The 72,089-nt window shown below is 41.1% G+C and overlaps 1 protein-coding gene across 1 annotated transcript; it reads right to left on the bottom strand.

Moving 5' to 3' along the window:
• Positions 1 to 6,979: 6,979 nt before the first annotated feature.
• On the bottom strand, positions 6,980 to 28,413 carry ZDHHC15 (zinc finger DHHC-type palmitoyltransferase 15). Its single transcript, XM_042876512.1, has 12 exons — positions 28,283 to 28,413; positions 25,494 to 25,520; positions 23,889 to 23,983; positions 23,092 to 23,212; positions 22,195 to 22,264; positions 21,489 to 21,521; positions 20,327 to 20,447; positions 18,206 to 18,338; positions 16,936 to 17,062; positions 15,422 to 15,531; positions 8,473 to 8,556; positions 6,980 to 7,290 (listed from the first exon to the last, which is right to left on the bottom strand). The coding sequence occupies exons 1-11, from the start codon at positions 28,398 to 28,400 to the stop codon at positions 8,513 to 8,515; spliced, it is 999 nt and encodes a 332-aa protein (XP_042732446.1). The 5' UTR covers positions 28,401 to 28,413; the 3' UTR covers positions 6,980 to 7,290; positions 8,473 to 8,512.
• Positions 28,414 to 72,089: the final 43,676 nt, after the last annotated feature.

The raw sequence follows: 72,089 nt of genomic DNA on the forward strand, positions 1-72,089 counted from the left end.
CCAAAAATGGTTTTAATGCAGTCCTTGCCTGCGATACAGTATAAACCATGCAGGCTTTCTAGTATAAACCATAATAGAAAATGACAAAGCAGAATGTACAGTACATTCACCTGTAGAAACCATACAAACACGTGGAAAATGCTAGTGAAACATACACAAAACAATCATATTAAAGACATTTGTTGGACAGTAAAAACAAGTATCCAAAGCTTTTGTAAAAACCCCTTTGATATCAAAAGTATCAATGCTGGCAACAGCATTAAACTCCTGAACTCTACACTAAACATCCACATGCTGCCAGCAGGCTGTTTGCAACGTTCCCTGGAAAACGTTTGCTTTCTACAAAATTAAGGGATCAAAGCACAAAGCTCTGAGTGTCACTCCGTTATTGAACAGAATAGTGTTAGCTATGCAGATCTTACAGGCTCAGGATTTTTATAAATACCAACACCAGGCCACACTGGTTACCTCCCAAGCAACTGAAAGCAATAAATCAATAAAAGGAAGTTTATTATACTGTTCCAAATAATTCAGCAGCTATTGGCACAGAGCCCAAGAAGCCAGTTGTCCTTGATGTGAAAAGCTCTCTACACTACAGTGGTTTACAGAGAAAGCTCTGGCCCAGCTGAAGAGGTAGTATCTTGGCTCTCAAATGGAGCTGCCTAGTCCCAAAGCAGCTGTAGGTTCGTGTCCTGCTTCACGCAAGGTTTCCGACCAAATCAAAACCATCCATTGACACTAATGAGCCAAACTGCTTTATTTTAAAGCAACATAAAAACAGCTTCTAATGCTGAATTCTAACATACAGAGATTTGAAATCTAATCCTGAGAGTTAATTAAGTTTTATCTTTGAGTTACCCATTTTCAAATCAGACAAATGATTCTCAGCTGAAGAGCAGCTGAACAGAGAGAGTAATTTACAGCAACTTCTCTGTTTTCTATGTTAGTAGCCAGAGGGAAGCTGGGACAGGGAGCACTGGAGGCTCTCAGCTCCAACACTGCAATCCCAAATCAGTTGGAACAGCTCAGGTTGAGACATGTATCAGTGTGCACAACAGAAGTTACAAGTGAGCATAACTGAAAGAAGAATGCCTGCACATGGACTTCATTCAGATCAGCACAAGAGTCCCACCTACCTCCTCACGTAACCTCTGAGCCAGAAATACCTCCTCTGCTCCTCCCTGGAGGCCACATCTGCACCAACCCAGGAGCTTCATTACATCAGCACGATGTCAGATGCTGATACAAGAATCTGATGCTTGTACACATCCTGGGTCCTCCAGGAACAGGCAGGGAAAAGAAAATAGGCCAACGTTTTCAAAAAACCATGGAATCTCATTTCTCTTGGAGAGGAGAGTGGTGATCTGAGGACTGCAGCACACAGCTCCAGTTCAGAAAGGAGACAGAGAGGACAAACATATTTTTTCCTCCCTGCGCTTCCTGTAGCCCCAACAAGAAGTTTAAGCCCAGTAAGTCCTGAGATTACAGAAATGCCAGCAGGTGTAACACCTCTGATTTACATCAGCTGTTTGATACTTGCATTTGATGCAACCAATTGTGTTGTTTTGGTTTGTTTTTTTTTTTAAGCACAGTTGAAATAAGAACCAAGGATGATCCCTTTATCCTTTTTTTCTTAACAGAAACCTACTTTTTTTTTTTGAATAAAACAGTGGCTGTTATTCACTAAAGCTTTAGCAAATACTGCTGTAAATCCTAAAACCTTATGCAGAAAAAATACAGATTTCAAGCAGCATGAAGGCATAACCAGCTTATGTGCTCATACTAGAAAAGTAAACTTACATTTTACTTCATATGGTTTACAATTCAAACTGAAGCTAGAAAACAAAGATTTTTAGGAAACAGCGAAGCAGTGCAGAAAGTTGCTCTGAGCAAAGCAAGCTGAACAAAAGGAATCACAAATCAGTCCCTGACAAACATGAAGATTATTACAAATAAAATACATGGCCCAGCTGTTCAAAGTGACACCACTCCCCTTGTTAGTATCCAAACAAAACTGCATGAACAGCTGAAAGCTGAGATATTTCAACTACATATTCAGGAGGAAGAGCAAAAGGGAAAAGAGAAGAAGTAGAGCAAGAACAAAACTAAGGGCAGGCACAATTCTCAATGTTAATTACCAGAAAAGGAAATAAGCGTTAAGCAGGAATGGTACATCATAATGCCACAGCCTGGACATGCTCATCACAGCCCAACTGTTTGACAGGCCGTTACTTTAATGAAAAAAGCCACTCTACCATGGAGATGCTTTAATTGGTGGCTTCAGAACGAGTGCTTTGTAACAAAACAGAAGCTGACAGAATTGGAAAAATATCAATAAAATCAAGCTATTTTCAAGTAGTATGGATCAATTTTGAAACTTTATCAGAAGAGTCACGGAAATGAAAATGTGACTCTGAGTTAATTAATTCTGGCTTAATAAACAACATCAACAGTACCTCCTTAGCCTGCTAATTCAACACTCTCATGATTGAGCCAGCTATGCAAACAGCAAATCTGTGCTGCTGGCTTATCGACTGCATCGGAGGCAGCTGGTCCCTGAATGCATTGCAACACATCTTCCTTTATATCTAACTAGGGGGAAGAAAAGGTTAGTTTCTACTTTTCCCTGACATTTTACACTCATATTATGTTACAGAGTTTACACATTAAGTTTTGTAACTAACTACTAAGTTGTGCTTTCAGTCCAGCATACAGAATATAAAAACTACAGCTCTTACAGATTTTGCTGAATCACACTTCTGGCTTGTTCCAGGAAGTAAACATTCATTGCTGTAGTGCTATTAAAAAGCTTCCCGGGCCCATCAGCTACAATACACTACATGCACTAGTACAGCTACTAACACATACAGTACTACTCCTTGATCAGAGGAATACAACCATCTTCTACTCCAAAAACACTGTTCTGATTCAGCAAGAGAAAAAAGGTGCAGTGCAGTGATGCTTACCACAGTCCTAATTCCTTGGACAGCACTCACCAACCAAAGATAGGACTTTGCACAATACAATCCGCAGAGGCATCAATATGATGCCTTCTCTAAGAGTACAGCCTACCTGAACGTAAATGGGAGAGATGGGAGAGGTGAGGAGGTGGCTGTGAGTGGTGAATTATTTTGGAGCGTTAGCCTAAGAGAATAGGGATAAGACAGGGCAGCAGGTACAACAGTGCAATCCAGCAAGAGAATTCTTTCTTTCACATGATGGCACCCACTTGGAAAAGTTCTCACTCCCACGATAGGAAGCATTTGTAAAAACCTTAAATAGAGACCACGAAAGGCCAAAGGCAAGGTGTGTCATCCACAGGCACCAAGCACTGCTGTGCCCGCAGCCTGCTGGCAACAGAGAGTGCTCTCCCACCTCCCTTGACTACACCAAGCCAGGCCAGCACAATTGTTCTCCACAGACAGATGCTCCTACAATTCCTGGCAGTCTGATACTCACTGAGGACAGAAGTTACTTTGGGCCTCTTCCACAATGTATCACACAGACCGAGCCCGCGTACCAGTGAAAGTGGAAATGCATTTTACCCATCCAAGAGGTACGTGTACTCAGCTGAACACTTCAGCTGCTCTGTTACCTGCAGCAGTGCCTGCAGACAGCCTGAAGCATTTGTTTCCCAGTGCACTTACCTAGCAGACCTGGCAGAACTTGCATATACTACATTCTTTGTATGCAACTTTAGTACAGAATCTAAGAAAATAAAGTGAAATAATAAACTAAATAGGAACCCAGCTTTAAAGTCATAGGTAGCAGGAGGCGCAGTCAAAATCACTGCTTTTATGCTGCCCAGATCTCTAACTAACAGGTTTCTTAAAGCCCAAAAATGTCAAGTGAAAAAAACAGTGTTCTCCTTATTAGGTCATCTGCAGTGACGTTTGAAGCATCAGCTGCAGTAATGCATGGAGCAAACAGATCTCAGCAGCAATATTTGGAGAAACAGTTTTTCCTGCAGGGATCCAGCTGCTCACTTACAGCTTTGGTGAACACCTCCCAGAATTCTCACTTTAGCTTTCTGCATCAGCTCTGACCCTGGGAGGCAGAGGAGCCTGCACAACTGTTCTGCTATCAGTGGGGATAGAATTGATTTTTCCTTCGTAGTGTCTGCCACGATGCAGTGTTTGGCTTTAGGAGAACAGCAATGCTGATAGAACACTGATGTTTAGTTGCTGCTGAGCAGTGCTGCATGGAGCTAAGGACCTTTCAGCTTCTCTACTCCTTGAATTGTCCTGACAGCGAGGGGACAGAACCACAACAGCTGATCTCAACTAGCCAAATGGATATAGCATATCATATAGCATCACGTGGAAAAAAACCTGGAAAAATCATGGGGAATTGGCTGAGCGGGCAGCTGCTGCTCAGAGACTGATGATATATCTATAATTATCATTACTATCATGCTTTTTTCCTCTTCCTTTTCTTAATATATAATTTGTATCTCGATCCATGAGTTCTACTTCATTTTTTTGTTGTTGTTGTTTTTTGTTTGGTTGGGTTTTTTCACATTTCTGTCCCCCATCCCACTGGGAGGGTGAGAGCAAGTGGCTCTATGGTGCTGAGCTGCTGCCAGGTTAAAGCACAGCACCGACTGCCCTGGAATTCAGCATACACAGTGCAATTAGCAGAGCAAGTATATGTCTTTAAATTAAGCAGAAGAGAACAAAATGGAGTTTGTTCAGTCACTCAAACACACCAGAGTTTTTTCTCCTTCAGTTTCACATTCCATCCTGAAGCATTCAAAAACCTGAGTAGTGCAGATACTGAAGTGGCCCTGAGCTATCACACTGTTGATCACTTTTACCTGCAGGAGTGTTTGTGCATCTGAGCTGCTTTTAAGAAAAAGGAGAATTTGCCATAACTAACTATGAGCAAGTCTATTTAATAACAGTAAGATAGGGACAGATGCCAAAGCATCATTTAGGTAGTTAGAAACTTTTAAAGCTGTTTCTAAATCTGAACTGGATAGTTGCATTATCATAAAGATATCTGTTTCAATAATAACCACAAGACAAAAATGGATTTTACTTACTAACTAATGAACAGTGCTGCATCTAGACAGCTAGTGGGGATGCAGCCCACAGTTCTTTTAGGTAGCTCTTCTGCTGCTTTGCTGGGCAGAGAAATGGCATTAAAATAATGACGTGGCTGTATACAGAACCAAACCTCAAAAGGACACAAGATCCTGCTCAGAAAACCCTTGTAAATCCACACAGCTTCACAAGCTCTGATATTCCTATCTGAAAAACACACTTCAGCTGGCAGAATGGAACAGTCAGCAATTTATCCTCCTTATTTATATACAAGGAATTTAGAGTTTTAAAGGCACAAATACACAAGTAACAGTGCTGAATTCCTACACACTTCCTACAGCAAATAACTGGCACCTCCTTTGCATGATCCACCTCCAGAATACATTTTACCAGAAACGATGTGATCAATTCTAGTGCTGCCTTTCACAGCTTAAATCTGAGCATGAGATTCATTCACGAGAAATGCAGGTTGAGATTTAACAAGAAAAATAGTTTCAGTGGTCAACAGCCACCTGGTGACAGAACCACCCAACCAAAGCAGCCAAAGTAGGAACACTCCAAGAGCGTTCCATAGAACTCTGAGGAAAAAGGAGAATAGGTTAGACAGGGAGAACTCACCCTAATTTCTGAGAACTAAACCTCAGCAGTAGCAGTTCTGCTGAGTCTATTGCCTGTGCTACTCCTAAGTACAGCCTGATGTATAAAACGCCACGTCCAAAGGGCACGGTTTATATCCTGCAGTTAAACATCTACTCATCAACAAAACATCTCCACGCGTCTCTTCTGTGCCACTAACATACTGCCACTGGTAGCACGACAGAGGAAACAGAGGAGTCTTAATCTGCAGCCAAGGCCTTTGCCACCAACACATACTTAGATCAGATGATTTCTCATGACAACTGCTTCTGTTGTTAAAGCAGTCACAAACGGGCTGATGAACAAACAGAAAACCAGGATAGAAAATGCTAACAAATGATCTTAACGGTAGTATACCAATTCAGTAAACATGCACCTTGTTCCAACACAAGAGATGGAGTTGCCAGCTCTAAATCATGCAGATAAAATAGTGACTTGGATCTAGAAAAATACATATAATCCTGCCAGCAAATTCTCAGTTCCATTCCTCACAGTAAGAATAACAATACATTCCTCTAATTGCAAATGGAGCAAAATAAAGAATCTAATCACCTCTTGGTCCTGAAAAACCTTTTAAATATCACTCAATACATCTACTGAGGAAGTATGAGATAATTCAGTGCATCACAAGACCCTTCAGAGTTATGGGGCTGAAATCACCTTTGTGGAACAGACACTCCAAGCGTGACTGTTGGAGCTAAATATTCAGCACACATTTCCAACTCCTGTGCTTCAAATCTACATCTTCCTTTCTGACTTCACAAACAAGATTTTCCATGGAACACGGGCCTGGGAACGAGTTGATAATACTCTAATTACCATGCAAACACTGTCCTTTTAGCCCTAGGAATTAATGCACGTTGAGCTGCCTAAGATTCCTGTTTGCGCTTTAGGTAACTCTAAGCAGGACTGAAGGGCACTGTAACTCAAACTGTAAGATATTTACACTGCCCCAGAAAAAAAAGCATCTGTGGCCACAATATTCTTGAATCTTGATACTGGCAATGTGATTGTTTCGTTTCCATACACAGTTGCACATGTATATATACACATTCAGTGCTTTTTCTTTCAACACAAATGTATCAACTATCAATTTAGTGCCAAATTTAAGTGAATCTGTATCTCACTGAGTGGAACAGACTCAGAACTTTAAACATATTAGAAAACGCCACCTGGCTGAGGAGGTTAGAGCATCAGTCTCAGTGTAAATACCATCCCCAAGAATATTATGGCTTGGAAGAATTTTGAGAACTCAAGTCCCTGATGCTTGCAAAATGAAAAGGCCTTTGGAAACGCACTCGCATCAACACTTTTTTTTTTTTAAACCTATTTTGAATAAAAAATATATATTATTTATAAAATAAAGAGAGCAGGCCAAAGAAGATTTGGCCAGAATCACTCTGTAAAACTGTTCCGTTCACTCCATAACTTAAACTTATAAAGCCTTGAAACATCTGGATTGCAGGATTTCTGGAGAAGCACTCTAGAATGCAGATTCCAATCAAATGATACTTCTTGATGCTTTTACATCTTAAAGATCCACTTATCTTCTGCCTCTCAAAACTGAAGTCCATGCAGAGAGAAGGGATGTTGACTCCTGAGAGGGAAGCTGAAATGTAAATGAAGAAAAACATGCAATGTAAACACTGATTTGATGAAGAGTACCTGTCTTCCAATCCCAACTTTCAACATCATTTTAAAGCCATGCAGAATCACAGGGAAAATGCTACTTTTTCACTCTGAGTGGAATGGCAATATATAGTTCTCAACGACTACCTACAGAAGAAACACCGTTTTTATTTTTTTTCTCAGTGGCAAAAAATGGAATTGCATCTACAACGTGCAAGAAGCCCATTTGTAAAAATCCCAAGTTGTTCTACTAATGTGCAGAACTAAGCAGTGGATCACACAGCCTTACCATACAACACCGAGTTATTTAACATCCAGAGCAAGTAGACAAGGAAGTTCTACCTAACTACTCCACCTCCGGCAAGAGGGATAGTAGAAGATACCCAAGGAATCTTGGTCAGCAGTACTCCACTGTGGAAATACCTCACAGTGACCAAAGAGGACACTGTCTGCAGCTTAATGCAGGAGTACATATTCAGGATACTTCCCCACAGCTTTGAAAGTCAGAACAAATTACTGTTCTGTATTAATGCTCTGGCAGCAACACCGTCTACAAACCAGATTATCTGTCTTTGTATCCAAGTTTCTTAAGAATGAAGAAAAACAAATAGAATAATGGCTGATGTGGGCATTACAAGCTACTTTCATTTATTCCCAAGCACGTGGAGCACACAGTATGGTTGTTCTCAACCTCGGTTTCTTTCTTTCAAGATTGTATCTCCACTTTCCCACACCTTTCATGAAACACAGAACAGACTCCCATTCTTGTAACCGAACAGCTTAGGGGAAAGAATAAGTCCTGCTGCATTTGCCATAGGAGCTGCAGGGTGTGTATCTTCCCTTACAAACTGCTTTTGGCTCTTGTGCAAAACACTCAAACATACAGCCCAGGGCTACCACTATTTTTTGTTAGGTTCTCTTAAACAACGTATTTCTGAACATACTGGTGAAATACTACCATGCATGGTTTCATCAACATGATATTGTGGCGAAGGGGCATCTGCCCCTCCATGGGCACACAGCTGCACCAAAGCCTTGGAAGTGTTAAATGACTGCCAAATGCCATGAGAGGTAGGTGACTGCTAAAATCAAAATCTGTTCCAGGTTACCTACCAGATTCCCTGCAGAGCAGCTGTTTTGAAGATAACAAAGAAATACTGACCTTTCTGAACAAGCCTTCTACTGCTGTCGTTTTCAAACCGCTATGTCTCCCTTTCTATGGCAAGGGACGCAGCTTCACCAGAATCTGTACAATGAAAGACAAAGTAGTTAGATAAGGAAATCTGTCTTTCTCACTACAAATATATTTGTCACTAAATGTGGGAGACTGTTTTAAAGAATCACTGCAGAGAAATTAGGCAATCACTTGTCAGAGCTAACTGAATGGCAGTTTTTTTAAGAGAGATTACTTTATTACTGGCTTCATCTATTTCATAACCGTATCACAAATTGTAAAGCTGCTACGACAAATAAAAATCTTTCTATTTTAATGAAACATTTCAGACCATTCTGATCAGAAAATTATATTGCTTTACTTCTATTGTGTGAGATGTAATCTGGACACTCTTAAGCTTAGAGCACTTCATTTGCTGATGCCTTACCAAAAAAGAAAAAAAGCAGTGGTGAGAAAACAAGAAAAATATCATTTCCCTCTACAGTGCATTCTCCCCAAACCCTTCTGTCAGAAAGGAGTGAGGGCACGAGAGCTTAATGAACCAGGAAATCATCTTCTGTGAATACAGCTGCATTAGTACAGAAGTGGTCGAAACACATGACAATATATTAACACATAGTAATGTACCACTATGTGGAATATATCACACGTTCACGATATTTTATTCCTAAACGTTTTCACTTGCAGAATAAAAAAAATGAACGCAGTTCAAATCAATTGGAAATCTGAAAGTAGTTCAGATCAGACATCAGCCACAGGAAGGCAGAACAGAAATTTCTACTGTGAACTTACAGAGAGAGATGGAGGCAGTCAGGCATGGTTAATCTGATGAAGCAGCAGCTCGGGGTCAACCTAATAGCAGTCTGCAACTACTTGTAGACTGTTTGAAATAGCAACTGGTCTGAAAGCAGCTCCTACTTCATATTTACTGGAAATAGCATCCTGCTAATTGCAGGCAATTACACTTTGCTCTACTGCAGAACTGTATTTTGACCGTAATTAATGCACAATAATTCCCAAGAAATCTGTATGCAAATCTACGTGTAATCTATATGTAGATCTATCTTCACAGCCTGCCTAAGAATGAGGGAGATTATCATCTCGTGCCTTTCCACACCTGCATGGTTAAGTGAAACAAACTGCCTAATCAAAAAAAAAAACAAAAAAAAAACAAGGCAAAAAACCAACAAAACCCAAACAAACAGAAAAATCACCCAAACAAACCACAGAATTAAAAGGCACCCAACAAAACCCTGAAAACATGCAGGACCTGTAGAAAAAAGATCTAATTCCCACACGTACATCTTTAGAGTTGTTCCTCTGACTGCTTAAACCATATTGGTTTTGCTAAATATATTTACCCACGAATTTGGTTAAACTGATGCAGATTCCTCTGCAGGTTCTCCTTCACGATTTAAAATTAGAATGCAGTCACTGACACAGGGTTTAGCTTTGCTTTATGTTCATCTTCTGCCAGACACAGTTTAGATGTTTAAATCACGCCTGAAATCCAGAGATGCAAATCCAGCCTTCTGTCTGCGTTTACTGCGTCGCACAATGCACTGCTTTATTCCCTGAGCCACCTCTGCTCTCTTCCAACATCTAAGCAGCTTTTAAAATTTCTCGATGGACAGAAATATAATCCTTACAATCACAACAGATGACTTCTCTGCTCAAAGGACTGCTCTGCCAAATTAGCTGGTATCTCAGGACATGTTGCTCCTTTAATTAGGCTCCTACCAATTTGAATTGAAATTCAAAGCAGATGCCTTCAGATACCTGAAGCTTCATTGGCATTAAGAGAGATCATCAGCTTCCACCTATTGCTCAGGATATGTTGGCTTCTGCTGGAAACATGTAACTTAGTACAGATGACAAATTTTTGGAGAGAGAACAATTTGGGAAAGATTTGATTCACATCCAAGCCTTTTGTACAAGTTAAAATGAAACATATTATTAAATTATTAATCACTGTAAGAGATGTTGCTATAAACGTACAGAAATGGCTGTGCTATCCTGAGTTCCATGAGACAAAGAGTGCAAGCATTCACAGTACTGACACATCCACATCCTCAACCAACACGTCAAATGTATTATAGATGAATTCTTTGAAAAAATGATAACCTTATAAGCTGCCAGCTTATGATTTGGGGTAGCACTCTGGCTAGACAGATTAAACAGATGCCTGTGAATAAGAGATGAGCATTAATAAATCTGTAAAAAAATCAATTTCCCATGTCTTTGGAAGCAGGTGCTTTCAGTCTCTCACTAAGAAATGAAAAAAAAAGTTCCCCACAATACTTTTTCCCATCTAAATGAAAGACTGAAAACCTTAGCAAGTCAAGGGATACGTAACAGAAACCCAAACTGTGAGGACACACTTAAATATTTGAAAAAAGAACAACCTTGTGGATAAAATGAAAAAAATGAGAAAACTGTGCTCTTGAGAGGCACCATCTTGAGTACTGCATCCGGATCTGAAGCAAAAGAAAGATGTAAGAGCTGTTGGAACGGGTTCAGAGGAGGGCCACGAAGATGATCAAAGGGCTGGAGCATTTCTTCTTCAAGGAAAGCTTGAGGGATTTGGGCTTATTCAGTCTGGAGAAGGCTACGGGAAGAGCTCACTGAAGCATTCCAGTACTTTAAGGGAGTTAACAAGCAGGAGGAGGACGAACTTTTTACATGGTTTTACTGTAACAGGACAAGGGGGAATGGCTTTAAACTAAGAGTGAAGATTTAGATTAGATGACAGGAAAAAAATGTTTACCCAGAGAGCAGTGAGGCCCTGACATTGGCTGCTCAGAGAATTGTGGATGACCCATCCCTGGAGATGTTCTAGGTTGGATGGGACCCCAGGCAGCCTGATCTGGTGGGGGGCAACCAGCCCATGGGTTGGACCTAGACAATCAATAAGGTCCCCTCCAACTTAAGCCATGTTGTGCAAATAGCCCATGATGAAGCTGCCTCACCTCCTTGCTTTCAGTTGGGCTTGTTTGCTCCTCAGGAATCTCCACGTCCCCTTATGTTCATCAACCCTGGTATCTATGTGACCTGATTTTAAAATGTCTTTATGCAGACACAAAATAAGTAGAGTGGAAGTAATACAGCGCAATAATGCAACTGGGGAGGAGAACAACACAGGTGCTTAACCGAACTTCTGCACTCTGCCCTTTTCATTATTTCTATAGCAGTTCGCTCTCCCTTCTGCATGAGCCTGGAGTGAGGGACTGATGAGGATAACCTTCTCTTCTCCTACTATATAACAGTTGCATGATCAATTAGAGGTGGAACTCCAGGAGACAGACTCCTCTGAAATACAAGAGAACAGTTAGTTATTATTCTGATCCTGATGCAGCTGGCAGCGCAATCTGCTAAGACTGCAGGACTGAAATTGCACAATCACAGAATCACCAAGGTTGGAAAAGACCTCCGAGATCATCCAGTCCACCTACCACCAGTATTTCACTTCTGAACCATGTCCTTTAGTACAATATCTAGTCATTTCTTGAGCACCTCCAGGGATGGTGACTCAACCACCTCCTTGGGCAACCCATTCTAGCACCTGACCACTCTATTGGAGAAGTTTTTCCTAATATCCAACCTGAACTTCCCCTGGTGCAACTTGAGGCCATTCCTTCTCATCCTATCCCTATTTACATGGGAGAAGAGACCACCCCCACCTCACCACAATCTCCTTTCACAGAGTTGTACAGATCTATGAGGTCCATCCTGAGCCTTCTCTTCTTCAGACTAAACAATCGCAGCTCCCATATCTGAACTTTTGTGTTTACTCAGCTCTTGCTTTGTCTAGGTGATGAACATCCAGGTGGCAGGAAAAACAAACAACCTGGTACTGTCCTTATACATCTCTCCCTCCCCAAAAGCATCTTTTATAATGATAAAAATGACAAGCACACATTTCTTATCTGCACAGGGAGAACAGAACATTAATGAGCCCGGAGAAAAAGCTCCAAGAGTTGTATTTGAAAACAAATTAAACAAAAATATTTTACATATTGAATTGTTGTTATTGAATTAACTGTGACCCTACCTGGTGGTCATGAGAGACACAAAACCTGCAGAGTGCAACATTTGGGCATCCCTGTCTGCTACCAAGCTTTTTGCTGAAAGCTCATGTGCCTCACTGTGCTTGTGATGCTGAATCGTGGACAGGCTGAAAGCTGCCTTTCTGCTGTGAGCTGCTCCAAGACCCACAGCAGCATCCAGTTGTGAACCAATGTCCATACACTAATAGCTAGCCATCCATTCAAGAATGTGTGCTCAGCCCATTTTCTCACTTTTGTGTCTTTATACTGTCTCAGGTTGGCTTTTATGAGACAGTACAACATTCTAATTCTACTACTGTTACAGTTTTACAGGCTCTTGGAATAAAATTGCAAATCATTTTTCACACTGACAAAGACCAGCTATTTCACAAGCACTACAAAATGTGGAACTTCATCTAAGCTCCAAGTCCAGATTCCGGGATCTGACTTGGCCAAAGCTCATATCACTGTCAAACATGTTCATAGTTACGGATTTTTTTATTCAGAGAGTTTTTATGCTTTGTAAAACTTGAAGAGCTTCAGATTAATTTCTGAAGGAAATTTTAAGCATCATATGTAATACACAGAGACACCATATTCTGTTATTTTTGCAGTCAACTTGTGTTACCTTATCACTGCCAAAATATACTGAACAAAACAGGAAGAACAGATAGTTTTCTAGCACACAAACACTAACTAATTAAAGCAGTTTATCTGAAGTAAAACTGAAATAAATCTCTTCAGATCTAGTCACGAAATCCTGGAGAGTACATTTTCCCAGCAGTATATGCAGCATGCCTTGGAAAAACCACAGGTTGTTTATTTTGCAGTGGAGTAACTTGAAAGAACAGCTGCCAGTAAGACCTAACCAGAGACTGGAGTGCAAATAGCGTGCTGCTTGGATGAAACAGCTCATCACACAGTACTGCACACGTGTACAAAAAGTCATATGGAAAATTCTTGTTTCCCCTTTTAACCAAGAATGTTGGTTTCCTCATGGGTTCCTACACATATGCTGTGCTCGTATCGTTAAAAAGTATACCATGAAAGGGAATGTTATTGCACAGTTCCTGAAAGCCATTCTGAAGCAATAAAATGACCATGGAAACAGTGTCACTGAACAGTACAGCAGCAGTATCTGGTTCAAAAAATACACTCGCTTGATGTGCTAATTACTGTAAACTTAAGATCAGCCATACTTCCACCGTTCTGTAAAAATGAAAAGAACAGTGCAATTATGGTATTTCTTTTAAGAGTATCTAATTGTCTTTCATAGAATCACTGAGTTGGAAGGGAGCCCTAAAGGCCACCTGGTCCAAACCCCTGTGTATGACCAAGATGTTGTAATTGCAATATAATCAAAAGAGTAAGGCAAAAGCAAACAAGGATCACAAAAGAGAATAAGTAGAAGAGCTTACCCTTGGGTTGAGCTCACTAGAAGATACCAAAAGAGGAGGATCTCCAGAAGAGATCCTTCCCCTCTGGTAGCCAGCTCTTAAATAGGTCCAGGAGGGGTGGAGCCTGGCTCCACCCCTTCCGGCAGCACAGCTGAATTGCCTTCACCTGTGCTCCTCTGGCTGACTCAAGGCTCACCTCAGGTGATCAATCAGAGGTTCAGGCCGTGACTCAGCAGTTCCCATACACCCTGCAATGAGGGACACCTCCAGCTCCATCAGGTGCTCAGAGCCCCGTGAAGTCTGACCTTGAGTGTCTCCAGGGATGGGGCACCACCACCTCTCTGGGCAACCTGTGCCAGTGCCTCACCACCTTGATTATAAAAAACTTCTTCCTTACATCCAGTCTAAATCTCCCCACTTTTAGTTTGAAACCTTTCCCCTTGTCCTATCATAACAGACCTTGCTAAAGAGGCTGTTCCTTTCTTTCTTACAGTTTCTTCTTATATTTACTATAATGGTGCAGCAGAGTTGCTGTCAGTGTTACTGTTATTACTATAAATCCGGATGGCATCCTTGGTCCTTAAAAAAATAACCAAACATGAGCTCTTGCTTAACTTTGTGGCAGGATTTTGAACTCTTGAACACTGTCTCCAACATTAACCCTGATATTCTGATACATATTGTATTCTCCAAAGACCAAAGGTTTGATGATAAATATGTAAAAAAAAAACAAACAAACATCACCTCAAGTTCAAGCAGAGAACAGTAATTGCTCAGAGAACTGTAATAAGTCATTAAAGTAATTTTGGATGTATTTAGCAAAAATCAAAGAATGGATTCACATATAAGGTCCTCTTCCTAATAGGATATTCATAGGGTAAAACGTACATAACCATTTTGGAAATGGATCCAATCTACTGCATAAACAAGGCAGTTCACCCAGAATTGCATATGTTTATTTTATGAAGACAATGTAGCACGTAGCTAGGTACTGTCTAACCCACAGATGTTATAGCATCAACACCAAATGAATTTCTGTACTACTGTACTAAGGGTGAACAAACAAAGTATGAAGTAACTAAATGTAAAACCACATTTGGGTGCTTGCATGCATACTCAAACTTTCAGTGGATAAATGCACATAAAATACTGGTCTTTTCATTTTTATAGAAACAACCTCATGCCTACAGTAACCGTGCTGCATACAAGGGCATTTACACATAAATACACCCTGTTTGTGGAGATTTCAATTCCTGTCTGCAACATCTGAGTAACAACCTCTGAGTACATTTAATTGTAAGTACAAAGCCACAACTACATTAAAAAAAAGGAACTGGCTTCAAAGTAGGGCTTATTTTTAGTCTGTATTCATTAGTCAAGTCAGAGACGCTTAGTGATTTAGCCAATGCTTTTTTTTCATTTGATTAGCTGTTGTTATTCATGCATTAGTCACTGAGGTCAAGACACAACTCATTTCCTTCAGGGCTACCTTACCATGAGGCTCCTCATCTATTCCGTCATCTTCCCACTGCTCTTCATTTGATAGAAGAGGATTCTGAGCTTCACACAAAGCTCTCATTGGAAAAAAATGTCCATCACCCTGGCTGCATAGCAAAAGACCGAGAAAGATGCTGTGAATAATAGCAAGCAATTCTCAAGGATTATAATTTCTACTTTTTTATTTGCAAACAAAGTTTTCTTTTGCCCAAACATCCGATATTTACTTCATATGTTATGAAGTTTCGAAAAGCACTGTATTTATTTCTTGAGCCAACTGAGATACCAAATGTCACCAGTGAGCAGTTTCAAACCCGAATTCCTGCAAACTCTTCAGAGACTGAAAGTTAAAACCTGCAGTCCAAATGAAGTGATTTCAGCAGAATTTACATTCCTAACTTGATCAGGTTCCTCAGACATAAAGGAAAAAACTTGTGGCCAGCTAGAAGTGAGGGGAGGCTGAGGAAAACATTCATGTTTAAGGAATGATGATACCCCATCTTATCCATTTATACCATCGGCTCTTCAGGGCAGAAATTACACTTCCACATTCAAATGATGCCAAGTAGAATATATTCCCAATCTTAGTTAAATGTTACTGAAGGACAGGTGAGACTTAGCTGTAGACAACATGGAAAGAAAACCCTCTGCAAAATTCTAAAATTGCAAAAGTTGTTTTTGTTACACTTTACAAACTATGAGTTCACATGTCTGGATATCAAGCAAATGATTGAAATTCAAATTCATGTAGTGTAAACAAGAAAAGTTAAAAACCAGATGTTACAGTTTGCTCTTCTCCATTCCACAACACCCACATTCCAGCAGTGTAGAGGAGCTACAAGCTCGCTGAAGTGCCTTTCTCTTCTGATGAAACCATCAGATCTTTTCCTTCACCCAAGCTCAGTTAGCTGGGTGTTCTCTCCAGAATTACTGTGCTCACTGGTAATGTGCCTCTGACTTGCACGTCAATGCTTTTCATTAATGGAAAGGTTTGCTTTGCTGCTCTTTTCTCACTGACAACAGAAAACAGATGGCAATTGGGATGCAACCTGGTCTTAAACTTACACAGCACTACTTGAAAAAGTTGTGACTTGCTGTGCTCAGTAGTTACTTTACATTGTGTCCAATAACTAAAGCAATTTGAGTATACTTTACTACGGGTCTATTAAGTGCCAAAAACCATCCTCCCCTAAATTAAGCAGCATAAACTGTTTCAGTCATAGGAGGCTGAAAGACAAAAAAATCAGCATCTCTAAATGAACATCTATCCACAAGTCACAGGAGTCCAGAAAGATCAAACACCCTGTGCAGTGCATTTACCTGGCAGAAAGCTTTCACTTCCAGACTTCTTGTGTACAGGATTAGCACAGACTGTGCTGGCTGGTGTTTTTACAGCAATGTGCAAGAGCAGCCAAGCCACAAAATCACTGCCATCATATACAAGGCTGTATTAGAGATTTAGAAGTCAATCCCTTGTATCAACTTTTTGCACGGACTTGATTATTCCTTACCTGGAGGCAATAGGTAGTAACCACAGCTTTTTTTCTTCTCCAAACACTTGCTGAAGATTTTTTACAAAGCCAAGATTGAATCCATTTTTATCCGGGCCATTCTGAAATACTGGAGTTGAGAAAGCCTCTACGTATAGATATAATGTCAGAGAAAAAAAAGAAAATCAATGCCAAATACACTGAAACAGATTGTACATTGCAGGCACTTAAGTGAGCAGGATTTGCCAGATTACAAACTAGCATTACAAAGATACAAAGGGTTTTCATTTTTTTGCAAGACTGCAAAGACTTTCAAACTGAAGGTAGGAATTTGGTCCTGCACACGAACTGTATGAAATAATCAAACAGACTGATCTACAGAGGAGAGTTAAAAGGTCTTTGCATGAAACTTGCTGAACTTCAGTGGGTAGAAATTTCTAAATAAAAACATGCAGAATTAAGTAGGTCGGTCTTAAATGCATATTTCAGAAGTGGCACTGGGGATTTAAATCGACTCATTCATTAACGATATAATGAACAAGCACTGGAAAGAACCATGCACAGACTGAGCCTCTGTCACGATGAGAAATAAAATTAGTAAAAGGAAAAGGGGGGAGGAGAATCTAGAGGGCACTAGAAACAATTTCATCTGCCTTCTAAGCCGCTGCAGAGGTCTGATGTTTTGGGCTGGATGAGCTTCAGTGACCATCAAAACGAGTTTAAAAGTTAATAACTATACAAAATCAGAATATTTGCTTAAATTCTTGTCTCTGTGTTTTCTTACAGAACTTCATCCAAAAATGTTTAAGAAATAAAAGACTTAGCTGAGGAAAGAAAAAGAAATCACTCGATAAAATCATGCTGGTCAAGACCTTTGTTTCATTGGTATAATTTTGTAGTCCTAATTTCTTTGTCTTTGTCAGTGAGGATGGACATCGTTTTTCCCAGCTTTATTTGGCTGTCTTAGAATGCACTCCAGCATAAGCAACCATTACTCCTGAAAAGCCACACTCATTTCACAGCAAATGTAGTTATGCACATGCATAATTAGACACTTGTATTTTAAGGCCCTAGTTTCCCTTACAAAACTTTCATCACACCAGTTAAAAACACAGCTTATTTGCAGTGACAAATTTCTACAGTATTGTTCCAGTGCCCTACATCCTCCTCCCCTCATAAGCCAACAGGAATATACAGAAATAGACCAAAAATGTGTGTTCTTTTCCCCCTCTCCCTTCATATAGCAGCACTTAATACTGCATCTCCCCTAAAGAAGACACAAGAGCCTTACCTAAAGTAGATCTGTTCCTACTGACAAGCCAGCAGTGGTAGCCAAACAGAAACATGAGGCTAACAAAGAACATAACCGCCAGAAAGAGAAGGAAAAGGATATGAAATTTGGAACGTCCATTGGTCAGTTCACCCTATAAAAAAAAAACAACAAAAAAAGATCAGCACAGGACAAGTGATAAGAACAAATAAGAGCTGGACATTATTTGTTCCTAGTGAAGCTATCCTTTAAAACTCCTATTTTGTTGTATCAAATTTATTTTAAAAATGTTGCACCTTACCACAAAGAGCACAAAGAGACAATGGAGAAATGACCCCATTCCTTTCCCATTCCCAACCAAAGCTGAAGGAGTGGTGTTTTGATACCTTTTGTATGCGACAGAGTCAGTACAGTCAGCTTCCCACCTGGGCACAGAATGTTTTGTATCCACAGTGCAATAGGCAGGGACAAGCTCTTGAAAGTCTCATTTCCATTCTGCTGAATGCTCTGTGCATACATTAAATACTGCACCACTTCCAATATAGGGGATAGCCAAAAACCTGAGCTTTTCCACAGCTGTACCAATCAAGTAAAGTTAGATCTGAGTAGATATGGTTTGGAAAAGTCAAAAACCAAGCAGGATCCTGAAAGCAGAAGAGACACTCCATTTCCTTCTACGTTAGAAGAGTAAAGTGCCAGAGATCTTCATAAGCATACACCTACAGATGGGCTGTGAGTATCCCAAAGATGAAAAAAATTACTTCTCAGCTTATGCACAACACATGTATGCAGTCAGAGAATTGAAGACTCTGTGCCTTTCTTAGCATTACTAATAATTCCTGCTAGTGCCTTATGAGTATCACAGGAGGCACTTTATGTAGGTGATTAGATGTTTAAAAACCAGAAATTACGAAGTTAATGCACAGCAAAGTGAAGTTACTTAAACAGTGCCATACAGGGTTAGCAGCACAGGGGACATTAAAGCAAAAGGTGTAAAGAGATACAAGGGCAGTCTCTATTGGAGCTGCCAGCTGGCACTGCCTGCATACAAATGATAACTGATAACTGCATAAGAAGCATGCTTTATTTCAGCCAACTTTATATTGGGCAAAGAGTAATATGGGAATTAGAAAATGAACTTTTTTTGACGTTGCTGAGTATATATGTACAAATCAGTGCCAGGATGTTACACTCTGGGATCAGAGCAGAGGACTGATATTCTTCAAAAGTCTGAAGACCATCTGTTACTGTAAGCAGTATGGTAGCAACTCCAGGCTCTGCACTCTGCACCTCTTTATTTGCTCTTCCCCTAAGGGCAATGGGCCTAATCCTTAAAACAACAATGCACACAAAGTGGAAAGAAATATGCCCAGGCAGTTCAGGAAACAACATAAAAGAAAACCACCCACCCACAATTAATGGCTTCCTGGTATAAGACAGAAATACACAGGAGGTATTCTTGTAACCACTTAAAAAACACTGAATGTTGACAGCTAAGAATTTCTACCTAGAAGATAACTCTTTCCATATCTAGGAGAAATCTGTTGTTAATGGCTTTTGCTTTTTGCTTGTATTTTAAAACGAGGAGGCCTGGCCAGCCAACAACAGCTGTATTGGGATTTGGGAAAATTAACCACATTCATGTCTAAGGTTAGTCTAACCAAACTCAAGCTGTGCTTATCCTGTGCAACACCTCTGACTTTGGTGGTATATCTGATGATACGCACCAGTGTATGTTGGAAAACCACCAGAATATTTTTATAGATAGCAATCCTGAGCTCCCATTCAGTGAAATGTGTCCTCCTCTGAATGACATTTGAATTTTTTAAGCTAATAAACTTGTGATAAATTTCAGAAGAATTTGAGATGCGTATGTTTGAACACATTTGTATAAGAAAAGGAAATAACTTCTTTCTCCAGAAGCTAACTCTACAATGAGAAATTCCTGAAGATGATTTTCTTTGTGCATTTCAGACATACTGGAAGTTAAATTCAAATAAAGGCTGCAGAAGAAAAACAAAAAACCCCACATATGGAACTAAGACAGCCCCTCTTTTGACTGAAAGCAAAATTGTAGTAAGCAGTGACTAAATCCCACCAGACTCAGAAGATACAAAAAAAAAAACAGATTCCATGACTTACTGTCCAATACTTAATGAAATACTTGAACACTGTTGCAGCAATATACAAGCAATACAACAAAGAATAGGCTAAGAAGAGTAGGAAGAATTTGTAGTTAGAGAATCCAATGCAGTTATTCACCCTGGAGAAGAAAAGCAGAGTTGGAATCAGGACATATACAGCACACAGTCGTAACACAATGAATACTACACTGGGCAGGATGGAGGTTACTAAGCCTCGCGATTACACAACACAATTTCATTAATAAATAGCTCCCCTTAGCGTCGAAATGAAACAGAGCTGAAACCTGTCAGCTTTTCACTTGAAAATTTGTTCTGCCAAGTAAAAGCACAGTTTGTATTTTTGAATCTTATTTAAAGCTGGCACCACTGGTGAATTTGTCACAGAGGTGGTTCCTAATTACTCGTTTCTTGTCTGCAGAGGTAATCAGATCTGGAATTTCTGTTACCTTTTATTGGTGTGCAAAGCTCAGGAGCCAGACTCACCACTTGTTTGGTTACATACAACACAAACCAAACAAATTTCATTACAATTCTCCAAGCAGGGCAACTCTAACAAACAGCAAGGGAGTGCAGAAAAGATAGGAGGCATTTGTCTCATAAATTAGGTTCTAAAAACCCTCTAATTTTAAGAACATTACAGATGTTCAGGTGGGGAACCGTCTGCATTACTTTTCATTTCTGAGATTTTCCTTTCTTTATAAAAAAGGAGTTTAAGAGATTTAGTGACAGCAATTCTCAAAAAAAAATAAACTTCACGTATCCATGCATCATTCTACACAAACTTTGCCATGGACAAGTGGGCAGGCATCAATTCAGAAACAAACCAGGCAAATACTACTGATGCAACCACCAACAGCATGCTCAATTATATCACCAAAACTAAAGGCTAAGTTGAAGTTCCTTAACAGTTTGAACAGTAAGATGGAATCGGCAGTTGGGTTTTAAATTACATCTATACAACTGTCTTTTACACACTGTTAATAGAGAGAACGTGAATGATTTGTCTTTCAAAAATAACATACGTTTCATATTTTATAAGTCTCCCAATGTAGAGGTACATGGTCTGAAGTGAAAGAGGCACATAGAAACCATTCTATGAAAGAAATGGATTTAAATAGCCCCCTTTTCCAGAAAATTACAAACCACGATCTAGAACATACCATGGGCAGTGATGATCCATCTTTAGGACACACCTGCACGAGGGCAAAAAAAGAAAAACTGATGAGTTGTGTTTGGTAGTGATTTGCCAACTGTAGATCAATAGCAAAAGGCTGTGAGATGTTTTGTGTTTCTGGGATGGGTCAGATTTCCACATGACCCAAGTGCAGGATGACACTCCCTCACTGATGTTTTTTAAAGTAGGTATCATTTTAAGATGGAACACTGATTACTTTTTCAAGATCTAAAGATGACTTTGGTGTTCTGCATGATAAACCAATGAGGATGGTTTCTGCCCACGGCACTTAAAACTTCTGCCAAACACCACATGAAAAGGCCCAACGTGATAAAAAGTGAAAAATCACACTTTATTTTGACCTGCTACAGGCAATCAGTTATTGCTGATATACGACATATCTTTCACTAGGTATTAAGCTTTCTATCAACTTAATGTTCACAAATTTGTAGGTGTGGGAATTGCAAACACTTCAGGGACACATGCTAGTGCAAATACACTGCTGACTGGAGCTGGAACAGAGGAACCTTTACAATCAAAAAGTGTGTGAACAACTTCACCTTTTCTGTGCTGTAGGAATCCTGCTTTGCAGGGGGGTTGGACATGATGATCTCTAGAGGTCATTTCCAACCACTACAGTTTTGTTATTCACAACTCACATAACTTCAGTGAAAAACAACCCATCAACTTACATAGCACAAACAGAACAGTGGTGGCAACGATCTGGTTTTATCAGCTGGCATCTATCACAGAATCGAATACCTGAAATTAAAGACATATTAATACCAAACAATATAAGTGGGTTTTTTTGTATGTGTTTTTTTTTTTTTTTCATATTAGCACTCAGCTCTTTTTCAAAATATGCATGTTCTTTCCTTTAATATTTTAAAAGATGAGTACATCTGCAGGTCATAATTAGATAAGCAATGTTCATAGTTCCTATAGAGACCAGCAGACTTAGGGAACCCTCACTGTAAAGCTTATGATCAGCATAAAAGCGATAAAAGAAAACTGTACACACCTCCACGCAGCTTCTAGATTTACCCAGACTTTAAATACATTCCGTTTTGATAACTGCAGTTCTTTACTTCAGCATTCTTTGGCTTGTTTGCCAGAAGCAAATAGGTCAGAGCCTCCAACCTGAACATGGATTTCCCTGAAGCTTTGAAAGGAGTGCAGTATGCATTTCATCACAGAACAATTCCATCAACGGATTTTTGGACCTTACACCCTGAATCTCTAAGCTAGACTCCATTTAAGTAAAAATCACTACAGATTTTGGTATTATGCTATCATTACTACTACTAAACTAAGACAACGCAAGTAGGCTGCAGAATTGTAAGTACAAAGGACAGCATCTTGCTGCTCAAAGCCAGAACACACTACTCCAGTGAAGATGCCCTGCAGTCTCAAAGCCTTTTTGTTTTCCCAAACATAAAACCTGACAGATAAGACACAAAATTCTGAGCACAAGAACCATGCAGTGTATGCGGTGGCATCAGGCTGACCGTACAATGTGGACTGCTAGCACATGCTACTTTAGTCTGCTTGATTAGATTCAGAGCAACAGAGCTCTCTGCTTTGCTGACCTCCGCTCCCCGTTCTCGTGTACACTGGCAGCTTCCTCGCAATTTCAGCAAGAATTTGCCTCTGCACCTCTGGCCTTTCTTCATTTTCATAGCGTTCTTTGTCAGCGTAGGACATGTGGTACTGGAAGCAGAAGTCATGAGAGAAGCAGTTACTCATGGGGAGCGGAGACGGTTTCTCAAACACAGGCAAGACTAGAAACATTTTATCTCCCACTCCCTCTAACAAGACTAATGGGAAAAGGTGTGAGAAATAAGGGATGGACAGACAGGCAGCGCACTGCGCAATGCATCCAAAAGAATTGCAGAAGTGAAATTAAGATCACAAAACAACACATTCGGAACTGCTGCCACTGCTGCTGCTTCAGACTACCTTTTCTCATGAATAACTTTAATAACAGTGAAAAGAACATCCTAAGCACTCTCCTTATGAGCAAGAACCCGTCCCACCTACAGTTTTCTATTGCTAACACTGAAATTATATTCTTGTGATTGGGATCAGATTATGGCAACGTATATTGGAAGTGCCACACAGACATCACCCTATTCTACTGCTCTAGTAACAGAGCAGTAATAGAACAGACACAGTAATAACCATGTCTGATTTAAATCACGCTCTGTGGGTTGTCAAAGAATTCTCAGAACAGTAAAGGACTCAGTCTTCAGGTCGCTTTAGGTCCCTTTCCATCTCCTCAGCAAAACCAATCAGTTGTGCAGATCGATTTGACTGTAGGATTTTTGAGTTTTCTTTAGCACCCTGCTTTCACTCTACAATGAACGGGAAGTGCTGGGGTTCTTACCTTTTTGCCTGGCTGAACCGGGAGAGTAAAAATAGACTTCCAATATGTCCACACAAAGAGCACAAAGAGAATATGGAATATTATAAGATAGGCCACTAAAACAAAAAACAAAAAACAAAAAAACAAGAGCAGAACAGTGACTTCGCAAAAGTTTTGCTTATGATGGGCATAATTCCAATCTTTCACAACAGTGACATAAAAATGGGGAAAAAAGGAAGATTTCTACTAGCAGCCAGTATTAGAACACAGCTAAACCTTACAGCCAGGAGGACAGCAGAATTTCAGGGAGCTGCAGCTGTAGTTAGGAATTACCCACACACACACTTCCCCATCTTCACCCAAGCCACTTGTAGAAATGAGGAGGAAGACAGCTATGGGAGATCACCCCGCAGGGCACAGCAGACCTGGCTGCTGCTGAGCAGCACAGAATCTCCAGGTCTGGGGTTCGGCTGCATGGAACACTCTTCCAACCACAGTACTTTACTGTAGTGCAATGCTCACCCATGTGATGTATTTTTCACCACTTAGGACATTTGAAAAGAACTCTAGCGGAGCTTTTCATCATCAGAAAAATCAGATCTCTTATTCAACGTCTTTTAAATTTGCCACAGTTGATACAATAAAACAAAACAGGAAAGCATCCCTCAAAGTAAGGAGGAGTAATCTTGTGATTACTGAGAAAGTACAGTAAGCTGCTGGATGAAATGTGGACCCCAGAATGACTTCGAGCAATCTTATCTTAATATACAAACTTGATTGCAAAGCCTTTGGATTCCCGAGGCATAGGGTGCTGCAGAAAGTCAAAGCAGAGCAATCCTTGAGCTACACAAACTGTTCAATTATTTCTGACTAAAACACATCAGTTAGAAGACAGTTTTATTTAAACATGCTATATAATCACATCATCTCCATTTTATCTGCTTCACTTAATCTTCAAACTCTAGCAAATTAAGATTGAACTACTGCATGTAAAAAGATAAGTCTACATGCAAGCATTTCCAACTACACAGACTGACTGAAAATGCAATTGGTATACAGAGGCCAAACACAGCTTTGAGAGTTTCTCAGAGTGACGTGCCGGGATGTGGAACTGATCACACGAAATCAACGACAGCTCATCATTCTGAGATGCAATCCTCATCCCACACACAGATGGAGTTCAGTTGATTTAAATCAATATTTAAGGAGAGAAATCTTGCAACCGTTCAGTGGTGTTGATCAAGCAGCACAGCGCCCGTCACAGGAAGCTGGCCTGGAGATGTGCAACTATACCTGGCAATGACTACTTTCTGCTGGATGATCATCAACACTGTGCTTTCCACAGCTCCTCTGTAACTGTTTCAAATACTGGGACATCTCTCAAGTGAAAACAAGAAAGAGTGAAAGGGCTTGCAGCCTTTTCATGTTGTTGTTCGTACACAGAGACTGAACAGGGGCATCTCCCACTGCATCCCAAAGTTACAGCACAACGATGTGCAACTACAGGCAGGGAACGCTACAAAAGCATGTTAAGCTTGAGAACCATTGCTGGGTGCTCTGGTTTGTTGTTTTGTTTGTTTATTTGTTTTTTACACAAAGACTGAACTATAAATAAAACGTGCATACCTTTTTCTGCAGGGTTGCTGAGAGTAACTGAAAAAGAAAAAAACATGCTTTCAGAGCGAATAGGAATCTCAGGTATGTTTGTGCCAAATGATGTTTCTAATTTTAAATATGTTTGTTTTAGAAAAACAACAACAACAAACAGTTCCATTTCAACAGAGCAGACAAGAAAAGTCTCACACTGAAAGCATCCCTAACAGTTCTTTGTTTACTCACAGATGACATCAGATGTTTCAATCACTGTTACCTTTGCTGTATTTTCCCTTGTTATAAAATAGATATAAATTTTGCATATATGGTGCCCTGCTGCTGATCAGGTTCTTCCAGCCCCTGCCCAAGTTGCACCTTCAGGTGTGCCCTTATCAGCCTGCTTCCTGCTACCTCAATCGTTCACAGTAAACCATGCTCCACTCAGTTCTGCATGAGCATAAATAAAAATGAGAAATTGCCTTGGCTCTGTTCAGTCAGCAGAGATGGAAAGATGGATGCCCTATAATGACACAACTGTTTCTATCACCCCTACTAACAGACATTTCACAACTCTTCCTCTCTTGGCTGCAATCCTGACAGTCTCTGCTAGGTACCTGGAGCAAGCAGCCACGTGTGCTGCACAGAGCCTACCAACACCAGTGGCCTTCTGGTGGGTCACTGTCCAAACTGAACAGAAAAGATATGGCTGTGGTGGCCACAGTGACCTTACAGAAGGAGGGTAAGGTCACCTTGCTGAACAACTCAGCAACTGACAGCACCTTCCTGGGCTGAGCCTTCACTCAGACCTTGCCAAGCTGGAAGTGATGGGGGATCACAGCCTTAGCTAACAAAAGTAGCTTTTCTCAAAAACGTGCTAACAAACAATTTTGATCTGCAAGCTGTTTGACACATAAACACGTAAACAAGAAGAAACAAAATATTTGCTGTGTACTGCACCATCAAGATGCCTAGAAAACTTTAGTATTTCCTTTCACTTGTTGCAAATTAACCTCTGAAATGCACATGAGCTTTTCATAAATACTGCTTTGTTCCCTCCTGCAATCCATGCTGTAATAGCTGCACAGGCTTCCTAATTTGCTCAAGAAAAGAGCAAACTCCAAAGCAAAGACTGCATACAAGCTTTTATCCCAAGTTCTTGCTCTTACTGGTACAGCAACCACCAACCTGGCACTGAACCACATTCCTCTCTGGAGTGTCAGCTGTTGCCCACACCAGTGGCTGAAGTTCCAATCCCAGTACTGTGAGCTACCTCAGGACAAAGAATAATAGAATCACTTGAGTTGGAAGGGAGCCCTAAAGGCCACCAGCCCAACATCCCAGCAATGAGCAGGGACACCTACAGCTCCATCCGGTGCTCAGAGCCCAGTGCAGCCTGACCTTGAGTGTTTCCAGGGATGGGGTACCACCACCTCCCTGGGCAACCTGTGCCAGTGCCTCACTGCTCTTACTGTAAAAAAACTCACTCTTATATCCAGCCTAAATCTCCCTTCTTTTAGTTTGAAACCATTTCCCCTTGTCCAATTACAAGAGACCCTGCTAAAGAGTCTGTCCCCTGCTTTCTTATAGTCCCCATTTAGATACATCACTCCACACTGTTTCCAGCACTCAGCACAACTAAAGATAAAGATCAAAAATTAAAACCACATGGCTACTATTTGCATGCCTGCAACTGCTAAAACAGCAACAGACGGTGCTCAGAACTTGGACAGAAAGGAAGTCCTGAGCACTGGTTGTCAGGTACCTGCACATGCCAAGAATCAAGGTTTGATTCCTAAAAGACTTCATTTACTCTTTTTGACTTCTGCAGAGATTACATCTGCACGTGCAAACGAAATGCCTGAGAGAGAATGACGAGGCAAAAGCAGACAAGTGAGGGCAGAGCAGCGGCTGCAAGATGTGACCCCAGGCCGCACGCTGGGCTCCTGCCAGCCTAATGCGTATCTGCAGAATAACACAATCCCAATCCAAATCCCATCTAATTCAGCAGAGCCTTTTCTACTAGCTGCACTGCGACCCGGAGTCAAGCAGTGTTAAGCACTACTGCACTTCCACGGCACTGCAATCAGAGCGTCTTTCAACAGCCCAGCAGCTTTTCTGATTTGTTTGTCCCACATCCTGGCCAGCAGCTGCAGAGCTGCCGGGTACCTTCAGGCATCCGGGGAACCATTCCACGTGGATTTGGAAAGAAACGGCCAGCAATTGCAGAGATGCCACAGAATATCACGGAACACTAGGGGCTCTCACTCTACCGCTCGCTGAGACGGATCACAGAAGCTGCTCTTCGCCTCAGCCCGCTCCAAGAAGCAATAGGGCTGCCAAAGCAATAAGGGCTAACGGTGTGAGCCTGCCGTGCCACACCGGAAGCCGACACATCACAGCTCACGCTGTTGCTCCGGGAACCGGCGCCCGCATTTACCGGACTGACGGACCGGCAGAGCGCCGTGCGTGCTGCTCACAGCCGGGCTGCCGGGGGCGGGCAGAGGCCGCGGGGCGCCCCCCTCCCTCTCCCGCCCGCCGCCCCGGCCGCAGCGTGGCGCCCTTCGCTCTCCACCCGGTGCCCGCAGCCCGAGCTGCACTGCGCGGCCGGCGCCCACACCTGCTGCTGCTGCTGCTGCCGCCGCGCGGCTCAAAGCGAACGCAGAAGGGGAGAAAAGCCAAGTGTTTCGCCTGTGCTCCGCGCTGACCTGACCCACCCCGCCCCGCCGCGCCCGCGGCACCTGCACGGAGGCACCGGGCGGCTGAGCCCGAGGCCCGGTGCGGCCGCGCTCCCCCCTCCCCCCGTCTCACGACCCGCCCCTCACTCAGGCACAGCTCGCAGACGTAGGCGTAGTAGGACCAGAGGACGACGAGGGTGATGATGAGGACGGGCACCCAGGCGAACGCCCGCTGGCAGCAGCGCAGCCCCCGCGACAGGGCCATCCTCGGCCCGCCCGCAGCGGGCACCGGCTGCGCGGCGGCGCTCGGAGCTCGGCTGAGCGGCCTGGCGGCGGGCGGGCGGGATTGGGCGCGGCGCGGCGCTATGGCGCCCCCTGCCGGCAGGAGCGGACACCGAGCGGGGTGCGACGGCGCCTCCTCTGGAACGAGCCCGCGGGTGTGACCCAGGCTGATCTGTCTCCACAGAACAGCTTCCTCACCACCGTGCGGGGCCCGCTCACACGGTACCAGTCGCAGTATCTACTTTCTTGCCTTAATTCAAGCCTTTCCGGGCACTCAGACTCGATATCCGCGCCTGGCCCGCCCGTGGAGCTGAGCCGGCGTGCCCTCTGCAACCCGCTGACATTGGCGTTGGATGTGAAAAACAAAAGCACTGCTCCCTCCCCCGGCCTGCTGCACAGCCACCTCTTAACTCCCTTAGGATGCCTCGTCATTTCCGTATTCAGAATGTGTTCTGAATTAATGCTTCAATTAATTAAACTCATTATATTGCCCCCATTAAGGAAATTAGTTTTTCTACCAAGAGAGATTTATCTAACAGAATGTACCCTACCTAAAGCCCTGGTGTAATCTGCCATGCTTTCCAACCACCTCTTTTTCCTTTTTCCTTCTGAAGTTGTTCTGTGACTGCCTTTTTGCTGATACTGTATTGCCCTCACCAGATTTTCCCTCTTTTCAAGCATGAGTACTAAATTTACCATTCTCCTTCCAAAATCCATGTTTAATTATCAACTACAAATCCTTGGATCACATCTAGGATTACAAACAGTTTTTTCAATATTTTAAGATGGAGATGATCTACAACCTCCAATTTGGTCAATTAATTTGTCCAGTATCACAGACTCATAGAATCATTAAGGTTGGAAAGACCACTAAGATCACCCAGTCCAACCAAAAGCCCGTGCCTGTGGCTGCACTAGACCACGTCCCTCAGTGCCGCACCGCCATGCTTCTCGAACACCTCCAGGGATGGTGATTCCCCCACCTCCCTGGGCAGCCTGTTCCATTATCTCACCACTCTTTCTGAGAAGGTTTTCCTAACATCCAACCTGAACCTCTCAAGTAGCAAAGTGACAGCTACCTTAACCTCCTTCTCTACCCCACTCACAGTCTCTATGACCACTGTCCTTACCTAATCCAGACTACTAAACTTCTCTTTTGGTACAAATCCTGAACTTTACAGTACGTGTCCAAGCTTTCAGTGTGTGGACCAGCCTTTTGGAAAGCCCCTACTATAGCAAAAGCTATTTGGAGAGATCATAATGTACATTGGTCTGAGCTGCCTGAAGTGCTAAACACCAAATCTCAGACATCCAACAGACTTAGGTATAGGACCTAAGTAAAGTCAGTGGCAAGAGAAACTTCTTCCAGGGCACTTGGGAGGGGAATCAGGACACATACACGAGATGTTGCCCCACCCTTAGACACTCAAGGTCAGGCTGGATGGGCTCTGAGCATCTGATGGAGCTGTGGGTGTCCCTGCTCATTGGAGTGGGGTTGAACTGATGGCCTTCAAGGATCCATTCCAACTCAAACGGTTTTATAATTCTGTGTTCTGAGGACTTTGAGTTGGAAGATATGAGTATCCCCTCGCCTCCTCCTTGTCCACACCACACTGAGTTGAGAAGCCAGCATTTTTTTTTTTTTTAAACTAAGGGAAGGTTTAGGTTAGATATTGGGAGGAAGTTTTTCCACTCAGGGGTGATGACACACTGGAACAGGTTGCCCAAGGAGGATCTGGATGCCCCATCCCTGGAGGCATTCAAGGCCCAGCTGGATGTGGCTCTGGGCACCAATGGTCTGGTGGTTGGTGACCCTGCACATAGCAGGGGGGTTGAAACTGGATGGGAATTCTTGTCCTTTTCAACCCAGGCCATTCTATGATTCTACAATTTTAACCAGCCATATATTTTAACAAAAGTAAGATTTAAAAAGTTTTTGTGAGCTAAATCCCTACCTGAGGTGATGCGCAGAATCTTTCTTCCTACAATTTCAGAACTACTGATCAGAAAGACAGAAGCACAGCACATCCATGGTACATTTTTCATGCATGTTTGTTTATAGAGCAGGAAGGCAACCTCTCCAACAGATAGCAGTGGAACTCTGTAAAAGGCAGCAGACATTTTCAGATAATACATCTGTAAATAAAGTTAAGACTGTTTTTTTTGTTCAGCATCCAGTTTTTCCTATGTGTTCTAAGATCCACATGGATTGTCTTCAAAATTCTTTTGTTTCATTGGGTTCCAGGGGAGACTTAGTCATATAAACACAAGCTCATCTGAGGTAAGAAATTCCCAAATAAAGCTCTCTCAAACAAAATAATCATGCGACCTTCAAATCAGGCAATTCTTATAATGTATTTTTTGCACATGTGGTTCAAAAGGTAGCTCCCCACTTGAAATTGCCAGCTGGATTTAGCTGTAAGTGGTATAAGGTACCTTGAGCCCTTTTCAGAAATCAACACTACAGATGTTATTCCACATAAACACTGAATGTGAAGTTGAGCTACAGCCAATTTTATAAAGCAAAGAAAGTCCTCTTTGGATGCCCAGTATAACTATGCTCCATAGCAACTGAAGCAGTTGCAAATAGTTCAGCTTAAGAGAGTGGCTTAAGAAAATATGGGATTATCCTAAGTGATCTCTATAAGGATTCATTCTGACCAGGAGCGGTTTTCTGATAACACACATCACACAAGCCTGAAACAGAGAAGGAAGAACTTCTTCCGAGCTCAAAAAGCTGTGATTTCACCCACATGCATAACTAGACTATTGAAAACCACCGCCAAAAACCTAATCACTGAGTAAAGAAGATGAAACAAGTAAGTATAGCAGCTTTAGGGCAATTCAAATAAGTCTCATGACTTCCGGCTTTTTCTCAAAAAAGAAAACCATATAACTGTTTTTGGGTGCTCAAAGAAAGGCTGTGGTGGTGACTCAGCAGTGCCACTGCCACGGCAGGCACCAGGAAATGTACCTTACAAAGGCCTGCCGTTCATAGACCAGATTAGACTGATACCAGCTAAAACAGCACTGGCTTTGCCAATGGTCAAAAAACTCCAAACCTAAAATACATCAGGAAAACATACAAGATCAGGAAACAAATGCCAGTTTTTATGATGTGCCTATCACAGAAAATTCTAAAGGATCACACCTCCCAATTTCACCAAAATGCTGCCATTCGTATGAGAAAAAGCTCTAAGAAAACTACATATGGTAGAAAATCCTTAATTGTTTTGCCCTTTAGAAAATCATGACTGAAAAATGCAGTTTATATTCCCAGTGCTGGACATGAAATTGAGCACAGACTGCAGCAGGCATTTCAAAATGATTCTCAACTCCAGAAAATCAAAGCTGGTCAAGTGACTTTCACCACTTCTGACTTGAAAATCTTGCATAAGCTTGTAATATATGTAAGCCCTGCAGATATAGGGAAAGATAGCTTAAAAAGCAGTAACAAACAAAAATAAGCCAAGCCTAGTGTAGATCTCACTTTTTCAGCCTGGTTTGTGTGTGTAGTAAAAGGAGGGTTTTTTTATTGTCGGACATATTTATGTCCAGGTATATCACCCTCTGCTTATCAATGATAGGGATATCCAAGAACTTGGGTAATCCGTGAACCAAAGGTGCCTGCTGAGAGTCCTGCATTGCCGCCTCTCCTGGGGATCTGAAGAAGGCTTGAGGGCCCCAAAGCTGCCCATTTTATCACTTACTGTAGGAAAACACAACAGCAATCCTTACCTTGATTGTATCTTGGACTACCACATGGAGTACTTGTAGGTACCTAGATAGATCTTACTATGAGCACTGCATCCAGTCTGATCAGATTTGGGCTGTAAGAACATAGAACTCAGCCCCAGCAGAATAGTTAGAATACGATTTTTCAGAAAAATGGAAATAAAACACTGATTACAGACAAAAAAAAAAACCCAAAAACCCCAATCCAAACAGTTGGTCCAGAGCCAGGCCATACCAAGCTCTGTAGTTACAATTAATATCCTGGCTGTCATCCGGACTGCTGTGTGTAGTGCTGCAGCATGACCCACAGCCCACACAGCACACGCAGACAGACAGCAGGGGGTTGCTGTAGCTGGAGTTTCTCGGTAGCCTTCCCGGTTTGTCTCAAACAGGCCAGAACTCAGCTGCTCCATCTGCCTGCTGCCATCTCAGGAAGTTCAAAGGAGTAATGGGCCAAAGAGTCAGGATTAGGGAATACCTTTTAAAAGAAAGATTACATGCAACTGAGCATCTCCAGACTTCAAAAGAGTTCCTGTTATTTTTACTGGTGACTTCTCAGAGAATCACATTTTATAAAAGCATTCCCTTCTTTTTCCCATTTCTCCAGTTAGTCAGAGGGAGATAGTGAAAGTATAGTGAGGACTGATTGGCACTAATCGATCAGAGCTGCATTTTTTGCCATATTCAGTAGGAACCCTTCACCATGTGTCCTAAGATTTACACATTAACAACCTCTCACTTCCTGGAAATCCCAGGAAAAACTATTTTCTGTTAGTTTTGGCAGGAATTTGCAGGAGTGTGATTCCTGCATTTAATAGGAGTAAAGGAGGCAGTATGCATACAATACATTGACCCACGTAATAAGGTAAAGCTTTACGATACAGCCTGCAGTTAATAAAGTAAATTGAGGAAACTGCTAGAAAGTACTCTCTCAGTGTAAATCAGCAAACTCTGCTGAAGTGAACAGAGTCAAGGTCATACATCCCAGCTTCAGGTCTCTCTGTACAACTCTGGGACAGATTTTTTTTATTATTATTTTTTATTTTTTATTTTTACAGTCAGGGTGGTGAGGCACTGGCACAGGTTGCCCAGAGAGGTGGTGGTGCCTCATCCCTGGAGACACTCAAGGTCAGGCTGGATGGAGCTCTGAGCAACTGATGGAGCTGTAGGTGTCCCTGCTCACTGCATGGGGTTGGACCAAAGGACCTTTATAGGTTCCATCCAACTCCAACCATTCTGTTGGTCTATGGCAACTATCCATCCTACCAATAACACTGTAACCAAAGTGGGTTGACTTCCCCTGCCAGAGGTTTCCCAGCTTCCTCTGCATGGTATGGCACATGCCTCACCTTTGCATTGTGCCACTGCTCTCTGCACTACCAGCATCCTGCCCTCTTACATCTCCCATTCATCCCATCCCCCTTCAGCATTTAATCATAACTTGATATGGAAAGACAGGCAGGGTATATGGAGTATTAACAGGGTCTATCAGCCCAGATTGCAAGCAAAGCTGTTTCGAACATTAAAAAACTTTTAATTAGCACCAAGTAAAGAAGTGACCATTTGCAGCAAAATCTGTGCTGCCCTTAGAAACGCAGTCATCTTGCTTGTAACTCAATAGGCCATCTGTAGAGCTTTTACCATTAGAGTTTGTACCATTAGAGGGAGCTGCAGTCCACACAATGCCGACCTGCGCTTCGTCCGCCCGGGGCTTCTCCAGAGGGACGAGGAGGGACCTGCGGGTGCCTGCGCTGCTGAGCACACAAGATGGGTCACTGGGGATGAGACATCATTATCATGTTTTGTCACATTTGCAGCCTTGCCCAACAGTTCTAAATATTTTCCCCACAACTGCTGTCTCCAGATAATCTGGAGAGATTAGAAATCTGAATAAATACATTTATGCTACAGTTTTTGGGTAAAAAAATAATAAATAAATTACCAAAAAATCACAGTACTGTAAGCATGACAATTCGTATTTTCTGAATTCTTTATTTTACACCCCAGGTAGCATCATTTTAATTGGAAAGCTGATAGGTATCATTCCATGCCTCTTAAGGGCAAAACCAAATTTCATTCTGCATACCAATAGCAAACCTCTTCCCCAGCCCCCTACAATTATCAAACAAACCCCATGCTTTTATCACAGACATTTGACACTGGACACTGCCTTACTATGTTAGCTGGCAGTAGCTAAGTCCACTAACCTAACTAACTCAATGGATGGACTTCTTCTCTTGCAGAGGGGGTCCTTCCTCAGAGTGCACTTAGAGAAGAACAGATATGGAGCCCAGTACTGTCTTTGAACATGCCAACAGAAATGGGAGCATCAGAAATAAGGCTGCTTTGATCTTTGATCCTTAATGTCGATGCAGTTCTCATGCAAGTACAGGAGCAAGATACCAGTTTCTGGCTTCTAAAATAATTATAATTCTGTGATAAATGTATTTTTTAATCTATGCATTTTTTCAGCCAAACTCCATCATCCATTTTCCCTCTCACTACTGAACTTTGAAAGCAGATAGGCCCACTTGGAGTCAATTAATTATTTCCTTATCTTTTAAGACAGTATATTGTGGAATTTTGAGTCCTCTGATATGGTGAAGCTTCAGCAAAATGGAGTCCTTTTAACTTAGGTCAGTGCCACCTTTTAAGAATGAGTTATAGGCAATTAGGCCATTCCTTGGAGCTTTGTTTGAAACCATAGGGATTCATCAGGTGTATATTCTCAGAGATTCACAGAAGAGAAAAGCATTTGTGTAAACTCACAAAGATTTTACAAATTGATTTTTTGCAGATCTTTGTACATGGCAGACACGACTTCAGACTTGAACAGCAGCGTTGAGCATAGGCACAGGCAGGCAGCATGTGCCACGTGTAATGTTTTAATTTCCTGGTAGCAGGAATTCTTAGAGGCACAATAGTTGGTTTGTTTATTTTTCCTTCTCATCAGACCTTTTATTAACATTCTGTTAGATCTCTCGAATGCACCTGGTTTGTTGGTGACTGAGCATAATGGCATCTTTGCCCTGGGCTCTCGGAGACAGTGCATATGGATGGGGAAGGCAACAGATAATATGGATGCAAATTTCAAATTACTGCTTTTATCCCCAAGGCAGCTAAAAAGGACAAATCTCAAGGAAACAGGGAGAATAGCACAAATGTGCTTTTGGTTCATACCGAAGATATAGACTTGAATACACTATTCATGGGCCTTGCAGAACAGAAATCATTTCAGCCTGAGGATATCTGTGCTCTCTTGATGGAAGTTTAGCACAGTGGCAGGTCATCAGAAACACTCTATTTACCAGCCAATGCTTGAAGAAAAGCACAGGATCAAGATAACAGAAACTCAACAACCAGGATTTCAAGTCTGATGAGCACAAATTAATGATAACTGGCCAATCAGCTCAAGGAGCAGTCAGTCAAAATTAATTGAAAGGGAAAAATTTTCAACATTCAACCAGTCACGTGGAAAATGTAAACACTTTTCTATTTATTGAATTTTATCTTTTCTTTTTATGTAATTTTATCTTACTGCACTTCTTTTTTTTTTTTTTAATGGTTTCATACTGATAAACCCTTAGATATAGCACAGAACTGATCTGGTGTGACCCCAGAAGCAAATTGGTATTCAACCCATGAAAGTAAAACACAACCTCAGCCTTCTGAGCTGGGAAGATTTATCAGGTTTTGCTCTTCCTGAAACAGAGTTCTCTTGAGCAGTAGTGTACATACTTCCCTAGCTAACTGCCCCACATCTTCCACTGCATTCAAGTACATGATAAATGCCAGTGCTGTAGAAACTCTCAAACATACTGCTACCCCCTCCACAAACTGCCAAGAGAGGCTTTGTAAGAAAAATGAGCTTCATTTTAAGGTATTTCTTAAAAACCAGTGCTGTAATTACTGACTTGGTGCGTTTTCCTACTCTTTTCTCCACTGATGCCCACCCACCTCTGGGAGGATGCTCCAGTCTCATTGGCATCTGATATTTCTTTCCAACTTCAGAACCTGTGTCAGTCTGGAAATCACTTTGAAGACAGAATTAATTAGAGTGGATTGCTAGAATTAATGCCACAATACCCTGGGAAGTCTGTTATTTGTTATCAGCTATATAGCTCTTGCCAGGACATTGGAATTGTTTGTTTGTTTGTTTAAGAAAAAAAGTCTACTTAAATGCTTGCCTCTCTAAAAGTACAAATCCAAGGTATACAGAAGTATAATGGTCCTAGGAACTACTTGTGGTGCCTTTGTATTACAAGTAATGTATTAACCCTTAACTCAGAAAATAAACAAAAAAATCCCAAAGCATCTACTAATACATCCATTGTAACTCCTGAAACATGATATAGCCAATGAATGTTCATACCCACATTTTTTCCTCTGTTAGCCCAGCTATGAGCTGTATATAATGGCATTGCAGACACACAGAAGATAACACACATCTTAGAATTAAGCACCTTGGAATTACTTTGTACATAGGATCAAATTCCTGATTTTACCTCAAGTCCTTTTCTCAGTTTCCTACCTGTAGCCCCACAGGAAATGCTGAACAGTTTGACTCCATCTCCAGAGCTTCAATTACTTCCACAGGGCTTTTTCATCCTTAATTGTCATTTATCCAAGTTATAATTATTTAACCCTTTAATCTCTTTTCAAAATTCATTCCTTACTGTCTTTCTTACACAATGTTCCACCACCTCAGCAGTGAGAGGCACGCTGCACGTAACCGCAATACGCGCAGGGAATCATTTTCCTGTGGTAGTCACCCAGAGACAGCAGTGATGAACAATCTGTTCACCCTGTCACTGATCTCCAAATAAACCTATTTCATATGAAAAGAGGACCTACGATTGTCACCTTTAATCGTCACTGTACAAAAAACAAGCGCAGTGCTTAAGCCTGCCTTTCACCGTCCCGCCAGATTTCTCTTGCTGTACACAAGTTCCAGCTAGTCTAGATTCTGTCTGCTGAGGATGGAATGGGTGTCATGAATTATAGCTGATGACCCTGAGAAAAATACGATTTATTGTCAATTGTCCATTATAATCTGTGGGAAAAACAAAATAATTTTCTTGAAATGCTGTGTGAAAAACAAGTTTTGGCCTCAAAATTTCGGAACATAATATAACCACTAGATTCATTCTTCTCTTGCAATGCCGATGAGCCCCAGGAGTACTTATAAATATTGGCAGATTGAAGTAGGCAGTATTTTGCCAGCTTTTTTTTTCTGCTAGATTGTAGTTAGTGTTTTTAACATAGTGATACATAACAACGCCCTGAGTGCTATTCCTTGGAACTTCATCCTGAAATGGTGTTTCAACTCACTTAGGTCCTAGGACATGAAGATCAGTTAGCAATACCACTGCTGAGAAATAGTTAATGAATTTGCTGATAGACCCCAAGAAGGGGGCCTGCATCTCAAACAGCTGCACTTCCACTGTGGCAGCAGGAAGAAAGCTCATTTTTATACTTCCAAGTTTTATTCACTTTTGTGTCTTGCATATCAATGAGATTTGTTTAAAAGTAGCATTCAGGGTGTCCTATTTCTAAAATTCTTATAGAAACAGTTTTTGTGTCTCTACCAAGCCCTATTCATACTGAGAAGAGCATGAAAGAAGACAGCTGATATACACTGTAAACAAGTTCTCCAGAGATTTCACATGAGGCTAAGAGCCTGTTGCTTTCCTTTCAATAATTAGCTCATACTCAGTTGATTATTTCATTGAGATCTAAAATTTCATTCCATCTAAATTGGTATTTGCTTCTATCTGGACACTCTCTAGATTAGCACTGTCACATTATTTCAACAGAAGTCTTGTAATGAAGGAATTAAATGCAAGTGGGAATACAGAACTCATTTATCACCATGGCTATGTTAATTACAACTTCTGGTCTGTGGCTTTCCCACTAATGCAGTTTGAGTTTTATTTGTCGAGTCTGTTCCTGTGATATCAGTGGGAAGCTAGCTTCTTTCTGCTAGGATGCCAACATATTTAGGAATACTTCTAAAATGGTGGGTAGTGATAAGACAAGGGGAAATGGTTTTAAACTGAGGCAGGGGAGATGTAGGTTAGACATTGGGAGGAAGTTTTTCACACAGAGGGTGGTGACACACTGGAACAGGCTGCCCAAGGAGGCTGTGGATGCCCCATCCCTGCAGGCATTCAAGGCCAGGCTGGATGTGGCTCTGGGCAGCCTGGGCTGCTGGTTGGCGACCTGCACATAGCGGGGGGTTGAAACTGGATGATCATTGTGGCCCTTTTCAACCCAGGCCATTCTATGATTCTGTGAAAACCATGTACAGAGTCAGTGGCCACACTGCATCAGGGATGACAGATATGTTACTTGTGCATTGAGCATAAGGTTGTGAGATGGAAGGGGCACAATATCATCACTGAGACCAAAGCAGCAAACATGAACCTGGCTGGATCCTTAGCACGTTGAATCATGAGTTGTATGCTTCAAGTATCAGACTTCTCAGGGTTGCTGTTTTGTTCGGGACAACAGCCCACACAAGGAATATTATCCTGTTTTTCAACCTTCTACTTCGGTTGAAGTTATTTCTCCTAACAAAACCTTTTCATCCCAAATTGAAACCATGGCTAGCGTGGCCTTCTGAACCACTAATGAGATGTGGCTGTGGGAATCCTCAAGACCAGTAAGTTTGAATCTTGAAAGGTATTTGTGTTTATGTAGTGGAAATATGAGAAAGCATATTTTGACTAATGGTATCACCCTAGAGAGAAACACGCTTGTTATAAGTATGTTCCATTGCAATTGCTGGAAATCTAACAAAATCGCCATAAACAGGACTTACATCAATGTTTCTGCTTGACCTTTCTGGGAGAATAAAAGTACCTTCTGGGAACGCAAAACAAATGAATTTTTTGGAAACAAAATGAGTAACACAGCCCTTCCTCTTTATAAAATGGAGCCCCGCTATAGCTGCTGCTGCTTAGTAACAGTTCCTCAAAATGATTCATAAAAGCACCAGATGTAAAGGTGCACACGTGTGTTTAACTCCAGGCTCTGATGCAAAACTCAGAAACACTCATGCTGTGGGTATGAGAATTTGGGATTTTAGATGAATAGCATTTTCAAAATGAAAACCATACACTTATGGACATGGATAAGCTACGCAATCATCTCCCCTGACATTCTTGTTTCTGCCAGCTGATGTGCTGTCGGAACTGCACTAGCTGTTGCATAGCATTTCCTGGTGCTTCCCTAAAACAGCTCTCTTCTATATCTTCTATATTTTCCCTTAGGAAAATGATATCTTGTCTAGCACAGAAAAATGGCTCAAAATAATGTGATGAAAAAAACAGAATTTTAGAGAAATCAGGTAACATACAAAACTACTACCAGCACCCTTGATAGTATAGTTAATAGGACCAGAATGGTACCAAGACACTTGATGCCAATAATACTTACTGTACCTGCACATAATGTAATAATTACAGGTATATGCAAATGCATAACTGAACAAACACTGAAAGTGCATTTTTTCCCCTTTAAACATTATTCCAAATGACACACTAGTTTGAATTAAATATCACAATTCACAAAGTATTTTTAACATCTTGAACAAGTAGCCAAAAAGACAGCAGTATAGCTTCTAACTCCCAGTTTCGTATGCTCCTAGAAGCAATGCAAGATGTTCACAGAAGCAATGCCATTATCCCAAATGCAGTGTGACAAAGCACTTACAGACATGCCCCTCTCCACAGCCAGGAGCTGCTGAAGCAGTTGGAGCCCTTACCCAGCTCACGCTGCTGAAGTAAGAAACACGAATTCCGCAACGCAACATCTTCTCCTTACAGGCCCCTTCGGAAGAGAGGAAATACATTAGAATTCAGAATTAGGAATTAGAATCTGTAATGCACTGATTACCCAGAAATCACCCCAAACACCACCACCAGCATGCCGTCTTGCAGAGCCAAACAAGGGTAAGCAAATGATTCCCGCTCCCGAGCCCTCCTGGGCAGAACCCCACTATGGAAGGAGGCCTAGCCCAGCCAAGAGCCCTGCCAGCAGCAGCACAGAACCAGCACGTTTCAAGGCTGGCTCTTCTCCGGTGGCCTTTGCCAACTGGCTCCCGCATGTGGCACAGCCTGCACTCCTTCACTTAACCCCTACTGCAGCCAAAGGCTGACTCGCACCCACTGCAACCAAAATCTCGTCTTTCACAAAAAGTCGTGGACTGGAGAGCGTGGATTTGCACAGCTGCATTTGTGCAATCACGAGCAAACACACACTGCCCAGCTCCTCCAAAGACATCACAAGATAAAGTTATTGCTGCTCACCCCATCCTACAATTCTCCTCTCCTTTTTCTCTCTCTCCGCACATCCACATGTTAAAATTAAGTGGGTCTTAACAGATCCATAAGTGGGATATACCCAAGTGTTTCCAATTTGCCCTCAGTGAACTTGAATGAAAAACATTTGAAAATGAAATTCTGGGTGAAATCTTACAGACTTGCTACAGCATATGGAGCTAATTTCAAATAGCATTTTGATAATGTCATGATCTGTTAGAAAGTGTTCACCTTACACTGAAGATATTATAAGCTCAGTTGCCTCACTCAGTGTATGTTCATCCTGTGATCCATAAGAAAGCTATTTAGAGGATTGTGAAATACGAACTTTAGCCAGGGCTGATTTAGAAAGATTGGTATTGTGTGATGGTGCAGCTTGTTTCTTCCGTGAGCTTCGTATTATTCAACTGTTCACAGCTAGTAAATTCACATCTAATAAGCTGCAGAAGTTATCTGATGAAACCCAGCCTATTGTAGTCCCTACATGAAGTAAATAACTGCTGAAAAATTAGTTCCAGCATGTATAACAAATATTTTTACAAACAGCATCTGATAAAAGGAATTGGCTTTGTGAACAACTAACTTACTCACACGGTGGAAAAAATGCAAAATTTGTTCTATCTCTACAGGCCACAACATTTTTCAAATGCTTACCAGGAAAGAAAAAGGCTTAACTGGAAACAAAAAGCATGGATAGACCACATCTCCTGGCAGGCACAGAGCTTGGCACTGGCAACGCAGTGCTGGAGCAATGCTGGAGCAGAAGGGCATGCAGGATGTGAAGCTCTGCTGAAAAGGTACTCATGCTAATGGAAACCTTGTTGCAGGGCTGCTGTATGACGCAGGGACAACACTGAGGAGAACATATTCTTGTTAATCAAACTATTTGTTACTCTGCATTCAGGGTTGAAAAGCGTGGTATGTTTACACTCTGCTTCTTGAGACAAAACAAAAAGGGCAGTGACTCCTGCTAAGCCCAAGTAACTTCAGGTTCTTCCAAAGAGAACCGTTGCTACTCCAGCAGCCAGGGCAGGTGGAAATCCAACCACAAGAGTGTGTCTGTGTTGGGCCTTCCCTACAGCCACTGGCAGGAAGGAGGGTGGTGTGAAGCTGCCTGTGCCAGACTGATGCCCTCAGTCTGCAGGCAGTCCTTAAGAGCCTCTTGATGCCATATACAGCACACGGGGTGAAAGATACTACAAATCCTTGGGTGCATCCTAGAACAGGAAGTTTTCAGGCATTACCAGCTGTTGGATGTACCTGTTCACCTGTTCAGGAGTTGGACTAAATGACCTCTAATGTTTCCTTCCAACTCAAATGGTTCTGATTCTTTGACCTGTGCTTTATGAAGCACTGCCTCAAAGACGGAGCAACTCCTACAAGTCAACTTCTTTGTCCTGCACCAAATTAAAGTTTCTTGCTGAATTTGTTTTAGAAGTCTGTTTGCCGTGTAGTACTCAAAGAATTTGCTGTGCAATCATCTGAAGTCCCCACGTCACAGCACGCCTACTACAGTTTCCCTTCATCAAGTTTCCAATAAATAGATGAGGAAACAATAACACCGGGGAAGTTCCACTACGATGCACCATAAAGGATGCTCAGGTTCAGATGTAATAAAAATCAAACAATTCAGAGCAGAAAGATCAAGCAGTTTTTTAGGGGCTCCAAAACATCAAGTACACCCACCGCAGGCAGTGATTGCTCCAGGCACTGATGACTTCACTGACTAGCTCAAGTGAAAGGCCCTGGGTACACGTGGAACCAGGTAAACACAGATAACATGAGAACGAGCACTAAACTAACCGCAGACCTCATTCTCTAAGTGCTGAGTTCTGGGAATTTCACTCTGTTTTTGTTCTTGAATTCACAAACTTCCACTATTGTTACAGACAGCTGGAATAAATATTAAGAAAGGTCTTTCAAGATTTTATCTAAGAAAATCAGTGCTAAGCCTTGTATTAGGGACAACCTCATAAACCAGAGGTGGTGGAAATTCTGTTAGTTGTGACAGATTTTCTTCTTCCCTCTTCTTAAGTCAGCCCCTTAGTGAGCAGCAGTGCTTCTCTCCCTAACAGCCCCAGGGCTGCAGGTACCAGCAGGGCCAGCCCCTTCCCTCTGCCTCATTGCTCCTTTACTCCAGCAGCAATTCCTCAGCCTCTGAAGCCTGTCATCTCTTCTCGCCAAAGAGAATGGAATGACAAAAGCATTCAAAGAAAAACAGAGAAATCCCAAGCCTCATGTGTGACATAAAGAAAACAATTCACATGATCTTTATTTTTGTAACCCTCGTCCTCCTCTCACCCCCATGCCTGTTGTTATCACTCAGCATGTTATTGTTATTACTTTAAATTTGTTTTTAAAAGTGCATATCCAGCGCTGGAGGTGCTTGAACACACATTGAAAATATACAAAACATATGTCTAACTTAGACACATGTTCCCTGGGGAAGGGCCTGTATCCTCTGCAGCGCACTCAGCACACTTATGGCATGAACAAATTATAAACAATAGTAATAAAGAATAATTTGTGCCTATTTATCTGTTTGGTCTATGAAACTGATCTGTCAGTGACCCCAAAAACTCTCGGTGACACACACTGCGGTTGAGTTAAAACCAAGCTGCTCTTTCCAGCTTTTTTTCCAAATAGCTTGAGTTAAAATCCCGGGGTAGGTGACACAGAGCGACCCTCCTGCTTTTGATGTGAATGGGAAAGGATTTGTCTTTTTGTATCAAAGCTAGCTGGGAAGAAGAGGTGGGTGGCCACGAAAGGGAAAAGCCATGAAATTATCTCCATTGGTTTATAAGAAACAGCCATTCGATGGGATTTTGGGAGGGGGAAACCTTCTGAAAAATGTGCTCGTGTGATTCCTCTAGAGGCCAGCACATCTGAGCCAAGCGCTCGTATCAAGTGGGGGGGGGGGGCAGAAGTTCTTCTCTTAATTGAGAACACACTTGTTTGCAGAGTTCAATGTCGGGAACTCCAACTTTGTTTTTAAAAGTTGGAGAATTGTGTAGGTGTCGGAATTCAGAAGAGGCAAAACAAAAGCGGCTGGAAAAAGGCAGCTGCGATGATTTAACTCTCCGGACACCTTTAGCCATTTCCCTTCCTGTGCCCCATCAACTGGATTGTGCTCCTCTCTCTTGGCTGCTGCTATGAGAGGCAACCTGCCTCTCTCCCTGCAGCAGCGTTTCCCTGCAGCAGCCCCCTCCTGCCAACACCCAGCTCACAGCAGAACAGTCAGAAAAGGACCATTTCTGGCAGGAAACATTCATAGAACCATTTGAGTTTGAAGGGACTCTTAAAAACTATCCGGTCCAACTCCCCTGCAATGAACAGGGACACCTACAGCTCCATCAGGTGCCTGACCTTGAGTGTCTCCAGGGATGGGGCACCAACACTTCTCTGGGCAACCTGTGCCAGTGCCACACCACCCTTACTGTGAAAAACTTCTTCCTTATATCCAACCTAAATCTCCCCTCTTCTAGTTTGAAATCATTTCTCCTTCTCCTGTCAAGGTCAATAGTTGAATACTGCTCAGCAGTCAAGTGCCAGCCTTTCCCAAACAGCATTTTCTGGTGTCACAGGACAGAATTAGTTATTGGCTCAAACCTAAACGTTGTCTTCTCACTACCAGAACCTACAGCCTCCATCTCTAACTTTCTGTCTCAGGGAACTTCAGAACACAGAAACCAACTGACACGCCTTCTGAGCATTTCCTCTGCCAATTTCAACAAAATAGAACACAAAAGAGATATGTCACTAAAAAAAAGCCTTTAAAAACGTCAATTGTTCTTCATGGTAGAGTTTCCATATATTATAGGGAGTCCTGTCAAAATACAGGACCCAAATGCTTCCAAATTCAATTACTCCTGGCTTGATATATTAACAGTTTTGTATTCCAGACAAAAAAAAAGAGAAGATAGCTTTCCATGAATTGAGTCAAACGTACCTAAACATCTGAGGATGCCCCATCCCGGAGATGCTCAAGGCCAGGTTGGATGGGACCACCATCAGACTGACCTGGTGGGGGCAGCCAGTCCACAGCTGGGGTTGGAGGTGGGTGGGCTTTAACCGTTCTGTGGATCTATGATCTCTTATCTGCAAGATGATGTCTTGGCACTGCAGAATTTGAACAGAGTAAGAATATCACAAGTACTTTTTGTCAAAGGCTGTAACACTTCTAGTCCTAGTCAATAAAATAACTGATCTGTGCCAAATGAACTGGGATTCATTTTACTTAGACATAACTGAGTCACTGAAGGCCACTTACAATGCTGGGACTCAGCACGGCTGAAGCAACTGAACTTGTGTGGCAACCACCACTTAGTTCTACTCAAAATTTTCTTCATTGTGGCTATTTTCCTAAACTGTGCAATCTTACCTGTTCAAAAGTTGCTTTTTTCTTTGCAGGAATTAAGCAATCTTTCATCGTAGCTGACTTGACAGCAGAACAGTGACATGACACTTGTGACTTAGAGATACAGAGAGACAAGCAGGTACCAGTATGGAAAAGAAGCAAGGAAAAAATCAGCAAGGTGGAATGCTAGATGCAGGCTGATGTAAGTATATTCTTCTGTGTGACTCTTCACCTCAGCCTTTATATCTCAGCAGCCTTTACAATAACAAATGTAGCTTTTTCTTTCCATCATCATCAAAGAATTGTGCTACCTCTATTTTATCAGGGTAATTTTGCCAGAAGAGGGAGAACTGGAAAGAGACATTCTGAGCTTTAAGATAATTAGTACAGTCTTACACAATAAATTAAATATATATTACACAACAAATTATTAATAAATTAAAATGTATATTACATAATAAATTAAACGACTAAAGCTTTTGAAAGGCCCAGATAGAAGACCCAGAAATTCTAAGCACTCAGTGGAGACAACTTTGCTGTTTTAGATGCAGTAATACTGAAGGCCAAGGAAGCGTAGATCTGTGTTTTAATCGCTCTGCTTAAATCACAACAGGTAACTGGTGTTGTGTCATAAACAAACGCTTCTGGCATAAGCACATTCTATTGTACAGTGCATATTCTTGCTAACTCAAAACAGGCAGGACATACTGCCACTGAAAACCGATTTAATTCAATTACAGTAAATAATGTTAAAGTGGCTTTCAAAACTGACACGAAGAATATTTTGTTTTACCGTCACTGTTGACACACGGTAAAGAGAAGGAGATACTGCAGTGCCCAGAGAGGTGTGTTATAACTTGCTCTCACATAATAAAGGAATATTTAGAAATTAAAGGGATTATTACAAGTTTCTGACAAATATTAATCACAACAGAAAATCAAATAGCAGAAGATAAGGGCTTGGACGATTTAGTTAAATGCAGTTTCTGATATAATCTCGTGGTTGGAGTGGTTTGGAATCAAATTAACTTTCCAAAATAAAACACCCTTAAGTTTCAGTCCAAAAGCTGACATGTTTACCCATCTCTTTCAATCAGTAATTTACCTTTTATCAGTAAAAGGGCTGGAGTGGAAACAAGTGTTCTGATTTTCTTAGACCTCATTTAAAAGGAGGAAACATCTCCCGGTGTTTTTGTAGGCAGCTCAGTAACGTTTAGTAGAACTGCCAGATTGGACCACAGTGTTAAAATGCTGGGAAAAATTAGGAAGAAATTGCATGTATGCAGTCCCATTTTGCAGGCTGTTGTTATGCTCAGACACAGCAATCAGGTACAGGTATGGTCATACCAACGTTTGTTCAGAGATTGTCACTGTAACCAGGCTATGGAAAAGGAAGTACAAAAAAAAACCTGAGTTCAAACTTGTGGTATTTCAGTTCTGAATTTTTCATCCCCGTAGGGGTGAGGCTGAAGGATATGGAATCTGGATCTGGTTCTTAACTTTGTGGCTTGGTCTCTTTTCCAGTTCCCGCAGAAACATGTTCATCAAGATCTCCTGACATTTCTCTGCATTTTTATTTCTTTCAGTGATAATGTGAAGCAAGCTCTGCCCTTTTCCCCATAACCTTATGCTTTTTACATGACTGCAGCATGTAAACACTAAAAAATGCAAGCATAGCAACTCTGTGAAATACATAGAAACAGATTTTAACAGAACAACCTTTTCCTTTTTTCATGGGAGTTCCACAGACCTGGGAACGCACATGTAAACCAAAGCAGATACACATAAACCAGAGCATCCATGCCCCACAAAAACAGACTGGCTGTGACTGCACGGAGCACTAAGATTAAGGCATATGAGATTTCTGCCCTGGCCTGCTGCTAGATCACTTTGCTGCAGTTGGCATGTATGTAATGTAAGTGTTATGGCTACTGAAGCTCATCTTGGGAATGTAGGCAAAAGCTTTTATGAAATGGGTAGGTTGACTGATGTAAAAGATTAACAAGCTTTAAATACTGTCCAAAGAAATGGAAAATATGGAACAAAAAAGCCACCAAAAAACAAACCGCAACAAAAAACCAGGCTCTGCATCTTTAACATGAAATCAAAGCACTGATACCTTTTATCATTGTCTCATCATAGCTAATAAAACTTCCATAATTATCTAAGGACACTGAAGCCTTTTATCTATGATGAGTGACAGAGCATTGTGTGTCTTGTGTTACGAAGATAAATACAATACATGCCTGTGACAGCATCTCAAGAAACAAAAATAAACACTGATCCAATTACAGATGAATACTAGCATAATCCCAAAATTGCTATTTCCCCTTCCATGCTATGCACCTTCCCAATCTCCAAATGACTATTGAGCTGCTTGCTTTCTCATGTGCTTCAATAGATGTCTATTTTAGCCCAAGCTTCTGCAGAAAGTGGGCCCCAAAATACCTTTTTTGTGTGTGTGTTTAATCACTGAAAGTAGCCTCATCATTTAATCAAAAGCTCTGCTTTAATCAGTGATCTCCTTCCACTCTAGGCTTACAAGGAACAGAAAGCATTCTTCTGTAACAAGCCTCTTTGCTCCTGAAAAATGAAGGATTGTGTAGACATGGGAGGCTGAAACTCTCCCAGTTTGCCCCAAGGGATGCCAAGTGTAGCTCAGAGAAGTACAAAGGGAACCTGTTCTCACTGCTTTTCAACTGTGGCCCTATTTAAATTGCCAGGAGGGTTTCACATTTCATTCTCCTAAGGTTACTGTCTCGGGCTTTCCTGCAGAAAACCTTGCTTTAAACAAACTTCCCTGGGAATAAGATTGGGCCCATAATCTTTCAGTAACTAACGACTCACATGTTAGGCATTGTCTGTATTTCACGTGTGAATCAACCAGCCAGATATTTAGACAGAGCTCCCAATTCAATGTTTGTGTCCGTACGCAAACACACGCGTGCACACACACGGAGTGGAAAGAAGATAAAATAAAAACAGTGCCTTGTACTTCACAGAGCCTCAGTATCTGAAAATGTCACTTCTTCTTAGCCATTTGATTAAAATACTCTGTATGATCTTTGTGGCATCAGCCAGAAGAGACAGTATACAGGAGGACCACTGGATCTACTGCTGAAATGCTGCCGCTGCAAAGTGGAACGCAGCAGCTGTTTTACACATTGTAATGGTTTGGGACATGAAATGAAAGCTCTTGCAGCCACCTGAAGCTGTAAAGGAAAATGTAGGTAAAAGGAATTTTAATTAGCTGAATCACTACAGCAAGAGCCCTGGGATTGTCGATGAATAAAGCAGGTAAGAGCCTATTGGTAATGTTTTGACTATTCTGACAAGCTCCCAAATCATTTTACATAGCCTCTAAAGATGTTCTCACTTACCTCAGTTTGAATTAAGACTAAGTCTACTAAAGACGTTGAATTATGCCAGATTTAAACAGAGGCAATGACAGCAGTACTGCATCTGGCAACCACAGCATTTTTTTACAGATGTTGGTTGCATCCCAACTGCAGCTCAGGGACCCCAGCACACGCTGTGCTCTCCTGCAGCCAACACTGCAGGAAGACAAAACAGAAAGGTGATTCCTGCCCATAGAAGCAGCAGCAGTTTCGGAGCATGTCTGCACAGACAGGTGCAGGCAGATGGGAGCTCCTCTGCCCTCTCCAGAGCCGTCTGGAACCATGCCTGCCTCAGCCCCCAACCTGGGAAGCAACCATGGCTGCTGACAGTGGATCAGGGTTGAAGCAGAATGCTACTATTTTGTGAATTACATTAATCATGACAATGAGGGAAGACTGACTGACTGAAGTAGCCCAGAAGGCCAACAGTATCCTGAGCTGCATCAACAGAGGGGGAGCAGCAGGGAGATGGAGGGGATTGTCCCCACTGCTCTGCCCTTGTGAGGCCCCAACTGCAGTACTGTGTCCTGATCTGGGGCCCCCAGTGTAGGAAAGATGTGAAGCTGTAGGAGCATGTCCAGAGCAGGGCAGTGAGGATGCTCAGAGGGCTGGAGCACCTTTCCTATGAAGAAAGACTGAGGGAGCTGGGGTTTTCAGTTTGGAGAAGTCTCCAAAGAGACTTCCTTGCAGCATTCCAGCGTGTAAAACGATCATATAAACAGGAAGGAGAATGACTTTTTATGTGAATCGATAAGGAGAGGACAAGAGGAAACAGTTTTAAACTAAAAGGGGACATTTATGCTAGACGTGAGAAGGAAATTCTTGGAGGCCAGTGAATCCCTGGCACAGCTGCCCAGAGAGCTGTGGGTGCCCCATCCCTGGAGCTGAAGTGCCAGGTAGGATGGGGCCCTAGGCAACCTGGTGGGGGACAGCCAGCCCATGGCCAGGGTTGGGACTGGGTGGGCTTTAAGGTCCCTTTGAATCCAAGCCATTCTATAATTCTATGAAATAGGAGACCTTGTTTATTCTCTCTCCAAAATTTCATTCAAGATTCAGTAAGAGAGGAAAAATAGAAAATGGATTTTGAAGGCTAAGCAAAGTGTGCATAGTCTGATCTCTCTTTCCTCCCTCCTCCACTTTCAGCAGACCCAATCCTCCTCTCCAGTACATGATGCTCCCTCCCCAATCCATAACTCCAGTTGGAAAAGGCCGTTGCTTCCAGCATGCAAGAAAACAAAGATAGAATTACACCACAGCCTGCTCTGTCACAGTGCAAAGACAAAAAATTGTTGCTAGGGTGATTAAAGAAATCCAATAGCGTTTCCCACAAATTCAGCTGGCTCCCTGGGTCCTCACTGGCATTAACAACACGCAATAGCCATATAAACAATATTGCCAACATGTCCCCTCAGCCAACAGATGTGCGGCTCTTGTTCCTATGCTAGCAAAGATACGATATAATACATGTGCAGAAGACAGCTACAATTTAATTTACACCAGTTGTCTTACAGAAACATAAGCCACTACACAGGGCTGAAATCGTGGATGGTGCCATCTGTATGTAATTGTTAGGGTTACGTTTTCCATTACATTTTCTACTAGAGGAAGGTGAGGATATACAACTGGGTAGCAATCATAACAACCGGGTCTTACAAAATATCACTCAGAAATCACACTTTCATTTGCTAAAGGGGTCATTTGCATTTCATTCTGTCATATATGAATAGCCTATTTCTAAACAATGTCACAGAAAATTATATGAAATTAAATTTTTATTTCAAATACTGTAAAGCAATAGGCCAAACAGATGGACAGGTATGGCATTACTTCATCTGTGGCATGCTAAGCTTGGCTAAGGGCCTATGAGGCAAAAATGTTTCAGCAGTCCTTAGGGGTTAACAGGCATTACATTCAGTGAGGCCCCAAAATTAAAAGATCTGGCAATTGTTTTTTCTTTTAACCCTGGAAGAGGCTGCTAGTCTGGGAAAGCAGCTACCCAAAATTAACAAGCTTGTCATTTTTCAAGGAAAGCTTAGGCAAATTTAATAGAGATGAGTGTAAAACAATCTGAAATATGTTAGGTCTGAAGTTATCTGATTTGTTGCATTTGTTTTATAGAAAGTAGTTAGGCAAGAAGACCCCAAATATTCCTCTTAGTTCTAAGCATATATTTGGCCACATAGAAAAAAAAAGTAATTAGAATAACAGCAACATTCAGCAAATGCTTAAGATTAAGCAATCCCACTAGTTACTCACACAATTAAAATTAAGTAAATATCCATGCAGATTCAAATAAATATGCAGAGCTTCAGACACGTGGAGCTTCTCTGCAACGTCTTTAGTCTGGGTGTTGGCATCTTTCTAATACAGCCACTCATTGCTTACAACAAGGAGCTGAGGGTGCACCATCCTCCTCAGCACACCCTGTGTACGCACCTGCTCTCCTCCCAGACACCCCAATCTGCAGAACTGATCAGTGAGCCTTGTTGGTGACAAGAGGGCACTAATCCAGGCAGATCACATGTGCACAGCGATACCCTAAGTCACCAAGATTCCTGGGTTTCTGCTAAGGACTAACCTGGAAGAGCATTTCACTTCCAGGACCCAAGATGGCATCAGCTCCTACAAGTGAGCCCTATCCAGGGCTCTGGAGCAGGACAGAGAAATAGCTTTGATTTAAAACATAGTTTTGGTGTGTATATTTATCTAACAGTTCTGAGTTCTGCCAATGGAGCCAATAATTCTACAGTCCCGTCTGAAGTTTGCCCAGGTTTTGTGAGGACAATTTTTTTTCCTGCAAGCCTTTTTCTGTGAAACTTGCATTAATAGCCAGCAAAAGGGAAAGGGATGGCTACTCAATGCACAAACCACACGCTACAAGATGGTCTATGCCATTCCACATAAAAACACTTGGGCAGTCCAGAACAGGGATTAATTTCTTTGAAACTTTGATCCCAGCAGTTCCCTTCGGATCTGGAAATACAAAACTTTGTAGGAAAGAGGAGTTCTGCAAAGCTCTCACATATCCAAAACAACGACGCACCTGTGTGCGTATATGGCCCTCCTCCCACATCTTTCATGACAAGTGTCACAGCCAACACTCACTTTTACTAAGAAATAATTAGAAAAAAATCAATGTGATACAGTTTTACCAGTGTTCACACACCCATCATTCTGCAGAACAAAATCTCTTGCACAACTGCAGCAAAGCAAGAACTTGATGGATAGGGACTGGATGCCCTTCCAGTGAAATCAAAGAGCTTCAGCTTAATGCTTTAACTGTTAAAAGTGGTGGTTTTAGCAAGTGATGCCTGCAAGATCCTACACCAAATTAATTTTTATTATGCTTAGGTTAAAAATGCTTCAAAAACCCTCCTAGGCCTGTATTATGTGCATGTTAAATAAAATTCAAGCCTGCAGAATGCAAGGGTTAAGCTTCTGTTCCCTTCATGTTAAAGTGTTAAATGTTTCCAGAGAGTCTGGAACTACAACTGGGCAGTGCACACTTAAAGCTAACTGGCAAAGAAGTGTTGCTTTAGGCTTAGAAACACTGTCTTTTCACCTCTGGGACCTGGGTCTGTTCCAGCTTAATCCAACTACAAATTGTTGTCTTGAAAAGACTGCAGCTTCTTTCAGTGCTTCCACCCCCTGCCTTGAGGAGTATAATTACCCAGCAATTAACATTCTTGTTTACCAGCGGTGATTTCTAAGTTATGTCAGTGCGTGTGTGTTTATGTAAGAGATGGGACCTTTATTAAAAGCTGTGTGAACTGACCCAATGCTCTTGGGAAGGAGAAGACAAATTGGTGAGGAAAACTGAAAGATCTTAATAGTCCAAAAGGGAGCTCAGTATTAAAACAAAACACAAAAATAAAATACCTAATCTGCTTTTGTTTCATTTCTTTGAAAGACCTACCACAGAGTTGTTTCCCCTACCTGATGTAAATAATTGCTTCTGCAACATCCAGTCATTCAAGGACTGTTGTGTTCAAATAGTTGCATGATAAAGTGCTCTGGAGATAAGTTTACATAAAGAGAAATTAAATTTATCCTGCCAGAATAGTGACTCAGCCTAATGTGCTAGTTTATAGGCTGCCATGGCCTTAAAAATCATGGTTCAAGTCTTGGCAGCAAGGACCAGGTGAACATTGTGTCCTCTGCATGGAGCATTGCTGCCTGGCCCATGCTCAGAGAGAGCTGCTACAGCGTGGTCAAAGTCTCACTGCCATAAGCAGTAAAACACATTGACTGAGTGTCTGTGCAACTAGGTGCATTCAGCAGCAGGAAAGAAATTCCCTTCAGAAATAACTTCAACGACTTCAACGAGATGCAGTGCTTTCCAGGAGTATTATACTGCAGTCTGTAAGAGGGGCTGAGAAAGCTTGGGCCACTGTCAGATGGGATGCGGCGCAGGATGAGGCAGTCCCTGACACATACCAAGCTAGAGAAAAAGAAGTGGGCATGCATCACTGCTCCACAGACAGTATGGGATAACGCAAGGAGGGGGGAATCCAAAAAGGAATGGACTGGTGGCTGATTTGCATCCTGAGCACACTGATGAAGCCTGGTCAGAACCTGTCATTGGGAACCACAGAACCATTAGCACAGGATGATGAAACACAGATGCCACAGTGAGCAAAGCAGTTCTGTTGATGCTAGTGACACATTTGCAAACCCGTGTTCTTAGTGTGTGTGCTGGCTTATGTATTTCCTGATGTCTAAGGTATTCAAATGTGCCCTCTGCTCAATTTCAGCATCTACAGCACGCTGATGTGGACACTTGTCTGTCAAGAAGAGAAACAGGCAATGACATAAGGGAGTTCTTAAGTGAATGAGTAGAAGGTAAAGAAGGAACAGATATTCCTTCTTGCTTTATGACTGTTTAACTGTCGCTTTTTAGAACTCCTGATAGTACACCGTGTGTCTTTACAGTAAATTGGAGGTGAGTCCATTCCAAGAGCATGGTGACAATTCGCCTTCTCTACCGTTTGTGTTCATTTTTTTCCTCTCTGTAGGAAAGGAACTTCTCTACTTCTGCTTTATCCCTACTACTTCTGGAAAAGAAAGCAAGAAATGGGACTTCAGTAAAATGAACAAGTATTTTCCTACCTAAAAATCACAGAGAGATTGCAAGTTTCTCTAATGCATTCATTCACATCGTTTTGCCTGTTTTCCTTTGTCTTCTCTTTGTTCATCAGCTCTCACAGGCCCACACATACTTGTTATTTAAACTCCTGATGGAGAAAAGCCCCATCAGCTGTAGAAAGGCAGAAAACAGGGACTGCTCAGCTCACCTCCCTGCACTGGGAGGATTACAGGTCCAGGTCCAGTCGGGAGGCGCTGAGCCCCGCTCTGATGATGGCTAATGCCAACACTGAGAACTGGTGACCTGTTTTACAATCCTAGAATGCATTATCAATAATACCATTTACTATAAACTTGCAGCATTTCAGGAAGCAAAAACAAAAGCAAACGCTAACCCAAATCACTGCCATGTTTGGCCAAAAAAAAAAAAAAAAAAAATCACAAAAAAGAAAAAAAAGTAATCTGTTAAAGCCTGTTTCAACACCCTTTGCTCAAATTGGATGTGGCTCATTTGCAAAAATAGTTAAAGTTCTTAAGCAGTCAGATTGTGAAGCCTGTTAGAAAGTTTAAATCTTCCCATTTATTTTCTTGTGGGTTTGCTACAAGTTTCAAATTAAGCTGTGCTTTATACCGACACCAAGGACTTACTACAGATTTACAAGCCCACAAGAATTCTTTCATCCCTTACTAATTCTATTTGTCTTAAAGGACTATCAAAGCTGAGTTCTGGATGATGATAACATGTTAATCTAAAGCTTGGTTGGGGATTTGGGGGATAAGATTATGTTTTCAGACAGGGAAGCAAAGAGAAGACTTCACTCTTCGCAATCAGGTCATAAACTGAGATAAGGCTTACAAATTCTGTGCTGCACTTCACAGCTTAGAGGAACTTAGCTGTGAGCCATTCACTGAAATAACAACAACAAACAACAGATCTGTGTTTCTGCAAATTTCAAATGCACGTTTGCATGTAGGAAAACACGACCAAGACAGGGAGCAGTAAACAAAGAAAAAGTAAAACAGAAGAAGAAAAAAGCTCTAGATCTGTAGCAGCATTTGGCAAGAAGAACTTGGCACTTTGGAATCAACATGCTTTTCTAGTTAAGAGTGCAAACTACACTATTTGTACCAGAGAAGGATGAATCTTCTGGATGCAGCTGGAGGGAGAAGAGTCTCTTGAACAGCCATATGGGCTTTCAAGCCTGACTCGAAAAAGCATTTTGCTGTAACTTAAATAATCTCTTCTCCCCTCTCTCTCACCCCTCTCTAGTTAATGAATTGATCTCCTGCTTTAATCTTGACTAAAGAAAGAACATCGGTGTACATTAGAGATATCACCTTATTCCAGTTGTTCCCACTGAGGAAATGTACCCACTTGTAGGGTGACAGAGCATTTAAGATTTCAAAACCTGTTTCAAAAGCACAGGTATCTGTTACCTAAGCTAGTGCAGAAGCATTATTGGTAGCACAGCACCTTTCCTGCACAGAGCTCCTGTCCGCCTTCCAGAAGGCACTGTCAGATACATTCAGCAAAACATCCCACCTTCCAATTCTTAAGTACTCCTGCTCTGCGGTTTTGGTTTTTTGAACTTAACATGCATCAAAGGTTGTAAAGCGCTTTTTCAGCTGTGAGTGGACGATGCAACAGAAGGTGAAATTATTTTTGAATGTGGGGTGCAGGTGAATCCAATTACAAAGCAGAAAAATCAGCTGTGACTCAGTCACTATGAAACTCACAAATGCAAATGAAGGTACACATAAGCCTTGCGGTGAAAGCATGAAACACCCCAAGAAATAAACTGGGGAACCAGTCCAATGATATAAAGGAAAAAACTAACAAGAATTTAATAAAATAACAATCTCAGCAGTGAAATGACTGAGGTGTTTCATAGCCGAATGTAATGCTAAAACCACCCTTCCACAGCCTCAAGAAAAGCTGTGCACTACAGCAATGATGAGAACTTGATGCAGTGTATTTTCCAAAGCACAAAGAGCCAAGAATAATATAACATCACCGAGCAGACTTCAAAGCCCAGTTCCTCCACTCACTCTTTGCTCCTGTGCATCCCACCGATGCCAAAGCACACACAGATCCGAGGGCTCTGCTCAGCAGCTGCTCAGAATGTTTGACAGATTTCCCAAACTCTTACAGCACTTGTAAAATAAGTTTCCAATAGAGGCAGCATTTTGTCTGTAGCATTTACAAGAACCAAAAATAAAAACAAAAAAAGAGATCTTTTTATCACTCACTGATTGACGGACAGAATTTGCACTTTTTTCCAGGAAAAATGCATCATGATGATAGCACAGAATATTATCCTGTGGGGCTGCAGATGTTTACAGAACTACACAGAAAGACTCAAAGACTTACTGCTCTAGAAAGGAGCAAAATCATCTTGAGAACCAGCTACAGAAAATAACAACAGGGGCTTGTTAATCCTGTGTGTTAATTGCTTTACACTAGGAACTCTAAGCTAGCAAAACTGAAAGCACCCAATTGTAAGAGCTACTGTATTTTTAAGTTCGTGCTCCACCTACAAAGACTTTTTAAGATGTGAGAACCCTTGATATCAAAGTCAGTGCATGAAGCACAGTGTCTGCACATTTACAAACCAAACTGAAAAACAAAGCAGCCAAGTGTTAGCTGAGATCCATGCAAGTGCTGCACTGGCCACATTAGTCAAGTTTCCCTGAGGTGTAATGGTGCACTTCTGCTTGAAGAGTGTACGGCACAGAGGGCTGAAGAAAGGGATGGAAGCAGCCCTCAGTGCTGCAGAGCCTGGGGGCCAGGACTGCCAAAAGGAGCTCTGCAGCCACACAAGTACACAGGTTTTAATCGGCAGATTTCTAACAAAGCCTCCAAGCTCCTGCGGCTGCTCAGTGAATTAGAGCTGAATTCACAATTGCTAGCAAATCCAAAACCTGGCGAATTCCATATAGCTTGAATGAACAAAACATTCACTCTGGTGATACCCAACACCCATTCCAAACATTTGACTTCCCTACCCGCTCAGATAATGTGATGGAAAGTGGCTTCCATTGGTCTCAAGATAATTTTTTTTTCCCTGTTTAATACAAGGTAGCATCAAAAACTCATTTGCACCCACAAATGCCACATGTAGCCAGCAGCACGATTTGGCAAGGATACTGCAGATTAGTTGTGCTCCCTGTAAGAAAGCATTTCTACAATATTCCATTAAGATCATTAAGGTCAGGTCAATCCTTAGGTTCTCTGACCAAAAAAATGGGGCACGGATGACTGAGCTTGGCTACTGTTTTGCTCAGTGTTGGTTGTTTTGTCCATTTTCATAGGGTTTATAACTTAGCCATAATCTTGTGAGCTCTTGGTTGCATGTAAAAAGATTGAAGCCAGAAGGCACATTTGCTAAACATGTTACAGAAAAAAAAATTCTTTTAATATTAAAACCACTGATATAAAAAAAAAAAAGTGAAATGTTAGAAATAATAGAAGCCAGATGAGCTGAGGGAAAGAATAGGATACTTGAAGGTACCCTGATGTTCTATGCTCTAGAGCTTTTGCATCAGTTCTGCCATGGACATACTTTATCCAACAGTTTCTGTTAGGCCACCACTGGAGCACTGTGTCCAGTGCTGGGCTTCTCAGTTCAACACATGGAACTTCTAGAGAGAGTCCAGCGAAGGGCCACAAAGATGTTGAGGGACCTGGAGCATCTCCTATATGAGGAAAGGCTGAGAGACCTGGGGCTGTTCAGTCTGGATGCTTACGAATATCCAAAGGGAGTCAAGTGGATGGGGCCAGGCTCTTTTTGGTGTTGCCTAATGACAGGATGAGGAGCAATGAGCACAAACTAAAACACAAGAAGTTCCATATGAACATGAAAAGACTACATAAGCCATGTTTATACACTGCTGAGGTAGTTTCAGTTCTAAGCACTATTGAAGTATGAAAATTTATACAAGAAACACACCACTGAAAGCATCAAATTTTGGAAAAATGACTAAAAGCTTATAGCATGAACCACTGTTAATAGGAACAAGTATCTGGCCTCTGTTATGTTGCTTTCCTACGACTGGATCCTCAAGACAACAATACTCAGGTGTCCTCACATAGTGACCTTGTTCTTTATAGACTAGCTGTAATCTGTTCCTCTTCATCTTCCCATCTCAGAATAACCATAAGCTTTCAGTTCAAGAAGCAACTCCAACAGACCCTAGGGCTCCTGTAACACATGCCGTTTATGATCTCTCATTTTCTCCAGAGACTCTGGAGCTGATAACTTGTGCTTGCTGCTGAACACCTCATGGGTGTTAAAATGCTCCGCATTTAACAGCTAACCTTTCCAGAAGCATGCTTTCGATCAGATTCCTTCAGCAACTAACTGCTCATTAGTTCTCTGTCTTTAGCTAAATAATAATTTCACTTCAAACAGGAAACACAGAACGATTCAAGCCTGGGTACATTTGGCAAACAGCTTGCCCTACAATTTGCTATCTACACACGTCCACTTTGAATTTTACTTTTGTCACAGCACTATAATAATGAATAACATCACAGGCTGGAATGGATTTGGTAAAACAGTGCTTTTAAAGATAAAGCCAAATAGTTTTTCAGCTTCAAATTTAGGTTTTGCAATAAAAGGCTTTCTACAAAACATTATACGATTGGAAATACTTTAAAGAAATAAATTGAATTTAGAAAGTTCATAGTTATTTTTGTGAAGGGAAATGTGGTAGGGAGTTTGGATTCAAGATTGCACGACATCATAAGTTTTGGAATACTTGGAATTCTTGAAAGACAGTGGAATTTCCAGAGGACTAGAAGAAAGCTGATGGGATGCCAGTTCCCTAAAAAGGTTAAGTTGGAAAGCCTGGGCAAATACAGCCTGGTTAGCCTCTCTTCCTAGACAAGACAGTACAGTGATAATAGCACATGCAGAGATTTCAACCCATTCAACCTAAGTCCATTAAAGAAGCTTTTATACTTAAATTAACAGAAGTTTACAGAAAACTACTCTGGTCAAACTTATTAATGATCTATTTACTGAGAAGCTGGAAAGATACAAAGTCAACATGGCACATTTTAAGAGGATTTAAAATTCAGTGAATCACAGTTCTTTGTATGTAAATAGGAAAACAGAAATATGCTTGCTTAACTGATAACCAGGAAGATCTGGACATCACATTAAAACATTCTTTTGGCAACCAGGGAGAAACATATAAACAATATTTGTTAAGGGATCATGTGAAAAACATTCTGAGCACAGAAAGTAGGAAGGACAGATCACTGACAGCAATATGGATCCCTTGGTAGCCTGGTCAACAATATCACCTTCAATACAGCCAAATGTAACATCTCATATTTAGTCTACAGCCATACTTAAGAGGCTTACATCTGTTAAGTTGTGGCTCCAAATCCTTCTCAGGGCTCAGCAGATAAGCAGTGCAACAAGAACTCCCAAACACAATAGCACAGCCAAAACCAGAACATCAAATATGGGAAGTGTGGCTACATTGGTAGCAGTGCAACTGCCATCTCAACACTGCTACACAGTTGGTATCCACACATTCTGACTTGAACTTTGAGTTTGGTTCAGGATTATCTATTAAAGCAGCTCTGGGTGAGGATGTCCAGGAGCTACACTGGTTTAACTGATTAAGCAGAGGATTTCGTGCTAACTTGGTAAGTACCTACATTAAGAAACCTAAGAGGAGAAGCATTTCAGTTTCAGACAAGGATGCTTTCAAATCTAGTAGGTAGAAGGTACACAAACACAGCCCAGGAGTGGAAGAGCACATTCAGGCACTCTGATAATTGACTTTGGAGTAAGTAAGACACTGTGGTGATTCAGAGAGAGTAAAGTCAAGAATCTTCCACAGTTCAACAGGAATTAATTCCTGTAACCTGCAGCTGTTCTGCAGTCTTTTTTTTTTTTTAAACTATAATGTATAACCTATCAATCACTGGTACAGATCACCTTCCCCAGACTAATACATAGGAGAAGTGCACAACTAGCTATGTCAGAGAAGGGGGGGGCAAAAAAAGCACAGGTATCAAGGTTAGCACATTTATATTTTATGTATTAATATGTAGCCTGGATTGCCTCACTGTGTCTACATGGAACTGCTCTGTGCTATCCAAGCATCTTCTGTAAGAGGATCAAAGTAAACTTATTCAGTTTAGCTTCTGTTAACATTTCAGCAAAAATATAATTCCATTTTAACTCCAAGAGAAAAAACAAAAACATTACATGATATAAATATTCACATTTAAAAAAAATAAAGATGATTTTATTACTACCACATGCAGAGAGAATATTTTAATGTGAGGTTTATGTGAATCACACATGCTTCTATAAACAGCGATACAAGTTTTCATGTTTGTATGCATTCTTGTCTGTTGAATAAATTTTCTGTGACCTTTCTGGGATGCAGGCTATTTCAGATTAATTTTTAAAAAATTCCTCGTTACCCAACTGCTTTAAGTAGGTATGAAGGCACATGATACGGAACATGGACTTCACATGTTTTTATGAAAGATTAAAAGAAAAGAGGAAAGCCGCCAGCATCAAAAAGGCATTCATGCAATAACAAATAACAAGGATAAAACTTCTGTGACCAATACTAACCCAAGGGCTTGGATGTTAAACTCCTTGTCTGAGCACACATAGTATGGAGTGAGGACCCTCACTTGGAATTTCCTGGCTGTCGTCAATTCTGTCACAACCGTAACGTGTTTCAACATGTTTTCAGCTTTTAAATTTTTTCCCTCCTCTTTAATATAGTCTGAAGTAGACATAAAATGGAAAAAATGTACTATTTCCACTGAGCACTGATGCCTTTGACATCTGCTTCCAAGTGTTATTCATCACCACACAGCGTAACAATCTGCAAGCAAGCACAATATACCTTTTGGAAAAAGTGAGGCTCTGCGATTGCTGCTCCTAACAAAGCCTGCCCGTTCCTCTAGGAATTAAAGCTTTGTGGACGGTCATAAAGGAAAAGTACAACAGCCCACCTATCTAGCAGTAGCATTGTTTTTTCTTATGGTCAAACAGCCATCCTCACAGGTGGCCAAAGTGACATCCTATACATCCTAGCACAAACAAACTCCTTTTTTTCCTCACACGCAGTCTCCAATAAACATTTTTTAAACTAGTCTCATCCCACCATGACCAAATCCAAGGACAGCACTAGTTGATGGGGCTCCTGAAAATACTGTATATAAAGCCCACCAACGTCCTCCAAGGTAAAAGGTGGATACTGCTGGGACCTGCTGCCCTGCATTGGCAACTCAGGGAGAACATCAGAACAAAGTGGATACTAAGTATTATTGTATTAGAATTCTATAAACTTGTTTTGCAGGGTATGAATAAATTCCAAAGCACACAAGGCAGAAAACATACTAAGCTTATTAAGAAATTATTAAAAAAAAATTACTCACTGGAGATGTAAGTTAATTACATTCATTTAAGAGATGCAAGAATGTTACACAAAACACCAAACATCTGAACTTGGAAAATCTTCTCTGCTTCTCCAGAGTTTTGGTGTTGACGACATCTGAACCGCTTTGTCCTAAACTTTATCAGCAACCAGGTCTGAGTGATGGATACATGATCATGAGGAAACAAACACTAATCATCTCTGGTTTTTGTTCACGTTCAGTTGCAATGCCATTTCAGCATCCATTTGTGCCAGACTAGAGCTAAAATTCTTAAAAGAATAGTGAAGAGTAGGAGAAAGGAAAGAAGCACATATAAACCCCAAAACATCTTAGAGCTCCTCTGCTTTCTTTTTGCATATGTATGTGCTTAGCTCCAAATGACAGTGCCCTAACAATCAGTTGTTTGGGAACAGACCTCAGAGCCCTTCAAGCTTTGCATAACTGAAAGGGAATTACTATCTATAGTAGACTTCCAGTGGCGATTCGCTGTGGCAGCAGAAAGTCCCTTCTCTGTTTTGTGTCTTACAGATGATAACAATAGACAACTTTTTTTCAGGTCTTTTGGGAAACACAGATCCTATACAAATCTTACAGAATATTCACCAAATGATATAACATACAGTTAATGTTACTGGTTATAATATCATTTATTAGACATCTATCTATCAGAAATAGTTGTGGGAACACCTGTTCTGCAAGGTCTGGCAATCAAAGGTTTTGTTATTAATGTATCTGAAGAAGTAAAAGAGCAGTTTTGCTGCCAGCTTCATTTGCAGTGTCTTGTAATATCTTCTCATGGGTTAACCAAAAAATAGAGCCTATTGACCTAAAATGCTAGAAAAGTTTAAATTTTTGTTTGATTATTAAAGTTTTTAGTTGGTTGTGCCTTTAGAATGCAGTCTACATGTAAGTGATGATAGTATTGCCTAGAGTAGCACTCTCCATCTTATTTTCATATATCAAAATAGCATTTCTGTGATGGAAATACACCTAAGACAGTATCACTTCTCATTCTAAACATGAAATTATGCATGTCAACCCTTTCTCTCTCTGAATATTTCCATGCAAAATGAATTGTCCTTCATTTAATGCAAGCAATTAAAAAAGGATTTTTTATAAAAGATCAGAATGCACACAGTGATCTTCTCTCTTACTAGTTCAAAGCATCATTATAAAGGGGCAAATGGCATGAAAGTTACACTAAAGTTACAATAGAGATGTTTGTCATTGATTTTTACTTTTTATGGAGAATGTGATTCAGTTCACCATACGAAGCCTTTGGTTTCAAGTGTCTGAAAGCAAAACCTGCAGGAATAAATGTGGATCTCCACCCTCATAGCACATAGGAAAGAATGAAGTTCTGGGTAAAGATTTTTATTTTATTTTTTGAATAGTGTCAGAAACAAGCAATGGCAATTACCACTGGTAGTTTAGTAAATCTCAACTTAATGATTTGTACAGCAGTAAAATGAATTTGGACAATTTCTGTGACTAGTCGTAAGTCAAAACACTATGTCTGCAAACAGCTAGCTGCTATGATTTCTCATTGGTCTCATATAGGACACTCATGCAGTGTGCTGCCAAGATCTTAATATAGAACTTAGCCAAGGTCTACAGAAATCCAAAAAGTTGTGCTCAGTGTCACTCTTTTGAAAGAATCTGGGCTCTGACCTGTGGTGCAAATTAACTTCAGCATACTCTTACAAAGTGTTGACACAGAGACATTACTTAATTCTTGTACAGCAAGGGTGACTTGTATGGATCATTAGGACTGTCAAAACAGACTGTTCTGTGACTAAGGACTTGCTCTAGATGAGCTCAGCTTGCAGTATCAAATTCATGTGGAAGAAACCACGAGCCTATTGCTCATACCTTTGGGTGCAGGTCAATTTGAAATCTTTTAACACAAAAATACTATTCTTTTCAGGAAGAAAATTTTTCATTGAAATATTACCAAAAAAGGGGAGGAAAAAAGAAGGAAAAGGAAAACGAGGGTGTTACAACAGATTCATTTCAGCTGTGGTGAGTGTTAAGTACGCTGGCCAAACAAAGAATAAGCATCAGCTATGCCAGTGTTCAGTTTAGGGATTTACTTTCCTTTGTACCACTTTTGAAATTAAACACAGTCGGTCTCCCTCCAGGAATAATGACCCACCTATGCTGATAAACCCAGGTATATTCTATTAATTCTTAATTCTTAATTTTTATTAATTAAAACTCACTGAAACACTGTGAATGAATTGAGCGCAAGATGCAAGGAGCAGAGAAGTAACTACGTGAATACTAGAGTCAATGCTACACTCTTTCTACATTAATAGCAGGAATAGTTAATCCTTTAATAGTTAAATAGCAGGAAAAGAATCCTTTGAGTGTTTACAGTTTGCCTATAAGAGGAAAACAGCTATCAAGAAATGATCTAGCATATATAAACACCTTCCAAAAGATGAGGCATTGCTGTCACTGCTCCCTGCAACTGTTCAACACTCAGCAACAAACCCCAAAGCACACACAGGGAGATGATCTCCTCTCTGGAGTGAATACATAGCACTCCCATAGGCAAAAAATAAATAAATGAGAAAAGGCTCATTTTAAAGTACTGAGAGAATATTTCTGCTTGAAGAGCTTACCAGATTTAAATGCAAGAGAGAAGGTACTTGGCCAAGTGATTCTAAGTGATAATATACAGCACTGACAGGAAATTGACAAAATCAGCATATCAGCCAAAAAACAAAACCAAAAACCTTCACTTTGCTGGTGAAAAGGAGAAAACCTGCCAAAATCTACTGTCCTATCGTGCATACAAGCAGCCTTCTGCTTCTTTCACTTCCTCTGAGGGATCCAGCGATGACAGTACCATGAACAACTCCATCAGTCCCATAACAACCTCCCTTAGCTGCTCCCTTCACATGGTGGTAACTCATCTTCCAGACTAAGAGCAAAGCTGAGATCAACACTTGCTGAATCTATGGCAGTTCTATAGTTTGCCACAGAGACATTCTGCCTTTTCCTCTATTCTGTCACGTACAGAAAGGAACAGAGCATTCTAAATGCCACAAGCTAAATAAAATCGAGGGAGGGAGCATCAGGGTACAACACAGCAGCAGCATTTTGATTGCTCTTCTGCATAGAAGGTACAGGAGTCCAAAGCTTCTTTCAGTATCATGATTACAAGGTAGGTAAACAAGGAGGCTATGTATTTCAAATCAGATGTCAAGGAGCAGGTTCAGAGAGAAAGCAAAACGGAATCATTCTGAGGAAGAAATACCAAATTGCTGTCATGAAGAAAGAGCAGTTGCATGGATATTTACGCTGGCGTATTATTTCTAGCAGTTACTGCTCAAAAGAAAACGCCTGTATTTCAAAGTTTATAAGTCCTCTATGATCATAAACCACAAATTTAAAATTCATCTGAGGTATCACATGCTATCTAATAATAAAATCAGCTAATTTATTTTTAGTATGAGAAAAATACTCCTTATTTTTCCCATTTTCCTGTGTGTTATTTTTGTTTTTTTGTTTTTGTTTTTTTTTTTCCCTTTTCTTTCTTCCTTCTTTCTTTCTCTCCACCTGTTTGTTTGGGCTATTTTTGCTTACTAAAGAAAACTAAAGAAAAATTACCAAATAATATGCAACTCACTTTTATCTGACTTGATCAAGTAAACCCAGAAGCATTTTCCTTCAGAAAAGAACAGACACCCACTTAAGCTACACATTCTACTTGTCACTGACAATATGCATTATAGAAAAGGCCAAATTTTAAGAACATTTAGTCACAACTTCTATATATTTGTAGAAAATTGTAGTGCTATGACACACGCACCTGGTGGCAAACATTTACAGTCATCGTTCAACACCATCTGAGTTGGAAAGGTCCCTTAGACCTTAAGCAGGGACACCTACAGCTCCATCAGATGCTCAGAGCACATCCAGCCTGACCTTGAGCATCTTCAGGGAGGGACACCACCACCTCTCTGGACAGCCTGTGCCAGTGCCTCACTGCCCTTCTTGTAAAAAACTTCCATATATAGAATGTAAATCCCTTATTTTAATTTGAAACCATTTCCTCTTGTCCTATCACAACAGACCTACTAAAGAATCTGTCCCCTTCTTTATTAGATACTGAAAGGCCCCTCTCATGTCTCCCACAGCCTTCCCTTCTCCATGCCGCACAGCCCCTGCTCTCAGCCTGCCCTCGCAGGGAGGTTTTCCATCCCTTTTGTGGCCCTCCTCTGGATGCACTTCAACAGCTCCACGTCTCTCCTGTACTGAGGATTCCACATCTGGATGCAGCACTCCAGGTGAGGTCTCACAAGGCAGAGGAGCAGATCTCCCCTTCCTCAGTCTAAAGACTATAGATATGCTCATAGCAAACTGCACTGCTAGGACAGAGGTACACAGTACCACACTCACCACATTTACAGTCCCGGTTCAAGTAGTCACCTAACTTTTGACATAGCTTAAAAAACAGATCAATTAACTTTTTTTTTTTTTTTCTTTTGCATGAAATGCAAGCTAATAGATTAGCAGTTAGTTGAGATTTGTTAGTTGAGAATTCTGAGCTTTTCTGAGCTCTACTCTCTTAAAAGTTACTCCTTCTTCCTCCTGTCTGTCATGAAATCATTTCACAATAACATTTACTTGCTCTCTATCTTCCAAAGCTCTGACAATTCTTGCTAACAGACTGCAGTGAAATCAAGAACTGCAAATCAAGCTTCTATGATTAAAGTCCACACAAGTCTTATGCAGTTTGCTCATTACTCACAGAAGGCCACATTCACCCACAGTCCCAATCACGCATAGGAACTGACCACAACCAAAGTGGGTGTCCGTATTTCAAGCAGATAATCATAGCTTAGCTGCTCTCTTACTTGTGGTTCCAAAATGGTGCTCTGTGAACCACACGTGCATCAAAAAAAAGATGTCAGGATGCTTGTGAACAATGATGCCAAGAGCTGGATTTCTTGCTTTTTGAAAAGACGTGAAATGAAGAAAAGGAGAACTGCAGACTAGTTCAACCATCTGAACTTTTTCCAAGTTTTCAGAACAGTGGTTTTTTTTTTTTGCTTTAAATGGAAAAAAAAAATGCAAAAAAAGGTTCTGAAGTGCAACAAATTCACTGTTCCTTTGCCTAGCTACATAGTATAAGCATTATTGAATTTCTGACCCCTTCCCCTGGAGTGGACACAGCAACATCCCAAGATGGAAAAAGTGAATGCCAAGCCTGTCCTTTCAGCTGTACCTATCATCCTCTACTGCTAGATACCAAAAATCCTCTGCTGAGAGAGAGGTGAAATAGAGGTTCTGTTTGGCATGGCACTAAAGGGATAAACAAAAGGCAAAACATCCCGAAGCGCAGCTGAACAGCCCTTTTAAACTCATGGTGTATCCATTTAATCAGAAAACAGCTGGGATGGAAAATGTGATTTTTCTTGGCAGTCTGTGTAACATTTTCTTCTCACTGGTGAAAAGTATGATCCCGAGGGTTTATAATTAGGCAATAATTAATCAGGCATATAGGCACCTCAGCAAGTGACACAATGCTTCAGCATCTCTGATCATTTCTTCACTTCTTTCTGCTTTATCCAAACTACACTTTGAAAATCAAACTCCAACACTAAAGTCTGAGAGCCTGCCAGGTGAGCCAAGGAAGTTCATAGCACTAGTCAACAGCAGCATTAAGTGTGAGCACTTGTGCCTTACAGCTAATCCAGGTGGGGAAGACCCATGTGCATACCATGGCTTAGTAAGATTTTATAGCTTGAAGAAAGATAATAAATGAATCCATACAAAAAAAAAAAAAAAAGAGACTCTGGTAACTAAATTGGACTCCAGATTCAGATGAAGCATCTTACTTCAAGCTCCAGTTTAGCATGCTATGAAAACTGTTCCACAGGTCAGAAGTACCTGGAGGTAGATTTTAGTTTAGTTTGTAGCTCTTGGACGGAGCTACAGTACATTGCATTGAGCTTATGTCAAGAAAGCACCTTCAAATTTATCTAAGAAAGCAAAGCTATTCTTATGTCACCTAAGAGTAAAATTGTGCATGTCAAGAGATACAAAAATCCTATCTCCACCTGGTCAAAAACCAGCACACTATGTGCTTAATGCTGCTGAAACGCTGAGGCGGCACATAAAGTCTCTTTGTAGTTCCCATGAGTGAGTGCGAACTGGCAATAACCACGCTCCCAAACAAGTGGATGACTAATTTGCCTGGTGTCAGAATCTCATTTTTACACCAAGCATTTCTTTCCAACACTCACAAACTGAGATGGTGCCACTGAAACAGAGCCACTTTTGTGGCAGACAGTGGCAACTGAAAACACATCGTACAACGTTTGAAGGAAATAAAATTTTGGCAAAGACAACATTGTGAGGATTTCACTTCTGTGAAAATCGCTCTGGGAACTTTCAACTGCTTCATGTAAATGCAAATAGTTTCAATTTATTTACTTTCAACTACATAAAGCAGAGGCAAGACCTTGGGATTATGCTTATTTCTTTGTTCTTCATCCTAACAACTCACTCTTCCCTTCGAAAAAAAGCAAATAACACTCATCATACTTCACCTTTTCCAATCCATTGCTAACTCCAGCCACGTTACATAAAGCTGAGGAGTAACTACAGGGATACGCTAAACTTGTGTTTAACTAAGGACAAGATTTGACCTAGGCAAAAGTGGAAAAAAACAGTTGTTCCTGGTTCACCGCTGTGAATTCGTATGACAGGAGTGCTGAAACAGTTGTGAGCAGTAATTTACCTCTCACCACTTTAGTCCAAGCTCTGACATAAGTCAGTAGAAATTGCATACTCAAGTGTATACATAGATGAAATATAATCTTGCCAGTTGAAAATTAATCAAACTATACATTTACTCTATATGCTGAATCTGGAAAGAGATTTAGAAGCAAATTGTAAATTGGCTAAAAAATACATCTTTAAAGGAAAGGAGAAGGGAGCGTCAGGATAAGAAAGTATTTTGACTTTTTACTGTCAAACATACTTTCGCTTTCAGCTTGAAATAAAAAGCAGAATGGATGCTCACCAAGAAAACATCTTTAGATGTTTCTAATGCACATTCTGTTGGAAGGAGTAATATTGAATAACTGCTTTAAAAAAAGCATAAACAAAAACCAAACGTACTCCAGGAAACAGGATCCCTGGCTTTCCATATGCTGTGTGTTCATTTTGTGCTCAGGCTGCTTCTTTGTACAGCTGCTAACACTTGGCTGGAGGCCTGCAGCCTCTCTCAGAGCTCTTGTCCTGGTCTGAACATATGGGTGATGAGGTCTGAACAGGACAGCAAATTATGTTTGAAAATGTTTCTTTGAGGAGTTTGGTATCTGTTGAGGATATCAAATATAAGCAGCATTTAAAGCCATTAACGCTATCCCTCTCAGAACTTCAGTGTTATTCAGTTTCACCCAGTTGCCTAGAAATGCTCTTAAAATTTGGCAGAAGCAGTGAAGAAGCACTACAGTGCCATGCCTTGTGTTCATGGCTATTTTAGAGTGAAGGGGGTCTCCTTCTCATCTTACTTGCACTGATGGAAATCCAGCAAAATCAATGGAATTCTTCCTGGTTTGCACCATCTAAACAAGTCAAAACAGACATCACTCACACCAAAAGACTTGCTTAAAGCTAGTGTATCATCATCTAGGATGGGAATCACCCTTTCTGAAGTTAATACTGATTATCTTGAACTGTTGGAGCTGGAAAAACTCAAGTCCTTCAATAAAAAAAGGGGTACTATGTGCAGTCTTGTTTGATTTTATGAAAAAAATTCAAAATCTTATAAGGCACACGTGCAGGCTGCAGTAGATTACTTTCAACACCCATTTGCAAAGTTTCTAATTATGAAGTTGTGGAAGAGGGTTTTAACATGAGCCCATATTTAAGGTAACAGCAACACTGAACAGTGATGGAGCAGAAACTTGGATCAAAAATAAAACAACCAATAACAAAAGAGAAAGAGTTCCATCCAAACATGTTTTCTAATCTGTTCAAAATCTACATACAGATACAGTAGACTAGGACTTATAAGCTGCTGGCTAAGTGATGCATTTCCTATAGCTAGGATCAAGAAGTTATAAATACAAATCAAGGCATGGCCACTTATTTGTGGGAAATAACTTAAATGAAGTAAGGCATAAGAGTTACAATGTAGTAAGTTGACATAAAAGCACACAAAATTAAAAGAACTCAGAAGATGGCACGAGATGAAAAGATTCAGCTCAAAATAGCAAAAAAAAAGGAACTACAGACCACCCGACGTATTATAAGACATTATAACATCCAATTAGTAATTGAAAGGGAAAAAAGAGAACTTGTAAGAGGTGAAAATCACCAGCATTAAAGACCTGCAAAAATGTAATTGAAAGTTGATAATTTGGATGTGAAAAAAATATCCTTAAAGTATAATAACAACCTGGTAGTTTGCCTATGGGATCTTACGATGGGATCTCGGTGAAAGAATAACCAAATTCACGATGAGAACACCTGTGCATTTTACTGCAATATGATTTTATACAATGCCATTATTATGCTAGATTGGCTTTGTTAAAATTGCAAAAGTTAGAGTTCTACAAGTAATAAAATCTATTTCTGCTGATGAATTTCTTTGCCATCCCTCCCAGGAGGGAAATGTTTCTTGTGGTTAGTCAAATGGGAAGTAACATGTCCTACAAATATATCTGCATATTTACATATAACTACTAAAACTGCACTTTGCTGAGTTACAGATAAATTCACAGCACCTGAAAAATAGTTTTATTCCTTAATAAGAAAGAAATTGGTATGAGAATAAACCCAGACAAAATGCTCAGAAAAGACAAAGCATGCTTTTTGAAAGGTTGGGTAGTGGGATGGCCTCAAAGACAAATCCACGATGCACACATCAGGAATTTCTCTATAAATAATGATTCCAAACATGGTAAATACAACAATCTGCATTTTCCCTTTCACTACTTTTGTTGGTAAATTCCTGGCTTACCAGGAATTTAAGAACTCTCAGCAATAATTTCCTTTTTTTTACTTCTGATTATTTCAGTAATTTAAGTAGAAAAACACTGAGGATTCTTCTTCATTTTTAGTTAGCCAGATGGGCACAAGACCGTATGCATCAGTACAATTAACAGTACATCTTTATCTGGCATAATCCTTTGTAAACAATGTGCGAAGATTGCAGTACTCATGCTTATTCTTACATATATTTTTAACCAGAAAACAGGAACGTTAAATAAAAGAAATACGAAGGGCGCTGTAATTCTGAACACTAAGATGATCGTAAGCGTGAGGGATCTGCAACAATACTTGAGAAGCAGCATAATCCATGAGCTGAAACAGCAGTTCTGAGGCCTTCTGGTAAGCATGTTTTTCTGGAATATCCCCTCTAGAATGTTTTCTTTAAGTTTGTTAAAACAAGTGAAGCCTGCCCACTCTCTTATGTCTTGCTTGATTGGTTTCTTTCCAAGTATGACATGATCTCAGTCCATATGGTTTAAATTAGGGTGAGGCGCTTTGCAACGCTGTGACAAAAAAGAGCAAGTCATAACAAAGCCAACCAACTGCAGTAACATGTTCAGCAAGACCACAGCTATGATTGCTTAATTCTACGGACTGGAGCCACGTGAAGAACAACCACAGATCTGACATGGCAACAGCTAACAAAAGTTTCTCCTGCACCATCTCCTGTCATCTGAAATATTCCTTTGCCAGCTTCTGATATCATAATTTGCCTCCACAGTTGTTTAAATGCCAATTCAAACTCAGGTTTGCTAGAAATCTTGATACCGCCTCTTGATCAATGGAACACCAAATGGTCTGGCAAGATCTGAAGTAACTTAGGCCTTTTTTTCTTGGAATTACCCTTCATGCTACCTCAGCTTTCAAGTCTCAAGGTCTGAAATCATTGAGTAAGTTAGCAATACCACTTAGAGATGACTGTGAATTCAGGTATGCTGAAAAATTATGAAGTACTACAATCTTGGCAGCCTTGCCCAGTACTGCAGCACAGAACTCAGCACACTCAGTGAATTGAGTATTTTCTCAAGATGTCAGGTATAGTAACTGGAGAATAATTTGAAAATAGTTAGAACAAAAGAAACACTCTCCCCACAAAGCCTCAAAGCCCCAGCTCCCCAGATGTCAACAGCCATGGACTGAGTTGTTCTGTATGGCAAACGTTCTTCAAAAGCATGCAACTTCTCTGAGCATGACTTCACAAAAGCAGGAATTTCTGAGCACTATCTACACTGTCACCATATTAATAGTCATTTGAGACTGGCAGTAAATGGTCCTCAGATAGACTTGGGAGTCAACAATAACTGAATATAGGGTACCAGCATTTCTGCCCTGCATGCAGTTCCAGGAATGTAACTCGTCAGGCTCCACTAGGCTCTCAGCTCTGCAGATGAAAGTCTGTCAACAACCAACTTTCCAGGCAGTCAGGTACCCAATAAACCGAGACCAGACCAAATAACACCTAGAGACTGACCAGCAGACTTCTCATTTACACTGCTATAAAATGAACTTACCTGCTGCTAACCACTCTTCAGTCTACCATATTAAGGTAGCCGGGCTCTATAGACCCTTCTCTTCAGAACTTGGCTCCTATATTGATTGCCTTCTACTCTACGTTTCTGATCAACTGTATTCCAGACTCCTTCCACCTGCTGTAAAGACTTCTTGGTTTCCTAACCTCCAGGCAACTTGTCACAATGCTCCTGGGAAGGATTGGTGCAAACATCAATATCTTTGGTTCCTAGTATTTTTTTTCCTCTCCTTAGGGTATTTGCCTCTCAGTCTTTCATTGGTCATCCTACTTTGCATCAACCAGACACTTCCATGATACTGTACTGCAGCAGCAATGGCTTTTTACAGTAGTTTGAACAAGCACAATGAAGTGACAGAAAACACCATCACTAGACAGCTCAGAAACTCATCAACAAGCTTAACCACATCACAGACGCTCAGTCTGCTTTTACGCTGCCAGCAGAACTACGTGTGACTGGTCCAAGGGTCCAGATACAAGCACTGGAATGGATCTTTACAGCTTGGCATCGCCGCTGCCCGCTGAGGAAGAACAGTATGATGAGGTGGGAGAACAGCACCACAGCCTCTTTTGTTCTAATGGAGAAAAAATGCAGGCAAACTATTTTTAGATGAAAGCATTCTGCTTGAATTAAACTCAGAACCAGCTTTAAACAGCAAGAATAAATTTGGTATAGGACAAATGCAAAAATACTTTTAGTAGAAAAATATGTTTACAATTCTCCAAAAGAGTCTGAAAGACGCACTTCCTTGCAAACTTACACGGAGTCTAGAAACGAGCCAGCAACCACTCTGTACCTTC

The sequence above is a fragment of the Lagopus leucura genome, unplaced genomic scaffold (genome assembly GCF_019238085.1).
Source record: "Lagopus leucura isolate 7727_CA_CO unplaced genomic scaffold, USGS_WTPT01 Super-Scaffold_100016, whole genome shotgun sequence".
Classification (NCBI taxonomy): domain Eukaryota; kingdom Metazoa; phylum Chordata; class Aves; order Galliformes; family Phasianidae; genus Lagopus; species Lagopus leucura.

Excerpts from the sequence above, each read along its gene's own strand:
- ZDHHC15 (XM_042876512.1), bottom strand. The coding sequence starts at position 28,400 with ATGGCCCTGTCGCGGGGGCTGCGCTGCTGCCAGCGGGCGTTCGCCTGG. Across the intron at positions 23,984-25,493 it reads CAGCAACCCTGCAGAAAAAG|TGGCCTATCTTATAATATTC; the intron begins GTATGCACGTTT and ends TTTTTGTTTTAG. Across the intron at positions 20,448-21,488 it reads ATGGATCATCACTGCCCATG|GGTGAATAACTGCATTGGAT; the intron begins GTATGTTCTAGA and ends TTTCTTCTCCAG.